This window comes from Taurulus bubalis (assembly GCF_910589615.1).
Source record: "Taurulus bubalis genome assembly, chromosome: 17".
Lineage (NCBI taxonomy): Eukaryota > Metazoa > Chordata > Actinopteri > Perciformes > Cottidae > Taurulus > Taurulus bubalis.
In genome coordinates, this window is record NC_136605.1 from 10,868,953 (window position 1) to 10,941,041 (window position 72,089).

Here is a 72,089-nt window from a genome sequence, read left to right on the forward strand (position 1 = left end):
GTTACAGCATCAGTTTTTGAAGATGTAATGTGTGAAGATGAATTCCAGAATGCTGCACAAAGCTTCTTGAGCTCAAGGACACTTAGAAACCCGGATAAACTAAAAGCATCACGCTAAACGATACAAAGTGCCAGGATGCAGCGCGGTCCTCTGGGAAGTGTCGCCTGTGGCTCAATGCACTGCCCCTTTAAGACTTAGGATTTGGGAGTGACGCGTATATGAAAGCTAGTTTATCCCTCTTTCGTTCGCTATGAAAAAGATTTGGGCAAACTAGAATAACGACTTCCAGCCCTATGTTTATCTAACTAATTATGATGCCGGTTTACATCATTTGTTGAGGCAATCAAACCCGCACTGCGTCGTGGTTACGACTTATTTATCACCTCGGGATTGTACTCGCCAGGGCCGTCCTCCGACCCGCTGGAGAACTTTGGAGAAGTTCTTTGTATTCGGGACGGGCAGACAGCTTGGCCGACAAGCTGAACATGGACTGGGGCACTGAGCTTTGGGTGAGTCCGTCCTCTGGCTTGCTTTTTGGTAGGTCGCAGTTGTAAAGCTGGAAACAGTGCAGCTAGAGTGCAGTGAGACCGTCGGGTAAGCGCCAAAACGTCCTGCTGTGGGGAGGAACATTTCCCGAAGAAGTGGCGAAACGCTGCAAAAACCGTGCACGAGCGCGGGTCCATTTGCGGTCAGTTTCTCTTCAGCGTTTAGGAGCTGAGACAAAGAGTGGGGCGAGCTGCAGCCCACCGCCAACGAACGTGTTGCTCTTGTGCACAAAGAGACAGTTAGTCTTGGATCCACGTATGCACATGGATTTGGATGTTTGGCTTTTGTTTGGATCTTTTTTTTTCTTCTTCTTTTTTTTGTTTTACAGTGCTACCCCACAGTGTTTTTATTATTAAGGGGCATCTGCAGTGCACGAAGCAAACGACTGTAACATTACATTTAAAACATAGTCTGTTTCTGCCTAGTTTCAGACATAAATCACCTTCTGCTGATCACACATGAAACTACTAAATCAAAAGTCCAATTTCTAGATATCATCACTTGGAATCTTCATGCACAGAGGCCACTCTTCTCATGTTAATATGCATCTTCATGCCAGGGTTGAAAATGTGTCACAATGCAATTTATTCTGCACATTAAAGTGTACTGAGGTGGGCTGTACCCAGTGGGACGTCTCACTGTTTACAGTATGGCACTCCTTGCTTCCATAGGGATGAAATCCGATGCTGTCACTTTGCCTTGGCAACAAGCTTCATCACTGATGAAGTGCCTCGTGTGTCCACCTGAGTAGCTCGTGATTGTTTATTCAACAAGCACTGCAGTGATTTCTGGAGATCTTGATTTTAGGTGTGATTTGTTGGATTAGATGGATTCCTTAGGACCTGTGTTTTTATTTGGCTGCCCGATATAGCCATATAAAAAAAGAGTGCTTCAGCTGGTAATTTAAAAAGATGAGGGCTGTGTTCTAGGTCAAAACAAATCGGTGTGCTACATTCTGTAAAAAGAAAGAGAGAAGAAAACTGTGAGCCATTTCCTGCTAATGGTGACACTATCCAGAATCCAAACAAACCCTGTTGAAAATCCCACCATATAACACATCACCTTGATGACTGTGCCATGGCAATGAAGCCACACATTTGCAAACACTCCCACGCACATTCTGAGGGAACCTGAATATGTAAAATGGAGCATTGCAACGATGGGAGGTTGTGACCTCATTCCAGAGTCTCCCCCTGGGCCTCTTCCCCGGTCCCTTTTCCATCCTACATACTGCTGGTGCAACAGTCTAATTAGTTTTGCCCTACTTTGATTGAGTCAGAGAAAGATCCGCACCCCAGTAATAATCGGAGCCTCTGTGTCTGTATAGGAGGCGTTCCTGTTCATTGCACCAAGTTGTTTCACTGCAAAGTCTCCACACAAAGGCCAGTCCCCTTTCTTCAGGCAATATCAAATGCATGTGATTTGATCCAAAGGTTTTTGTGCAGTAGGTTTATTGGGTGGTAGCCTTGCCTGTCTGGTTAGACAAAGCCCTGCCGGCTTAATTGTGTTAATGTTTGGTGGGAGTCATCACTTGGATCAAGTCAGCTCGATGGCATCTGTCCCCTGATTGTCGTTAATCCAAAGGCTATTTTAAGGCACACGTTTACACAGTGCGAGATCAGTGTCGAAGCATTAGCCGTGATAGGGAGTGCTACCAGGCCGGTCCTGAGAACCACATGGGGCAGGTCTGGTTGAGCCAGGCCCCGAATACTTAGAAGACAGGCTGACTCAGGTCTGAAACATCCACCCAAGCCTTGTAGGTCGGTGACTTGCACCGTGACTCCTTTTGAAGTTATGTGGCGTTCACTACATGCCAGCTTTCTGTCTGGTATTAGTGGAAAGGTTGGATGATGGAGTGTAAAGGACATGTTGGATGCTATTAAATGTGTCAAAGATGTAAAAAGCAATTAAAAATGTCTAAGTAATATGTACACGTATGGAAAGGAGTAATAATGAAATGGGATGTTGGCCAGAAACACAACATTTGCTGTTCAATCAAAAGCATGAGTATTAGAAAGTCGTCGGTAGTTTCCGCCACAAACCGTTTATGATTTATTAAAACATGTGTTCAGTACAAACCCAGTCTATTGGGACCGCTAAAGATAATTAAAGATAATTAACTCTGGCTTTGCATGGTTCTAAAACGCAGTAGATCTGACAGCCACTGGTGTTTGACGAGACAATGATTATGTCCTTGAAAGATGTGTGTTTCTTTAAGACGGTTTAATGAGGTTAGCTTTTCTCTAATTGGAGCACTCTTGTTTTGAGTTCGGCAGTCACAGTTAATTTATAGATTATCTTTTGCCACTTCTAAAAGAGCACATAGTTATGAGTTTATCCATAAATGCTGAACTCAACCTGGGAAACATGATTTACGTGGAAAGAACAGTCGACATACCAAAGACTCTAGAAATAATCAGTCGTCTAACACTCATAAAAGTTTGTCGATTGATTGAATCAAAAGATCTGTAAAACTGAATTCTTCCACAAATAACCACATAAAGCACCGCTTTAAAATCTTGTTTTTCCCAGAGTTGCGCTCATACATTTAAAGTCATTCAGCGTGAGAATTAAATAGTTTGTTTCAGTAGATCTCTTTTTTAAACTAATATTTATTGTGTTTCAGTCATTTTTCATAGTGATAAACTGTTTGTTTTCGTGTCTCTTCGGCTGTGTTGCTGCTCTTGTCAATTTCCCAATTCATGTTTCACAAACTGACGCCGATTCGTTTGATAAAGTTATTGAATTGCCTTTCGGGTGACGTGTTTGATAAGCGACAGACACACTGATGTGTAGTTTGACATGATGGTTTGATCGCACACAAACAGAACAAACTCTTTTATTTTGGTACGAGTAGCTACAGCTCCATTCACTCAGCTACTTGCATCATCAAAATCCTGTGAGATTAAAAGACAAATGCTATTTTACTATTGAAACTAGAAGAACAGGAAAATAATGAAATACAATGAGTTGTTTCTTCTCTGCTGTGAAAACCGTATGCTACTCACTGTAAATCACAGTTGTTTGGCATCACACTGGGACACAACTTCACAATATTCCTGCTAGTTCTAGAAAAGCATCAGGACTCTCACTATTTATTATAGCTATGAGGATGATTACGTCCTAATGAGGTAAGGGTACATCATAATGACCATTAAAGGATGGCAAACCATTAAAGTACTGTAGGACATGCTATTTTAATGCAGAAGTTGTTTACCAACACATTCTCATTCTAACTTGTCACATACTGACGCTTTATCTGACCCCTTGGTGTCATGCAGACGTTAAACGGTGCCTTGTGCGTTGGTATTTGACACCCAATGAGAACGGTCTGTATCTGCTGTCTGGCCTATCTTACCTGAATCTACTAAATGTGACTTTTTATCAGGTGTGCATTGTGCGACCTAGTATTGTACTTGACAGACAAAACACTGGTTTGGGGACCTCCCAACCTACACAGATGCTCCACCCACAACAGCTTGCCTCACAATGTCAGACCTCCCCATCAATCTCCACAGTAGTTGTTGACCCTTTTTGCACACTTAGCAGTCTTGAAACGGAATAAGCCAATAATAGGTCATATGCATGAAAAAGATGTATCACGAGATGAGTGCAGTTCATAGCTTTTAATCCTGCTATCGTAGCCGTTCCATAGAAGGATGCATAAACGGCTCTTAGTCATCCAGTTAAGTAGCTATAATCGTCAATTTATAAAGAATTCAGCTGTTTCAGATGCTTCTCAGCCATGGCCACTATTTTACTGCTATTTTAAAATGTCTTTCATACTCATCATGTAACGCACATTACCATTTGCTTATGTTGTCCAGGATAACTGTGACATGACATTTCCATACCGTCCCGTGCCTAACGGTCAGTGTAGATAATTGCTGCCTCAGTGTTCTGCTCTGTTGATGTAGTGTGGTTGGACTGGAGGCAGACAACTACTGCTCATTTAAATAGATAAGTATTCTACATTTGAACAAAGCAGTGCCCTAAAGAATCAAACCCCAACGCTGCCTATTGGTTAGATGTTATTTTAGCGATGGATTGCTTCCGTCTTAACCTTTGACTGTTTTCTGTGATTAATCTCGACGTAGTCTCATTCATTTGGGTTTGGCTTTTGTTTTACCCGAAGGGTAGGAAGGGTTTTGAAAAAACAGGGCCCAACTCGTCAGGAATCCTCTTTCAACATGCCCCCTCCTCAGCACTGAAGACGCCAGCAAAGGAAGCCTGTGGGTGTTATGAAGAGTGAGAGAATATTGGTGAAGATATCATCTCTCACACTTATCAGACTTGTCAGAACTTGAAGGTGTCATGAAGTGCTTTGCCCAATAAGGAACCAAAGAGGAAGAGAAACATGATATACCTCCCTCGTACTCTACAATCTGAAAAGGAAATGTCAGTGAATCCAGTTGCACTGTGCCAGAGGGATTTTTGATTTATACATACATAAATATCATGTACTTCAACTTTGTAAAGCTCATTTAATGCATTTAATAGTATGTTCCATTGCTCTCAGGGTACATCAGAACAGCACCTAATTGTTCCTGCCTGTGACTCTTTTAAAGCTAGGAAGACGTTTAAAGATCATTGCCAAGATGTGTGTGCATGCGTGGAGAGAGTTTGTGAAATCCAACATGTGGGAACAAACGTCATAGTGTTTATTACTTCCGTTCAAGTTACATTTAGATGACCTTAAACTCAACCGGAGGAACGTCCCAGTTATTACCCAGAATATCCACATCCTGACCGGCAGCGTGTTGGCTTAATGTCTTTTCCTTATTTGTCTCTTGTGCTTGGTTCTCCAGGACCAATATGACATCATTGAGAAGCACACACAGTCTGGCCTGGAGCTGGTGGAGAAGTATGTGAAATTCGTGAAGGAGAGGACGGAGATTGAGCAGAACTACGCCAAACAACTGAGGTAGGCCTCGCTCCTGTCGCTGTTCCTCTGTGCTTTCGGCCTCCAATGATTTGTGTGTGCATGGGTGCATGTTGAAAGGCTGTTTATGAAATGTTTGTGGGGTCTTGTGACTACTTTGGGACAGAATCTAACTTGTTTCTGAAACACAGGCCTCATTCTCCGGCTGCAGTGTGCTCCCTCTCTCGGTTGTGTCCCAGTCTTAGGCCCACATCTGCTGTAGTGCTGAGCTTTGCTGGAGAGGAGAGGAAGTGGGAGCAGACTGGCACATGATAGACAGGATGTGGTCAGAGGGTGGGAGAGAGAAAAGGAGAGAGAGAATGTGTTTAGAGGACCGCTGTTTTTGATTCAACGGTATGAAACAGCCAGTGGTTGCATAAGTATAGTTTAATTCAGTGAGCTTTCTTCAATTGCCACTCACCTTTTCCCCAGTGAGAATGCATCAAGTATTTGTTGCCCCATTTCTTTGATGCACTTTCACTGTCCACAGGAACCTTTCAAAGAAATATAATCTGAAACGAAGCGGCAAAGATGAACCAGATTGCAGGTGAGCCGTTGCAAAGCATGTCTTCACATAACACTTCTAGATGATTGAAGATTTTTGAGGTTTTTCTTAGTAATTACATTTAGCAATTTTATAAAGTAATTACATTTAGCTGTGAAACAAATGTCAGCTAGACATGTGCTTACTAGGTCAATTAGAAATATGTACACCCTGGCCATTATAACCTGCAAATAATATCACGTTTCAAAGGGTTGGGTTGGAATCGCCTTGTCATCGTCTCATTCATGCTTTAGTGTGGGAAGCTGTTTAAATGCCCCGAGAATGAAGCAGGAATAAGGAAGTCATGAGCTTCTCATTATGACTTGGCCCACTGCATACTTCTCCTTGAGCCTGCGTTTGTCTCATTCTATCAGTGGTGCCATCACTGTTTTCATTTCTCCCCCCTTTCCTCTCTCCTCCTCTTAAATGGTAGGTTTTCCAGCTACCAGTCTTTTCTGGAAGTGCTGAATGAGATGAACGACTTCGCGGGGCAGAGAGAGCTAATTGCTGAGAACATGATGATGAACATTTGCATCGATCTCACAAAGTACCTGCAGGAGCTCAAGCAGGAACGAAAGATGGTGAGCAGACTGGGAATGCATCGGTCTGGTTGAAGTCCATCTTTGCAGCTGCGAGTATACCAAATACATTGTATTATGTTGTCACAATGGTGTGTTAGGGACAAAATAGTTTGTTTACTTTTTTTTTAACCACAGCCCTGTAGTTAACCCTTGAATACACCTTCATTTTCAGCTGCTCTATTCTGTTGTGATCGGGTTTTGGGACATTGTTGCTTTCCTTTGATACAATGACAGTCATTTAGTGTAATTGGGGTGCTATTTACAGTTATTCAATAATTGATTAATCTGTCGATTATGATATAAAACACATGTCGTCTAAAAAATAAATGCCCATCACAATATCCTAAACGTCTTATTTTGTCTAAAAACGGCTCAAAGTTTTTTTATGTTAAAATATGGAGGAGTGGAATGGCAGGAGCCGCTTGCACCATTTTGCTTCGTCGCCAAAATATGTTATATGTCAAAGTTTTCCACAGGTGGCGGACTTGTTCGACTGTGCAAACACAGCCTCCCTCTTTCCTTCCTTCAACCACCTTCTAAAAAATGGTCGTATTTGCATATGCAGAATCCTGTTGATATTCAAATCCTTCCCAATGCTTAAACGTAGGTGTGTTTTCTCCTACCAACCAGAAATGTGGGCTTTTCTTATGGGCATGCATCATTACTTCATCTTAGCAAACTATTGCCAAGATGGTGTGTGTACAACACACAGCGCTGTAAACAGGGAAGATGCCATGTGTCACAAAGTGGCGTAAAAATAACATCGAGACATGTATTCCAAATGCGCTGTACACATGTCCAAAGAATGCTCCGAAAACCTGGTTAAAGCGGCATATCCCACATGTCTTAATCGAAAAATGTTCCATTCAGAATAATAATTCAGAATATCCAAATGGAAAATGATGTTTACATGAGCCATATAAAATTCTGAATATTGCCATATTTAGAATAATGGTGGAATAGGAGTGTGCATGTAAATGTAGTAAATGTTTTTGCATTTTTGCTCAAAAAAGGCTCAAATGAAGCGGTAGAGAAGGGAGACCAGTTAAATAATATGTCAATTATCAAAATAGTTGCATATTTAGTATCTGTCGATATTATGATTAATTGACCAATCATTGCAGCTCTTGAGTGTATTTACTAGACTGTGCCTGCAGCACCATGTTCAAAAGGCCAGCTGAGAGAATGCTAAAGGAGATTTTCAGTAAGAGTCTGCAGCACACGCAGCTGATAAGGAGTGTACTGTAAAGGGTGGGAGGAGAATAGGGGAACATTTAAAGGTGTGGAGAGGTGGAGGAAGGAAGCTTTTCTTAGTGTCTCCAGGCAGAGGTATGGTCGGAGCGGAGCTTAGACTGCAGAGCGCTGCAGCCGTGTCCAGGCCTTCACTGCGGACGTTACGTCTCAAGCAGACACACTGCTATTTGTTTTCTTGTCTGCTATGTTGTGCTGCCTCAGGAGGTCATTGTTGTGGTTGTTTATTCAGTGTCTGCCCCTGCACATGTCTGTCTCTCTCTCTGTCATCTGACCCGCCTCCCCTCTTCTCACCCGGCCTATTTTTTTTATGAATGTCTGCAGTATCTGATGGAGGCCAAGAGGGCCCAGCAGAGTTTGGAGAGCACCTACAAGCAGCTTGACAGTGTAAGTCTTGACCCAGCATTTTAAAAGACTTTCTAAAATACATTTTAGACATCATTGCTTATGTTTCGTGACTACGTTTTTTTTATTGCAATAAGCGAAGCTGTGAGATATATTTTTAGAGCCCCTTTTGGCCCCGTTGGGTCAAATATGAAAGACAGGACAAATTGTAGGCAAATGGCTGCACCCTCAATGTGGCTGGTCAGGTGGCTATATTTGTCTATAGTAAAAACAGATGGACAGAATGGAAAGCAGTTGCCTATTTTAGACACCTATCATCAATCCAAGATCATACCCACGAAGTTATGATTGGAGATGTTCTCTCCCATAACCGTTTCTTTAGAAATAAAAATGCTTCGCTCCAAATAGTAAAACCTCCTCATGATTCATTCAGCCACTTAGCTGATTGAAGTGAACATGGTCTTTCTCTGTTTCTCTCTCTATCTCTTTTCTTCCTTCACACCAGAGTAAAAAGCGCTTTGAAAGGGAATGGAGAGAAGCAGAGCGCACAGCGCAGTACGCCGAGAAGACGGATCAAGACATCAATGCCACGAAGGCGGACGTTGAAAAAGTAACAAGGGGGAAATTAAACTGTTCATTTTAAGGACTGTTTAGCGTCCACAAAAGTAGTATCGGATCCACTTGGTTGACCTGTTTTCTGTCTGTATGGTTCCAGGCAAAACAGCAAGCTCATATGAGATCACACGTCGCCGAGGAGTGTAAGAACGACTACGCTGCTCAGCTTCAGAAGTACAACAAGGAGCAGAACCAATTCTATTTTAATGACATGCCACTCATTTTCAATGTAAGGGAATATTACATTTGACAACATGTTCCCGGGACATTTATTTGAATAGTTAACATATGGGACCGTAAAAACTGCTATTGGTATGCTAAAATTCAGATGAACAGATTTCTTCGGGACATAAAAACTTGAAATGACACGTGCCTAATGGGAAATATCTTTTTTGACTCATAAATAACTCCTATTTAAAGGCATGTATTGAGTGTTGCCTCAGCCCTACTAGTGTTAGTGTCTAAACATCTGTTTCTGTGTGTGCACTAGAAATTGCAGGATCTGGATGAGAGGCGAGTACGGAAGTTGGCGCAAGGCTACATCTTGTTCTCAGACACAGAGAAGCATGTGATGCCTATCATTGGCAAGTGCCTGGAGGGCATTACTAAAGCCGGCACTAATGTTAATGAGAGAAATGTGAGTTGGTCTCAAAACAAAATGCTAAATTGTTTTGTTTTTTTTGTGCCACATGGCTTTATGCAGCCACTTTGTTTTGACTGTGCATCTGTTTGAAAATAACTCTTTATTGCTCTTTTCCATAATTGCGTCCAATGCAGGACTCCATGGTTGTAATAGAGCAGAACAAGTCAGGCTTTGAACGTCCTGGAGATCTGGAGTTTGAGGATTACAGTCAGGGCATCAACCGAGCCTCCTCCGACAGTAGCCTGGGCACGCCGAAAGGCCCCATGGAACTTCTGGGAAGGAACAGGAACAAAAACTTTTGGCTTTTCAGCAAAAAGAGTAAGGTAGGACATTCCACATTGGATAAACAGTATCCTAATAACTAGTCCTCTCACTAGAAGAGAAGTTTCTTTTTGCATTGTGGTAATTGTGCAATGAATGCACCAGCAAGCCTCTCCAGCAATGATCAACGACAGCAGATTTGAAATTCTGCAGGTGGGCAGTCAGTCAGATTAGTGGGTGACTCCTTTGCACGTCAATGTTTAGTGTTTAAGCCACAGAGCCAGCAGGAAGGAGCCAGGAAATCCCCTCTGCAGAGATCACTCATGATGGACCTGTGGTTGTGCCACACAAACGCACTAAGACACACCCTCCTCAACTCCAAGGCTAAGAATAATAATGCATGAACCTCTTTCATTATATTACACGCGAACTCGCACTCACACCGACACCTCTAGAACTGGACCTTTGCATGAGTCTGTCCCTGACTGTGAGTGCATAAACCTTGCACCCCCTCACCCCCCTACACTCCCTCCCTCCTTCTGCAGCGTGGTTTCCAATAGTTCAACTGGCAGTCAGCATTCTGCTGTGCTTGTGCTTTCATCAGCACGGGGCCCAAACAACATTGCATTTTCCTCTACAGGCATCCACAAACACACTGCTTCTATTATACTGCCCAGAAGCTAGCATTATGTCGCTCTTCACAATACGATTTTTGTAACAACAATTGGGGACAGCAGGTCTGCCGGGTCAAAAAGAATTGGATCAGGTCCAAACACACACACACACACACACACACACACACACACACACACACACACACACACACAGGTCATTGGCGTTTCTGTATTTGGTCTTGAGAAACTATTTAGGTCAGGAGAGCCTCACTACATTGCAAATCATGGATCTTATCTCAAAGGAGCACTCTTGCTGGGGTCCAAACTTGAGCTGGTGATAGCTGACCACCCCCCTCCTCCTGCATCGGCAATAAATTATCCCCTCTTTCTTCCCTGCAGTGTTTGCTTGTTCAGTGCCTCGCTTCTTTCTGCATGTCTTATCTGGGCTGTGCTCTGCTTGCTCTGTGTGTGTCCGTGTGTGTGTGTGTGGCACACTGCTCTGTGTCACCAGTCATGCTCTCCCAATCAGGCCTCTAAAGCAGTATGAATAGGAGGCTGACTTTATTGGCTTGAGTGAGCTTTTGGTTTATGTTTGGCCCCTAAACATTCCCACTCGTAGCTGCTCTCCTGTACTTAGACCGCCATAACTCTCAAGAAAAGTAGCACATACCCAGTAGATGTTCACATAATGATAGTGCTGTCATTCCAGCTTTACACAAGGGACCTTGTTATAGGGCTGTTTTTGTCATTCACTATTGAAGACTAGAAAACATCAGCCTCCTGTGTAATTTAGCTAATAGATCCCTCCCCCACCTTTCCACATAGGCATGCCGTACAGCTGACACTGGGAGGTATTACTGCAGTTTACTCTCGGCATGTTTTCAACTTAACCCCTTTCTAAGAGGTCATACATGGCAGTCTTCACGCCCAAAACAATCTATATGCACAAATGACACTGATAATTAAGCAGACTATTTTTAACAACTGCACTGATGTATTGTATCTATGTAGGTCAGCCTCAAATAGTAGCACAGTTTGAGCTGTGCATATGCATTGTTGCAATGAATCCTAATGATTGAGTTGGATAAATTGGCGTAAAGAATGTTTTTTCTTTATAAAATGGGTCTTATTTTCAAAGTTTTCGTCAAGTATTGAGTGGATTTTCATTGTAGACACAAGAATGCTGCGACCAAAAAGACCCAACACAAATAAATATTCTTATTATGAACGTGCAGATTAAAGCATAGCAAACAGATGTATTCAGATACGCTCAGTTTAATCCATTTTGGGAGTGCAATTCCCACTTAGGGACATTTGACAGTATTACCAATTTGGGTAATATGTTAAATTTCCATCTTCGTTGTCACCTCCAAGTATGTACATTTATTAATGCGATGGCTTTTGTTTCTTTGCAGTGTCACCATATCCCTAAATAGTGAGGCCAGGGAGTAAAATATCTTGAAGCTCATATTATTTTACCATCATGGGTTGGACAAAACTACGAAAATAATTTAACATTCTCTTTTAGCACTTTGAAATTTGGCTCGCCCCAGCTCCTCTCTGTGGCTTAGCATCCGTCATCCTGCCTCCAGTCGGACTGCAGGTGTTGGGCTGCTGTGGGAGCTGTCTTGCTTTTGTATTATTATTATTTAGTTTTTGTTTTTTTAATGAGTGTGTTGATAACAGATGTTTGCTTCCATGCTCTCTGGGCTAGTGTGTTGGGTTTACTCCTGTGTCGTCTTCCTGGCTTTGTGGTGTGCTTTAAATTGTTGATGGTGTCTTTTTCTTTTCCTTGTCAACTTGTTGTTTTTGTCTTCCCCGTCTCCCCTCTATTTCTATCCCTCCACCCCCCCTCTCCCCCATCCTGTACACCGCCTGCATACTTCTTGCTTGGGCGCCGGTACTTTCGGGTCTCGCCCCCACCCCAGCTCTCTCCCTCCACGCTCCCACCTTTCTCGTCACCCCCCGCCCCTTCGCCCGCTAACGGACCCCCCTCCCCCAAGTTTGGCCGGGACCCCCTGTCGTACTGTTTGAAGGAGATCAATAAGACAGTCAAACCCAGAATCTCTTCCTTCCGGACACTCAGGAGATCGGTGAGTCATTAGAGGAGACCGTTGGGGTTTCAGGAAACCTCCATTCATCAGGGCGCCCACATCATCTTGTGTCTCCCCTCCCCCTTAGCAAGAATGGCTGAATACCTTGGATGACAATTAACATGTAGCATAGATCTTGTGATCCTTTTGCTATTCTAAATATGTTTCACACGTTGTAAACATGTAAGAACATATTTTTAGTGTGGAAAAGTAAGAGCCACATTTAAAGATATGTTCTATACACGTACCGTTTCTCTTTCCCTCAGAAGTTTACTCCCGAGAAGATCACGGTAATATGGACAACAAAACTGGTGTGGGGGTCTCAGTTGTGTGACACATAGGAATGGCCACTTTTCCATTACAACAGCTCATGTCATTGAAATAATTTCCCCCTCACAAAATTCAGAAAACTGCAGTAGTTTCTGTGTTGAAAGGACCGAATATGCACCTTCCAAGATCATGCTATGTTGCAAAAGGCCTGTCCTCTTGAGGTTGTATTGAAGAGGTGGCCACCTGGTGGTGGAGTAATGGAGGAACGCTTGGTAGCACAAGGGGACACCAGTTTTGAAGTGGCCTTAAATTGTCTCCACACTTTCTTGGGTCACCTTTTCCATCCAAGATGTCATGTCTTAAACGTGTAGCTTATCTGCCAATATAATATTATGAGTGTGCTACATCATATTGTTTGCCCATGGGTGGTGGTTCTGGGTTCAGCTCACTGTTGTACATGAGCTGGCTTTACATTAAGGAGCTTTACAAACATGTTACTAGGAGATTTGAAAAATATTTGTTTTGCCACTTACTCATTGACTTTGATCTGAACTCAAACCGCAGGTTTTGTGTTCCTCTTGAGGTGTTATTTAGTTTTTTCCATGGTTAATGTTGTGTATGAAACTGTTCAGTGTAAGATAGAATTCAGTGTTAACACGCCCCACCGTGTGAACTCTTGCAGCCTACGGTGACCGAGGACTTCGCCCATCTTCCTCCAGAGCAGCGCAGGAAGAGGTTACAACAAAAACTAGAGGAGATCTGCAAAGAGCTGCAAAAGGAAGTAGATCAGAGGTGCGTGCGTTTATCTGAGGGTAGCCTTCTGCGTATTAAAACCCATCTCTCTTAGAACTCCTCTGGTGAAGAGTGTGGATATAATATTCATGCCGTGCACATCAGTGTGTATAACTCCAGGGTGTCTGTGTGAGCGTTTGAATTGTTTACCCTGAGCTCTGCAGGGAACCAATTGCTACTGAAAGTCACCCCCCCTTTCTCCCTTGTTGCTCTCTCTCTCCTCTCCTCAGTGAGGCCCTGGGGAAAATGAAAGATGTTTATGAGAAAAATCCTCAAATGGGAGACCCTGCTAGTCTGGCATCCCAAATCAGCCAGACGTCGCAGAATATTGAGCGGCTCAGCGGAGAGCTCAACAAGTATGAGGTAATCCGGACCTCTGTTGTTTATTCACGTTACGAGGTCATCATTTACCATTATGATGGGGGCCCATTGTGGCATTTTGGGCTATACAAATGAACATCACTTGACATACTGACAATGAAGTGCATCCCAATAAACAGTATTTCCTATATTTTCTCACCTTTTCACTTTGTCTCTCTCGCGTAGACGTGGTTGGCTGAGGCAGGAGGTCGAGGGGAGACTTTGCGCTATAAAGCTCACACATTCAACAACAACGGAGCTCACGATGTACTCAGGTAACACTAAATCCTGCTCTTAGACGGGTGGGTTTGGCACAATGATGTATTGTCTGCCCTGCACAGGAAACTTATGTTTTTTTTCCTCTCCAGCCCTGATGGAGCTCACTCCGATGAAAGCACTCCTGATCTCTCGCAGGCCATCTACGCGGAGTTCGATGATGACTTTGAGGATGAGGAACTAACTGTTCCTATTGGGAAATGCACAGCCATGTACAGCTTCCCTGGTATGTATACAGGCTGCTTTAGCGGACTAGAATGTGTGAGTGTCCTTGATTTAAAAATGTCTAGATGGAAAGAGATCAGCTTCCTCTGAACTGCAGCTATTGCTTTCGAAATCAGAGGCCTTTGTGAATGCACGTATCTTTCTAAATTATCAGTAAATATCAGAATCAGAAAATGAATCAGAAAAGATTTCTCAAACTCTCATAAGGAGCGAGGTCACAACTACATCAAGAGTCAAAGTGTTTGTGTAGTCTCGTATGCATAAACTAGTACAGGAATATTTGCTAGCATGTAGTTTGTCTGTCTTCCAGGTGCCAGCGAAGGGACCATCTCTATGCAGGAGGGGGAGGTGCTGGCCGTGGTAGAGGAGGACAAAGGGGACGGCTGGACCCGTGTCCGCAGGAACAATGGCGATGAAGGCTACATACCTTCATCTTATGTCACCATCAACCTGAACAAATGACAGACTTATGAGGAACAAGACAAGAAGAAATGGTCCCTTCACCAGACAGTATGCAGTTCTTCCCATGGGACCAAACATAAAGGAGCCACAGCACTATGGGCAGGACCATTGGTGTGTGCAGAAAGAAATCCAAATAAGGTGATTTGATTTCATGAGCGAGGTGCCCCTAATGGGCAGAGGAATGGCACTGACAGTGCTTTCCTCATGGCTTACGTTACATTTTTGTAATCCCAGTTATCTAAGCCACCTAAACCACAAGGTTATTTTACTTTTGGATATCATGTCATGATAGTTTTTTGGATTTCGGTTTAACAATGTTGCATAGATCTTGGGTACCATCGCGGTACGAGTGTCCACCTCGTCCCACAGCCTGACAAGACTTTAGCTTCTAAATGTGAGCGGGACAAGAAGAAGAAGAAGAAGAGGAGGAGGAGGAGGAAGATGATGAGTGCTACTGCCATCTTTACACTGAGTGTTCATACCAGTAAACCCCATGAGGAAGTTACCTTACATGTTTACCTTTTTTATATAGTTAAAAGTGGAACGGCAGTTCTCATTCGCTCCCACATACCACTCTCTAGCTTCACTGGTGCTTGCGAAGATGTATGGCGCCGTCACCTGGTTCATGGTCGGACTTGAGAGTCCCGAGGGGATAAGTGAGGTTTTAGGGGGAGAATGCTTCACTTTTGGGTTTTAGCAATTTGTGAGACGAGACGTGTCAACGGTTCTCCCATCATGGTCAAATCACATGCACACAACTGTAAAAACACTCTAATGTTCTGACAATCACAGCCATATCAAAGTCCATTTTCAATCTATTACAATAACCGGCATATAGCTGTTTTTTCCCCCTAATAGTTTCAACTTGAAAATTGTACTTAAAATAATTTATTACAAATGTATGTTCTATGAATACAAATTTCAGAAGTTGTATTTTATATTAAGTATGTTCTCACGTTGTTTTTCCCCCCTTGCACACTTAGTGGACAGTCTGTAGCCACAAAAGGGAGTAAATAATGCACACATAAAATGTGCTTTATTAAGACTATTGTATTTATGTAATAAATAATATATATTTTAGCTATCACAACACCACTTTTGTCTTATTCGCTTTTTTTAACCATTCAATTAAAGATTGTTACATTATGAGAGAAAACTAAAAGTCTCTAATTGTGTTGCTAATGTTTTGTTTGAATTCACTTCAAATCTTCGTGATCGAGCCACGTCCTGTTTTTTTATGTTGTTAGCCAGCGAGAAGCAATAACTGCTCGTGTCTTTGGTGCCTTTCTGGATAAAAGCATAGTGTATATACCATTTTCATAAGACATTTTGTTTTCTTAATACATGTAAAGCACATTTCAAAGTTAGGAGTGGTTTTGTCATTTCTGGACTTGGAAAATAAATATTTGAATCAAACATCGTGTCTGCTGGTGCTGTAAAACGTGTACAGTTTCTAAAAAGAGTCTGTAAGGTCTATAAAGTAGTGGCACCCATTCTAGAGTTTTAATACATGTTCTGCTCAACAGCACAGTTCAGTCTACTTGGGAACATGCACCATTTTTTAACTGAAGCTTGAAACTGGAACTTGAATTTGTGGTTTTCACAGTGACGACAATGTGGCCTGATGTAATAGGAAATGAGTGAGTAAGTGGGTGGATGGAAGATTTGAGATTTTGCAGGTCAAATATGGTTTATGGTAAAATCTCCTTTTACACGAATGAATGACTGAATTTCATATTGAAGATCTGGAGATTTCCAAATCGTCTCTGACATCAGATATTTGATGCATTTCAGTTTTCTTTCTAGTTTTGTTACACAACCGTGCATGTTCACAAAGGCTCACTGATTCATTTTTGTATTCTAAAAGGCTTTCCCTCCATGACTTGGATACAGTTTGAGATGTTCTATTCACCCAGGAAACCACAATGTGTTACTTCCTATCACAAGACCATTCGACCACACCCACCCATTTGTCTTAAATTTAATATTGCATTCACTCTTTCAGTTTCGTGGCAAAAGCTGTAACATTTTGAGGGTTTATAGCCCCCACCCACATCCCAACCTTTGCTCACAGCTCAATAATATTTCATAACTGAATTTCTAAACATTTCCAGTGAGCTAGGTGCTCTCGGGCACCGTAAGAAAATCAATAATTGTATTTTTAAAGTCTTTAAAATCATCTCAGAAATATGTGGCTCAGTATGTGTCAGAAGAAGAAGATCCACACCTAATACCTCTTTGTTTTTACTTAATTAGTCTTTTTTCAATGAGGTGGGATGAATTTAAATTGCATTGCAGTAATGAATGTGTCACTTCCTTTTCTTAAGGCTGCCATTGTTTCAGGAGAGAACGACTGTGATGACTTTACCCAACAGCTTTATCCAATAAAATGAGGAACGGAGCACAACTAAATATATCAGGGGGCCCAGAATTAATTGCAACGTCTCTTACCATTAACTTGATCACAGTAGATGCAGGCCATTGTCACTAGGTGGCACTGTTGCACAATTTCTGTGGGATGTGGCTCTCTGCATAATCGTGTTCAATATAGGCCAACCATTTGCATACCTGATTAAATTGCACTGGCTTCAAAACCATACTGTTTACAGTGACTAATTAAATAACCCCAAATTGGCATGCGGCCCTCTTTCATACTCACTTTATTCACAACAGAAGACGAGCGAAGAGAAAGACAATGGATGTGGTCAACGGCACGGTTTAAACTGAATTATTCCATCATATTTCCAAGGGAAATGAAAATGCTGGAGCTCTGCTCAGCTAAAGGAGCATCCAGCGGTGACATGCTGTGGTGTTGACTGACTGGTCACATGACTGAGGAATCAGATCATCATTTGTATGCAAAGCCTTTAGTCTCAAGATGCGTTAAAGGTCAGCGTTTCAGTGAGGCTACCGGACCCAGCCGGCATCCTGCATCGGCCATCCAGCAGGAGACAGTACTGCAGCCTGGTGGGGACATTACAGGGGAAACCCACACTTTATATATTAGATAATATAACAGCTGATGCAGTAGCTCCTGTGTGTTCATACTTTAAGCATGTTGCACATGCACATTAAGCCGGGCCACCTGCTGTAACATCATGACTGGGGCGTGGACAGAAAAGCAACATGCTTTGGAGGTTTGAACCCAGACAGAGGGGTTCAACAGCAGTGTTTGTGATTTTTTTTTTTTTTAAAGAATATCCCGTTTAAAAGAGACAATGGAGAAGGGGTTATTTCACCTCGGCTGTCACAGAGCACCACACTTCTGTTATCTCTCATCTGACGACAGGGATTAGACTGGAGCCGCTTCAATGGTTTGGAAATTACATCCTGCAGAAAATGCTGGAAAGATGTTTTGGCAACAGGATGTTGGTTCCATAGTTGTACAAGAAGGCTTTAACAAGATAGCATCTCTATTACTGTATCTCATGTCTCTTCCCCTTCTCCCTGATAAGATGTTTAATATGGCCATTCTTTTTAATCTTTGTTTCACTAATCTATTTATAGTCCATTGAGGCAAAGTAGCACAAAGAAAATCTGTTTGCTTTCTCCCATGGAAGAAAAAGATGAAGAATATAAATAAACGTGTGCACTTTGTGTGAGATTAGTGGGAGGAAACGAGCCACTTTCCTTTTTAGTCAGAAAGAATCAAAATGAGAAAACGTTTAAAACATTAATGATATGTTTGCTTTTGTGACTAAAAGAGAAAACATTTTCTTTAATTAAAAAAAAATATGATAAAAAGAAATGTGAAGACGTGAGACTCTTCGATGGGAGCTTGTGATGTTATGAGGTGGCTGCTGGATTCACTGAGCCTTTGGAAATGCCTCCAGCACCAAAGATTAAACCTCCACGTTGGACCCGAGAGGTTGTTGATGTGGTGGTTAGGTATGTGTGGAATCGTGCTCACCTTCCACTAGGCTGACCTCATTTCAAGGCTCTTCAAGTTATTATGGCTGATATAGTAATGAGCAACAGCCTGATGATCATTAGTGATCCTTTTAGGTCAGATGGGTATTACGGTATTATTGGCACGCAAACTGTACTATAAACAACAATCTTCTGGCAATACTTGAGTATCTGTGTTCTGTGTCAGTTTCCATAAGAGTAGTGATGTATTATACCTTATTTTATTATGGTGGGTGCTGATCTTACAAAATAAGTGATTATTTCTCTGCCTACTGCACCACAGGTGATTAAAGATTTAAGAGCTCGATCTTCCAGCAGTTGCTGCAGGGAAAAAAAGAGAGCTGGAGGAAAACCTTTAAGCTTTTCAGCAGCTCTGTGTGGTCTAATAGTATATAATCTCACTATACCATTAAGCCATTCGAAAAGACAATTTACAAGATTATATATATATACATATATATATATATATATATATATATATATATATATCGTTAATGAATATGTAATGTTCAGAGTTTGGGAGAATGAATGAAACTCATGAATAAACAACTGACTTTTGCAACATGCTTTGTGAAGTGTTTTAATGTAAGTTTATGGTGGATTTATAAATAAAAATCCCTCAGATAAATCACTGCCTGTTCATGTTCATTCCTGCGGCACAGCTTGAGGCCAATTTTGAGTCTGTTTACTACTTCTGTCTTCTCGCAGCCATTCTGCTGAAGCTTGTTATTGCCACATTGGTGGCATTCTGCATTTGTGGATCCAAAGAGCCTGTGATAAGCTCCCCCAATCAAACGTATTATATTACCACCATCAAACAAGTGTTGAGCTCCAGCGGAGCCACGAGTAATGCAACACTGCCACAGACTCCGCCGTCAGCTTCATCACTCAGAGTAGATCCTGGATAATGAGTAAATAACGATCAATGTAATATTGAGTCATCCAATTCTCTAACTGAGACGACAACAACCCCCAAATCAAATCAAATCAAATCAAATTGTCACGTTATAGTCAAATTTAACAAATCCCAACAGAGGCAATTAAGCATTTCATTTACAGCAGCGGGCTGTGGGCCTTTGCAGCCACAATCCCCTGCTAGGTTGATATCTGGCTTCACAGGCAAGACCGACAGATGTGAAATTGGGGAGAAAAAGAAGGCCTTCACGTTTCTCCTTTGTGAATCAGAAAATTGCAAGAAAATAAATGGAAATGCATCCGTTTTCGTTTTCAAGCCGGACGTTTCCTTACTGTATTTCTGGAACCTGGACGTTGTCGAAATGCCCCAAAATCTGTTTAAGATTAGGTAAGAGTGGCGAGAAAAAAAAAAAAAAAAACGAAGCACTGGTTTTAGGCACACATATAAAAGTAAATATTAAAAATAGTCATTTTATGTGGTTAAGGTTTGAGAGACTTCTTTCTCTTCCACGACAAAGCAATCTAACATGTTTGCAGGTTTTTCATACAGAAAATGAAGTAAAAATACTTTCATTCACAACAGTTTGTTTTATAACTTGCTTTATATGTGTTTTGGTCGATTCTGGTTGAAGTAATGTCTTTTTTAGTAGAATATGATAAAGAGGTGTACCACAGCAGGGTCTCATGCTGACAGCATAGGTTACAGTAGTCTATTTAAACAATAATTTGTGTGTTCTGCTTTAGCTTGAGTTCATATGTTGTGTAAGGGTTAGGGTTAGGGTTAGCTTGTTAGAAATGACAGTCTTTGTGTAAAAATATGTTTTTTTATTAAATGCCTCTTTAGGTTTTTGCACAGCGATTAGAACCTCTACACGATAGTGTTCATCCGGACATCTATTTTCAAACCCACTCCAGCCCTCTCCCACTCCCACTAATTCTTGGTCCCTTGGGGTATTCTGCTGAGTTATGTATTCATATATTTCCTCGGTGATCACCGGGCAGTCAATATGTACTAAAAAAAGAGTTGCCAGGTTGTATGGAAGGTCTTTAGGGAATCTCTCAGGGCGAAACCTAATCCTCTCAAGCGTAGCACACTGCAGTATCTCCCAAGTCCATCTATTATGAGTAGGAGGGAGAGATGTGTCCATGTCAGGAGAATATGCCTCCTAGCAAGCAGAGTGGTGAATGTATCAGTTGTGTCAGGGTATATATACCTTGGCTGGTTTTGCATTAGTGAAATGCACTGTAGTAGACCAAGCCCTGCCCATATACGGCGTGTAGAAGGTGTAGTATATGTCCCCACTGCTCTTGGTGACATGGTGATACTGATCTTTTGGTCCCAGATGGTCCCCAAGGAACCAGTGGAGGTTACCGTGGATGTAATCACGGTTGATTGAAGTGAGCCTCTTTAGCCGGTTCTATTAAGCGATTGAAAAGAGGGGAGGTTGGGAAATTGGGGGAATTTATTTTGCACTAAGAGCCTAATCTGGAAGAGGCGGAGTTTACTTATTCAGTCTCTCCAAATCCCTCTTGATCATATTAATAATTGACTTCAATATGCGTCACATTGCATCCTGTCAGAAAAGGGGTGAAAATTAGCGAGTCACCCAGGTGTCATGTTTCCATCACTGCCGATTGGAGCTGGAGCCGATTGAGACGGCCGCAGAGTAATTGGTCTTGGGAATAAGCGCTGATTCTAACCGTTCCCACTAAAGACAGATGTCAGTGGGTGTTAGTGTGTTTTTTGTTCAGTGGCAAAGGGGCTTAATAATCAGCAGACCTTTGTTTAACCAAGTCTTGAAAACTGATTTCAAATATTTTAAGTGTTGGTTATAATTGGGTTCTGAGGGATTTATTTGATTGAGAGATAACTGGGAACCACCGATGGAGGACTTTTCCATCCGCGCCCACTGGAGTTGTTTGTGTAGTGTGCAAAAGCGTACAATCTTTATGAATGGCACGTCACAATAAAGAGAGTGGGATGGAGGACCGGTAAGAGATAGTTGTTGACTTTTCACATTGGAGCACTGAAGACTGCAAAATTATATTAACAGTTGATAAGTCCAGACGCCTTGTTGAGCAAAATGAGCAGATTCAAAACAGACATAATTGTTGGGAACTTTTTATTTTCTCCCAGCGCACAACTGATCAGAAAATGAGGGACCTTTACTAATTCCTTAAAAATGGAGTTGAGTATCTTTCCATATTCAAGAAACCTTTGAGTTGTACAAACCGAGTCGTATGCGTTTCTATTATTCTTAATTGGGTTGCAGGACATTTCACATATTAGTGTAATGGAGGTGAATAGCTCCTCAGTGAAATTGCCACATACTTGTTGGATAAGTGTGTTCAGAGATCTGATTTTTCATGCAAAACTCCAGGAGGCCATTCGGCTGCCAAGACATTTGAATGGAGACTGAAACATTTGTTCTCATTTCTAAACTAAATTGGCCAACAGTAGAAAAGAAAAGGGGGAGACAAGTCTAAACGCACAATTAAACTCATTTTCAATTCGGTCTGTTTTTCCTCATTTTTGTCATCATTAAAAAGATTCTTGTTCTGCAAAATATCACAAGACGGAGGCATTTTAATACTCACAACCAACATCGTACCATTCCTCATATAGTGGGACATACTTTGAAAACTTTACTGTTTCTCCGTCTGAGCTTGCTCCCTGTAGTTTGTAAAACAAAGTCTGAAGCAGGAGTTTCTGACCTTTGGGATATTGTACAAACGTTGTACATGCACCTATTGGAATATGTTATCTTGAGCTAAAGGAAAGAAGCATTTTCCCTTAGAAACAACGTTTCTGTCCTGAATTGATCCCTTTGGGGAAAATGCCTCCAGGCGCTGCAGTGCACCCCAAAAGTTCAACTAATTAAGTGGCTATATTTGATTTAGGTTTGAGACGGTCAGGGTTATGGCTATGGTTTAGTGTTCGGGCGTCCAAATCCTGGTGGAGGAGGTGGATTTGTATGCAGCATGAGAGGAAGTTTTGTCTGGGAAACTCAATTGAGGGCAAGAGGAGCTAATGAGCTCTTTTCACAGCGAGAAAACACAGGCTGCCAAAATATGTTCCCTCCTTCTGCATTCAACAAAGTTTGGACAATGATGAAATGCTTTTGTGTTCTCGGGGAAATGCTGACAGAGATACAAGACATTGCATACTGTGCGTGGTGGGACCATCACATCTATATTACAGTCGTATACCTGTCCTTCCCTTCATACAGGGAGCTGAACATTTACACTTAGCTGACAAAATAGGTCCTCTGACACATACCAGCGATTTCCGACTACAAATCACTGTTCAAAAAATGACCCTCAATCACGCTGATTAAGATTTGGTTAAATCAGCTCGAATCCTCTCTGCACGGATGTTGTCTTGAGCTCTGTAACGTAACAACGCCACCAAACCTCCTCTTTTACTTCCCTTGCAAGCAGACCTTGCCACTTGGAAATGAACACGTGCTGAATTGACATGCTGCCGTTTTTCTTGAGAGGACAAATGATACACGAGCCACACGTGAGTCAACCTAACAGGGGATGCATGTTACAGCAACACATGCACGTTGTCAATAATCTCTAAATTGTTGGGATTTGACGTTCGAAGAGAGACACATGGACACTTGTTCAGCTGCTATTACCTGTGGTCAATCCTTGTTTAATACAAATAGAACAATCTCTTCATGGAAACAATATTGGCACAAAAATATACTCCATCTGTTGGATAAATAATAACAACAATACAGTTCTCTGTAGTTAGTGTGCACAGAGCGTTTGATCTTAAATGGATACATTTAGTGTCAAAATGCTCACATTTAATCACAAATTGACTGACCAATATATTTAACCCTTGAACATTAACGTCGGGTGATTTTTACCCGAGTGATTGTGGTTACGTTATTTTCATTGTGTTGCTTTTGCCTAAGTTGCGTGGGTCCTTGTGTAGATTCATACTGTTATTGAAGGCTCTCTGCTCCGATCCCTGGTTTCTCAACAGGCACGTGTTTGGGTGATTTTCACCCGGCGTTAGTGATAGAGGGTAAAACAAAATTAGGATGGGTTTTAACATTGCAGGGAGACTGTTTCTTTACCGGACAAGGCTCACATGTCCCAGGAACGGGTGGACCAAAGAACAAGTTCAAAGTTCCTTTATTTATATTTTTTATCCTGTTTCATTGTTGATTCCCTAATTTTCCACCTGCTTTTGAGCCTTTTTTTTAGGGTCGCCCCATGATACCTGTTTTTCGTTTTATGATAAGTTCTAAAGGGTAAAATAAAAGAAGAGTACTTTTATCAGGTACATTATATCGGGTGAAATATAGCCGACGTTAGTGATGGTGTTACTATTTTTAATGTTAGTGTCCTAGGATTAAGGGGAAACACTTCATGTACTTAACTGGTATTCTATGAGCACAGAATATGTATTTATTTCATGAAACACCAGTCTACAATAAATGCATTAAGAAGGAAATAAATCAAAGAAAATATGATAAAGAGTTGTTATGTTATCAGAATCAGAACCGTTTATTGCCAAGTATGATTCACATGCAAGGAATTTGTCATGGTGGGTGGTGCATTATAAGGGCAAGTCTGATGCTCTTATTCTGTAAATTATAATTAAGACAGCTGCTTACCATTGCTGTGAACAGATAGCAGCAATGCCAAAGGGCAGTTTACAGAAAAGGTAAATCAGGGCAAAGATGTGCAGTTTGTCTTTTCTCTTGTCGGCATGCTTCCCGCCATCGGCGATGAATGGGCTTCTTTAAATAGCTCTGATTAATTGGTGGTTTTAATTGGAAGGGTGTTGGTGGCAGCCGCACGCCTCTAACCAGTCATTTATGGGAGTGGTGCCCATGTCAAAAGGACACCTGGCACTGGCTGACTCAATGGCATCAGCCACTGTGCTCAGCTTCCACGGTGTGGACGCGACAAAAGCTTTCACCCCCGCTGCATCCTCTTTGCGTCGGTGTCGGTGACACGCAACGCTGTTTGCTGTAGGCGTCTGCCTCCCGTCTTGCAATCGCTTGCTTTGCTTTTCTTCCCTTTCCTCCTCATGTTTTGCTCTTTCTACTCTGTTGCATCATCACTTCTTTCCTCTGTGTGTGAGTGATTAACGGCCCCTATTGTCACCTCTCCTGGGTCTCTTTCATTGTTCCTTGCATTGTTTTGCGTCACCGTGGGCCCCGCTTACAGTTCCTCCATTCATACAATTTTTCATCTTGCTTTTCCCCTTAAAAATATCATCACGTTTGTGATGTGTGCGATTCACAAACTACAGGAGTGATTGAATGACTTTCTGGTGAACTGTAAGAGATTTGCCTCTGTGAGAGAGTGCTGGTCTTGTTCCTGCCGAGGCTCACAGGCAAACACTCAGCTGGGCATCACGACCACGAGCCAACATGCACTTTCTATAACAACCCTCTTGTCTGTTAGCCATGATTGCTGTCTTGCTGCCGCCGCTGCTCATTACCGATACAAATGAACAAGATTAATTGTCAACATCATTGGCAATGATTTCCTTTACTTGGAAACACAGTATAAAATATCCTCCCTGCCTTGTGGATGTACATATAGATGCTTGATACTGTTGTCTTTTTTTCTCAAAAAGAAAACCCTCAAGGAGGATGTGATTCTAACTCCAGGATTCATGCATTTATTTCTCAACTGAAGTACAAATACAGAAGTTCGATTGTCACTTCGGTGACTTGTTTAAACTAGGCTGCAAGTGCCCACTTGGCCTGGTGAGTGACATTGCTTGGCCTTTCCCACCTTCTGCAGCCTGCTTGGCTATGCACAGTGGCCCCCGGTGATTGATGAGTATCCCCCAGGTTGCAGCCCGGCTCTGCTGATGGATGGGCTCTTAGAGGTCTTAGCAGAACTGATGGGTCATGGGCCTCGGAGAGCCCAGAGCTGGGAGTAAGAAGACAAATCAGGGGAGCAAGGATGAGGATGCAGAGATAGAGGTGGGAGTATGGGAAAAGCCAAACTGTATGGGGAAATCTGTGCATTCCTTCCTGTGAATACAGTGAAATGAACGCTTCTTCTTCTCAAGATGAGCTGAATGAGAATCACTGTGAATGCATTAGGTCTATGGTTTGCTCCACATACAGTTGCAACACATTCCAGAAATAGATGTTTCTTGTGCTCAAGCATTTTCTCAGAGTTGAGTCTTGCAGGCAAAACTTTAGCTATAAATATTCCACTTTTCAGCAAAGACTTATCTGAACATATCTTATCTGACTTTATCATATCTAACCTTGATTGGTGGACATTAGCGGGCACAGTACACAAATTGAGACAAAGGGATGCATGTGCAAATATTACTTGAAATACAGAATGTCACATACAAATATTACAATAACTTGAATGATGCTCTCTTTCTCGCAACACTGGAGATTAATATTGCTAAAATGCTTCCACTCTGTACCTCCTGATTGTTTTGCATTCTCTCCAGGTTTTTTCACATCATTGAAAATAAAGTCAATGTGCCTTTTCAGTAGGGTGACAGCTTGAATGTCAACATCACCCTAAACAAGCTTCTGTATGGCAGACAGGCTGCATCTCTTGTAATCTGTTGGTGTACCACCTTTCCGGGACACATATTTGATCATCCTCCCTACAGTGAATTAACTGAAAATCAATCACAATGATGCACAGGGAGCGTGGAGAAACTGACAGAAAATAATATAATCTTTTTATTATCACAGGAGACACTCCTGTGAGGGCTGGCGATGATTTGGGGAAAATATCATGTCTGACAGGTTTAGCCGTGTGAACATAAACGGCTCCTATTAGGCTCGGCTTCTTGATGCAAACTTTTATAAACAAGTATTGAATACTTCCACAGTGGCATCATGCACTTCAAGCAAAAGTGATCATCAACTATTCTCTCAATGCAGCAAATATGGTAATGAATCTCTCAAGAAACTTTGTAATGCTTTTTTTTCCTTCCCCAGGCTATTGAAGAGATTCATGACTATATCTCTGCACAACAGCAACATTGGCCAGCTTCCATACAGCCATAAAAGGTGCAAACAATTGCTTCCTTTATGGCCATTTTCTCTTTTGTATTCAAATATGAACAAGCCCACCTCACACCCGTATGCAACCCTGCACACACACACACAAAAAAAGGAAATGCAAGAAGAAAAAAAAAACTGTCATTTGCTCTGTGTCTGTGCCGGAGGTCCTCTCGGAGGCAATATGCCACCCAGTAGTATCCACTGGGGTGAGCTGCAGTGGTGATAAATTGGGATGGATTAAATGTCAACCCTGGAGCAGACTCACACTCTACAACGAGTCTCTTCATATGAGAATAGGTCAGACAAATTAGTGCAGGGTCCACCCTCAGCACATAATCTTTATGTGTGGGCAGACAGTTAAACAATGATTGACTGAGGCACAAGTCCGATATGAAGGGACATAGATGGACACGAGGTGGGACCGGCTTGAGGCATTAGGTCTATCGGTTGAGACCAGCTCTGCTGTGCAGGTTTTACACCTTCTCATTCAGTTTCAATGGGTACCGACGGCCTGATGGGATCCTTAAAATAAATGCATCTTTATTAAAATGGTACTGAACTCCCAACGATCCCAGTTGGGAATTTGCTTGTTGCAGCGCAAAGACACATGAAGCTCCAGAGAGCACAACAACCGTCTGCATTCAAGCACAACAGCACAACAGTGTGTGGTAAACACAATTTAGGCCACTGCTGTCAACCCCCTGTTTCCACTTCACCTCGTATTTCTCTTGGACTTCAATCTGCAGATTCACTGGCTTAAATCATCACCTTTGGCTCAATGATTTTTCAGAATCAGTATAAGTAGCACACACAAGGAAGTTGACTCTATTTTTCATCTCTCACAATGTAGTCACACAGAAGTAGACATAACAGCTAGTGTCAAGGACAACAAAGCTTGACAGGTAAAGGTAAAGAACAGACAAAACTGTTAGGTGTAAATATATGCTATCATTGTATATAAAAAGAACAAATGACCAACAATAAAAAAAGAAGAAATAAAACGTCTATTTACAAGTCAAGTGTTTTGTAAATTGTAAACAAAACAAATCAATACTCCCATCATGTCCAACGTATAGCCGTTTTCCTCCAGTCTCACAATACCTCAATCATGCCCTCACACTATCAGGAACTGCAGTGCGGTAGTGGCATTCAGAAAATACAGGACAATTAGAATAAACACCATTTGGATTACAGGCTTTAACTTCTCCTCGGGCTGTGTTTGAACCAAATCAGAAAGCTGAGTGAGAGCTGGATCGCTCACCAGTATGAGCAGCGTGGTCTCCTCAAAATGATGTTCCCAGACAACAAGACTGCATTGTCAATTACGTTATGAAGGAATGATGTTTCTACTGGATTAGGTTTGTATTTGACAAATCACAAATGCGTTTAATCAAACTCTGTGTAAGTCTGATAGGCAGCAGGTCAGGATAGACGGGTCAACCACAGGACCCAGGAGGCTGGTGTTTGTGTCCCATGTGAAACCAAAAAAAACACACTTATTTGAACTGAACACATAAGTTTTGTTACCTGACTCTTTAGAAACAGCAGATCAATTAAAGCACTATAAAGTCGATACACACGTAGGTAGAAATGTTGAAATGAAATGTATTTTTTAATTGAGAAACATTGAGAATCAATGTATCTGTGGTTTGGAGTTTTGTACAATTCCAACATCTTCTTGTGGTGAGTTGGTTGGTGTGAGAGCAAAAGGGGTGTAAATCTGTGTATGTGTGTGTGTGTGTGTGTGTGTGTGTGTGTGTGTGTGTGTGTGTGTGTGTGTGTGTGTGTGTGTGTGTGTGTGTGTGTGTCTGTGTGTGTGTGTGTGTGTGCGTGCGCAGAATTTTGAGAGCACTGTTCCTGCTCATTTGCCCAAGGGCTGAGTGATTCCCCATGCGAACAGCAATTAAAAAAAGTCTCCAGTGAACGAATCGGATCAAACTCCACAAAGTGAGAACCTAAATCAAGCTCTTTTTTTATTATCCTTAGGCTGGCATTGCAGGTGTCTCTTCAGGAAGACTCGGTCTCTCCTTCTTTTTTTTATACAACTATTCTCATGTTTCTTTGCGCCTTGTCTTCTGTCTGATTGCTTAAAGTGGCTATGAAGTGATTTACAAGCACTCTGGCCCCTTTTGGCAAGTTTGCATTTGTATTTTAATTTAACAGAGACCTCTGCACTGTGCCGGTTCAACAAGCGACTGCTGGAATCGCTAATTGGCTTCTCTGTTAGTATACCATGCACTCCCAACTCTAGTTAGACCCCCAGACATGCTGCTATTCCATAATCATGCACATGCATGGGAACAAAGGGACGCATGATTCATATGGAAAGCACAAGATGTGCGGTTGCCCAGAGGCCCGAAGAACCATTACTGCTCTGTTTGAAGAAAAAAGAAAAAACACTGAAACCAACTTAGCATAAATGTGTGAACAGTGAGCCATCGATCATTTACTTCCCTACACAGTTCCAACTGCCTCATGCAATACATATCTTTTATATCTTCTACCTGTCTCTCAGCTTCATCAAAAGTTGTGGCAGTGACGAAATTGCCTGATGCAGATTTAGCTTGCAGTTGTGATGAAATGTAAAACAGGGTGCACTCGCCAGACCTTTTTGAAATCGCTGACGGGAGAATGTGTCTCGGGATCACTGGTTTGCCTGGCAGGCAACCAGACAAGAGACGAGGGCTTGGGAAGCTGGAGAAAATGGCTGTATTTGTGAATCCCCCACCCACCCCCCAACTCTCTTTTCCCTCTCTGTCACACACTTGGACTCTGATGGACGACCGCCCAGAACAAAGTTGTTATACTGGAAAGGAGGGTTTTGGGTAAAAGCACTGCGCTTGTTTAAAGCATCAGGGGGTGGTGAGGCTTTTCTCTCTCTCTCTCTCTCTCTCTCTCTCTCTCTCTCTCTCTCTCTAATGAACACAGAGAGCAATCATATGACACAAACTGCTTGGCAAGTTCAGTGCTGAAAATACCTCAAAACCTAATCATGACTGTTAGAAACCGGTGAGCAGACCTTTGTCCCTTTCCCCTCCCTCCACCTGAGATGCCACCAACACCTGTCAACAGCTACTTAGTTCCCTTGGAGGGGCAGCAGATTCATACTCCACCTGCCTTCTTGGTATTGCCTGCTTGACTTCGATGATGTGAAGTACACGCGGCACTCATTTTGGCAGTAAACCAGAAAGGGTACTGCAGTGGCAGAGATATTCCATTCAGGTGGCTGGTAATTGATGCATGGCTTCAGCCATGTTAGGGCTGTGTAGTGGAGAAGAGGGAAGCAATTTGTGCCTCGGCTAGGGGCCCTCTCAGCGGCTCCAGTAAGCACTCCAATTTCCCTTTCATTCTGCCCGGCGCTTTTGTCTGAGGATAAACGGCAAGCAGAGAATTTCCAGTCATCACATGGACTCTCTGTTACTAAAACACACTCTTGGGTGGATTGGGCTTTTTGGCCCCTTCAAAAAGAGTGTTTTCGAGGCTGAGTGAATGTGAGCGGATTCCTCGCGAGCCGGACGGTGCGTGGAGGGCGTGTTTGTGTTTTTAGCAGAGAATCGATTGAAGGGCTGTTTGGGCTGACAGAAGAAGGGAGGAGAATGAGTTGGTTGCATTTTTTGGCTTTCAGCTGCATTGTGAAGTGCTCCCATGTGTGCCTCCGTATATAAATATTCATCTTCCTCTGTGTTCTGCATCAACAACTGAAACGCTTTCATCTATCTGCATTTGTGGTTTCAGAAAATAGATCACTCCTGGGTGGTGAGCAGCATAACAGTGTTAGCAGAAGCATTTACCTTTGTTAAGATCCACTCTGGAGTGGTGATTATTTCTAGAGCAGTTTAACACATTCCAGTATTAATTGAAAGGAAATCCAGGGACGTATGCAAAATGGATAACAAGTTTAACTGCCTGGCTATTTATAATTTTTCAGGCATGTCTTTGCTTTATGACATTACACGCTGTAAACACGTGTCAGCACCATTCATCACCAGGATATGCCTTAAAGAGGTTTTAAGCTGACATTTTTAAACTGTGAATGCAATTAAGTTTCCCAGATGTGAACATCATGCTACACAGTATTACAATTAGAATTCAGTGGCCTCATTTTCATCAGAAAAGAAAATTATTATATCATTATTTTGGCTTCAAAATAATGATATAATCATACCAACTTAATATAAAACATAGATGTAAAAAACTGACACTACAAATAAAATGTGAAAGAAAAAATGCTATGAGTGGAATTTGTTTTGTTTATTTTGGCTGCAATTTCAAATAATTATGTCATTAGTTTGGCTTGAAATTGCAGCCAAAATGAACAACAAAAATACTATATTTTGTATTAAGTTGGTATGATTATATCTTTAAATTCCATGATAAACAGTAGTTGCAAGTATTTTCTCTTCCACGTGAGCTATAGCTAATGCTTTTTTGCTTCATCCGATGGTTCATCATAAGCACTTACTGTTGATGAAAAGCCTTGTCAGTGTTTATCCACGACGTTCAATTTTCAGTTATTGCAAGGAAATTAAACACGCCTGTCAGTTTGTATTTCCAATGAAGTCCATCACGTTATGACAAACCGGGTGGGCCATTTCTCTCTCCCATGCTCTGTGTTTATCTCACATCCACAAACACACATTCACGTTTCTGCCTTGCTGCAGTGGTTATTTGTCTGCCTCACTGCATACATAATTTCCCTCGGACTATTACTCGTGCCTTATGAATGTCAAGACGTAATAATAATAGTAATAATAAAAGAAGAAAAAAACTCAAAAACATGCCTTGAACTCGGGTCTCATCAAAGCTTTGCTTTCTGCAATTTCTTGTGTATTAAGGAGAGTATAGTTTTGCATAATGATGTAGCGTTGTGCTCCCATGGTAATACTGACAGCGGTTTCTGTGGTGATGCGGCTCTTGTCTATGCTCACTTATAAATATACAAGCTAATGTTGAGTTAGTAAGAGGGGGGGCTGCAGCCCTCAGGCTGTGGCTGCTGTCTAAATGGTCCAACTGAAATTACTTGAATTATTGTACTGCATCTGAAAAACCTCTTGACATTAATTAAACAACCCTCCGCTGAAAGTAACTTCTGATTATCCTATAAATTAATCCATAAACCCACATGCAAATTTCTCTCTTCATGCCTTTATTTTCTTCACTACTTTTGCAGATGGTTTAGAGAGCCAGTCGCCCTCGACATCATTCATAATGCATGAGCCAGATCCTATCGGTTGGTGATCAAAATTTCTATTTTTCTGCTCTCCTCCTCAAGTTCCATATTTCTTTCTATTATTCCCATGGAGTCTCCAAATGGACATTCACACACATACCTTTTCTAAGGACAGATTAAATACAGCAATTTTCTTTTTGACTTCAGGAAATTATTAGCAATTGTGTGAATGTGCTTTCCCTTTCATTGTTATTGTGTCAGTCGTCTATCAAATAGGATATGCACTGACGGGATATGCATTCAAGAAAAAGCACATTTTAATAGTTCAAATATCGAAACCTAGAAGCCTTTTTCTTTAAAGGTGCCTTGAAGTTGTAATTATTACAATATTCTGAACCGGAAATTGGTAGTGTCTATACATGTCTACATCCTATTCAAGTGAATAGTTATAATAGGCAGTTGGTGAATACTAATGGAAATATAATTGGTGCCACGGCATTGTAGAAATGAAGTGCACTCGTTTTAAACATTATTACAAATATTCTGTATTGTTCTGTCATATATGAATCCTTCTGAAGTTCATGGGAAGTGATCATGCAGATCTTTTTTTGTACTAATTCAAATCAGTCTGTGCCTTAAGGATCCATTGTCATTCAACCATAATATTAACTTTCACGAAATAGATGAAACAAACCGGTGGTTTATATTGCATTGGTTCATATTCAAGCAAGTTTTGTGTGTTTGCAGTTCATTTTGACATCACAAAACAGCTGCCTGGAAGATAAGACGTGCAGAAAAATGTGTCTTGAGGAATGGACTGCAGTAATTGTACAGTATATTTGTATCAAATGGGCAACAACATGTATAAACGCTGGTGGTCCTTTTATCTTTCCTACTGTGACTCACTTACTGTAACAGACTCTGATCACAGGCTTTCGACCCTAAGACCTGATTTGAATATTCTTTTCGTGTCGGTTTCCCCCACAGCTCTCTCTATGTCTGGAGTTCAGGAGTCACCGAGTCTCCTGGAGGTGTTTGTGTCAGCTTTGCCCTCCCACTGTCTCGCTGCTCTTGCCCCCGCTTTATTACAGGTCTTCTGAATATGCAGGGCCTGTTAAGCAGACTTGTTCCTCTTGTAACCACAAAGCCCAAGAGCCGCTCAGGGAGTCGTAAAGAACCAAGCAGGAGGAGCCGCTGAATAGCAATAGATGAGAGTGCAGAAAAGGGATGTCTTAGCCAGTGTGTGTGTGTGTGTGTGTGTGTGTGTGTGTGCGTGTGTGCGCGTGTGTTTGTCTGTTCGCTACTGTGATGTGAATAATAACTCTTTTTGTTCACCAATGGCCCTGAGTGTCTGAGAAGTCACCGCAAATCCTCACTTTTTGCCGACGCAGCACAATGCCAAGAGGGAAGAAATGCGGTTTTATTTTAAAGATTTGTCTCATTCAACAGATTACGTTCCTCTCCATCTTAGGTGACTGCACGCAGCACGGTTATCTAGCTACACGGACAATATGTGAAGACTGTCGCGCAATTTCATTGTTGCGATGGCAATTTACTCCAAGTCAGAGTCTGTGCTTGGGATTATTGTGCATACACTGTATCGCCTGGGCCAAAATGGTTCCATATAATATCCATATTTTTTATCCAGTCAACCCAAAACTTTGAAATAGCATTTCTATGCCTCAATACAATCTATTATTTTGATAACACTTAATCCTACTATTTTTACTTCACGCTCTCTTCCAAAAGCCATTTATGGTGTTGCTTGGAGCTGATCCTCATTGAGATTTTTTTTAAGGGCTATTTTAATCATCGGAGCAATTTATTTACATTCATGCACAATCTCTTTCCCCCTGAAGGCAGACTACCATTATGGAAGGAAGACTGAAATGCACTCATTCCCTCTAGGTCCGAACAATCATTTCTCTGCAGAGAATATCTCAACCCTTCTATTCCTGCAAAACAAAACAAAAAAGAAAAATTAATTCTGTCACATTTCAGCACTGGTCTCTAAAGTAATGCCATTTTGTAGTAGTATAGTAGTAGGTTGTTGTGTGACTTACTATATTGTCAACAGATGGAAACCTTTCGGAAATAAGGCAACGGCACAAGAAAAAAACATTCATAATGAGTCAGGATGAAAAAGCCTTTTCTTTGAAATTGGAAAGATTTTACTTTACATTTTGGTTTCCTTCATATCTGCAATAGTTGTTTTAGTTTGAATGAAAACATAAAAAAATCCTCAATGTAACAGATTGCTGTGAAAAGTCCAAACAGCAGCTCAATCACAGTAGGGTTGCCAGGCAGTCCTGGGGTGTAATTGGGTGGCGTACATGAGTCAGCAATTTAGCTGGCTCTCACCGTTAACAATTTACAGCAATTCTTTTCTGCTGGCTCTCACTTTCTCCTCCTCCTCTCATCCCTCTCTCTCTCTCTCTCTCTCCTCTCTCATGCACATACATGTAAACTTCACATGCTAACATTCAAACACACACACACACACCCACACACACACACACACACACACACACACACACACACAAAATGTATACAACTCACACCCTTGCAGCCCCCATTAGAAACTGCATATTTTCCTTGTTCTTTCTGTCGCTAGCATCCACATTGGCACGAGTCACATCCATCGAGAAATAAATCATTCCCTTTCCTCCTCATCTTCTCGGACAAACCTTGTAGAAGCAGAGCTTTGTCAGCTTCAGGGAGCCCAAATCCTTGTTGTTGCCTTTTCATCCAGTGTTTACCAGGTATTTGTTCGTACTGCGCTCACTACAGACTGACAGGACACAAGCTGATTATTCAGGCTTTCAACAATTTTGGCGGCTCCTGCGTAAAATCCCCAAAAGGCTTGGTCGGTGCCTTTTTTTTTACCCGGACCACTTGTCACACGCTTTCATTTCAGTGTGACCGGGCCGGTGGTGCAATCTTGGCTCCCGTGAGACAAGTTGAACTGTATTTGGGCAGTGTGTTGTTCTTGGTTGCTTAATTAAAGCAGTTGGATGTTACCATATAACTGAAACAAGGAGAATAAATGACAGCGTTCAGCGTAGACCTGAGCAGCTGTGATAGACTGCATATGAGATGCTACGCCATTTATCTTGTAAGGATTGGTACAGTGTATATATATTTGTTTCGTGCAGAGGCTCTTTGGGGGACCTGCTCTCTTGATGTGGTGTAAAGAGAAATGAATCGATACTTGCTCTGCTTTAAAGAAAACAGAAGAATAATTGAATGAGTGCCCCTCAGAGACTGAGACAAATGACTCCCGTCTATGAGTGATTGGATGGCTGCTGCCTCGCCCTTCGCTACCTTACATTTCTCCCTCTCCCCTTTCTTCTCGTTACCTTCCTCCACGCCAAATTGAAATTCAAATGAGCCTCAGTGGCTTGACAGCAGACCATGAGCATCTGCCAAATCAGCTTGTCGGCACTTTTGAAACAAACATTATAAAAGCTCAGATGAGATAAAATGAAGGTTTAACGTTGCATATTAGTCGCCGTGAGTTTTTTGTTGTAGGTGAGTTTCTGCTTCATTATCTTCCTGTTCCCTGTTGACATCAGTTGATGCCGACACAAATTGCTTTAGTGAGAGCCTGGCAGTCTGCTGCTTTAGGCCTGAGAGAGAAAGGGAAACAGAGCCCCAATTATAGATGTAGGTGTCTGGTTTTGTTTTTACCTTGAAAACAGGATAAGTGGTCTGCTTCATCGCAGCGGGGTCCCCAGTTTGCACTTGCAGAGAGAGGCCAACTGTATTTCTGTTTGCTCTGGTTTCATTGCCAAAGTGAGGCACAACAATCCAAGAGGAGGTATGGTGTCATGTGTAAAGAGCCTTTGTATTCATTTCAATAACACAACGGCAGAATTTAAAAGTACCATTTCATCTATTATTCATGTCCACGTTTAATTAAAACTTTTTTTCTATTACCTTGCATTTGTTTAGTTTCTTTTTTTCTTTTTATCAATCTGTTTATCTTTCTTCTTCTGTTAATTATGTTGCACACCTTTCCAGAGATAAGAAAAAAAACAGTAGAAAACATTGCATGGGAATTATAAGTGAGCTTATCCTACCTATGTCACGTAATGTCTCTAAAAAGGAAGTGTTTTAATGGCGTGCATCCATGCACAGTGTTTAGACTGACCTGATGTGCATGAGGGAAACAGCTGCAAGGTTAATTAAACCTCAGCATCTCCAGTAGCACCTGCTATCTATTCCTCTGTTACTCTGCTTAATCTGGGTGTGTGCGTTCCTGCATATTTACATAAGGCACACTAAACTTTATGTACAGAAAAGTGTGACAAAACCTAGTTAAAGAGGCCATGTTAATCAAAAGCACCGTCACTAATTGGAGATATGAGTTTGCAGTGGTGCCCTTGTGTAGTGACTGTTGGAAGATGTGGGGCGTTTCTGTTATACGAGTGGTGGAGTGCAGCTTTCAGCACTGAGCCGGGAACATAAATTAAAGGATTCGTGCAAAAAAATCTAATGGAAAAGGCTCCTGTTTTATTGTCCTTCTGGCACTAAACGTGCTCTCAGCTGTGACTCCTAAAGTTAAGAAGAAATAATTCACAGCCACACCCATGTTGCTGGCCTAGTCCATAATAATGCCCAGTAGCCTGAGTTATGGAAATAGGATTTAAATTGCAACAGCGTGCAATCTGTTCGCAACTCTCCTCTATTAATGATGAATGATGATTTCCAGAGATCAAAAACAAGATCGTTTTTTTTCACCTCATTGTACTTTATATGATTATTCAAGAAGCTCTTTGTTTCCAATGATGTGTGCCCCAATAATGTCACCCGTCTTTAAATATGTGTCATAGGAAGAGTGGTGATTCACATTATGAAGTGGCAACCTTTGGAAAGACCTCCTCTATCTATAACAAAGGATCAGGATGCAGCATGACCTCAATCTCTCACTCATCATGGAAGCTCCCCATTCACGTTTCACTTACCACATCACTCAGATGTATGCTCGTATATCTCCCCCTATGTGGACGTGGTACATCCGCTCATATACATAAAGGGCACATTTAAAAGTTTGAAAGCTCTCATGCCTCTTGTGGGTTTCCTGAACATGCACCCACACAAACATGCAGCCAGAAGATGAACTGGCGTGTCAGTTTGAAATGACATCAAACTAAACGTAATGCAAAGTGTGTCTTAATGACGGCAGCATTTTAATTATGCAGCCCGTTTTGCAGACTCCTCGAGTCACGTCAGCAGCTGTAAACCCTATTTCATGCATGGATGTGCACATGCAAGAAAACATATGCTGTGTGCTCCTCTGCACTGCCTCCTGCTGAGGGCCCTGGTGGCTGCTGTCAAGTACTGCACTTTAGTGCAGCGCAAGGCTGTACAAGAGTGGGATACCCGCTGTGGTTGTGTGTGAGTATTCCTCAACTGTCTCGCTTTCTTTTCTCTTCAGAGTGGCATGACTTCTCTTCTCCTCCTCTGCCTCCACGTTCCCTCTCTTCCTCTCTCTCTTACCTTCCCTGCTGTTGGGCATGAAAGAGCCACATTGCTTTCCCCGCTTCCCATTCTGGCTTATTTTCTCCGTCTGTCAGGCAGTGAGATTCAAGTTCAGCCTCAAAGCAGTGACCCACAGAAGGGTTGCTGCATTCCCGACAACATTACAGAGCAAATAAGGCAGTCAGTCAGAGGGCTGGCCAAGCAGGGGTGAAGTAAAGGTGTTGAGAGTCACATATATGGGAGAGAGGAAGATGACAGGGAAGAGCAGCAGGGGGATGTGGATACGGGGTGAAAGGGAGGCAGATGAGAAAAAACATACAGCATGTTTGCTTCCACATGGTTGAGTTGTTGCTGGAAGTCTGGTAATAAAGCTCCAGAGATTCTCTTTAGAGTGATGCTGTTTGTGGGCTGTCTCGCATCTCTCCCCTCCCCCTTTCTCTCTCTCTCGCTGTTATTATTCTCTAGCAAAAACTAGGAACGCACTGCACTACATAATCATAATCATTTAGTGTCCTCCAGACTTCAGAATAGTATTTTAGGGAGTGTTATGAACACCCGACTTTGACCCTTGTGTTTCTGCCAATATTCGCCACATTATCTATGAAGCATCTTTATAGAAGCTGCTCTCGGCATTTAATGAAAAATGTGTGTTTGAGATGGAGACAAGGACACAAAATGTAAAACCAGATTGTTCAGATAAATGTCTTTGAAAAATGTTTTTGAATCAACGTAAATCAGCAGACATACGATGTGATTGCACTTGGTTCCATGGCCTTTGATTATAAGCCCATATCTTGCCGTCCTCTACTTTCAAAAAAAATCTCCAATCATCAGCCGCTCTTTTTGTGCTCAGCTGCTCATCACGACCTCTTCATCCCCTCTCATCTATGGCTCTGCGTTTTCTAGTGCTGATGTATTTGCTGCTGCAACAAAGGAGTTGTTTGCAGTCTCTCGGCATCTGGTTTCTCTATTGCAGCTTTCATTTCAGCCGCCCACCAGTGTGAACTCCTTGTCTGATAAAGTCCCACAAACTATTGATTAAGCTGATAGAATAAGCCTGTAGCTGCATGATTTATGAAATGATAAATTACCTGGGGAGCATTCGTTCTGAGTCTCCAGTTCATTGTCATGGAATTTCTTCCATTGAGAGCGATAAAGTTGACGACTGTCATTGTAATATTTACCAGGTGGATTGTTAATTAAAAATAAATGTGTTTAAATATTTCGTCTGCCAGCGCTTTGATACAACGGTGCCTCACGCTTCTTTTCCCACCCGTTACACAAACAAACACAGAGACTATTTATTCATGCACCATGAATACAGCCAAAGAAAACAAACACAGTCACACACAGTGGGCCTTTTATGAACATGAAGACACATCACAATGCTCATATATGCACACAAACTCATTTCCTTTGTCTGTTCAACAAATTGTAATGTCATCCAGGGGGGACATTTAAAAAGCTGGACCACTTTCCGTGCCCCTTCAGTGAAATGTGATGGATCAGGTAGAGAACGGCCGTTGGTGGAAAGCAAATCTACGTTTCCCACATTTTATTTTTCACAATAGATCCATTTGGCAAGATCTGGACCTGCATTGTTTGTTCAGAGGAAGCCCTCAGTCATCAAGTTGTCATCAGTTTAATCATGTTACTCTCACTTTGCTTTACTGCCTCACTAAAGCTTTGGCTTAATTGAGTCATAATGGGAGCACTGATAGAAATCCCATCTGAAGCCACATTAGAGGGATCGAATCAGCCCAAAAGGTTTGAATTTTGTGTGACCACCTGGCTGCATTAAGAAATCAAGTGAAGGTGGTTTAAAATGAGAAGCATCTTGGCTATGTTTGGTCTAAGTAGGCAGAGGATGCAAACTTTAAATCTTTTATTTTGTTCCAGCTCTGTGGGTGTCCACAGGCGTCCTAAAGTCTCCAGTCAATTTTAGATTTCTGCTTTGTTTACCTCATCCATCCCTGAGCTCTTCCTCCACTCTTTTCTTTCTCGGCAGGGTGGTTCGGCGTCTTTGTCGCTGGTTCCGCTGTCCCAGTCGGCGTAGAGTTTGATCCGCCGGGTGGTATGTATGTACACTGCTCATCCTCTCCTCTGAAAGTCAAGGACACGCTGATATGAATAATTAAAGCGCTGGGCCGAGGCTGATTTTTCTCTTTTACAGAACCCGACATCCCAACAGTGTTCGCCTGTTTGTCTGAGTGCTAAAGCTTTACTGAGTCTGTTGGTGAATGTGCTCTCTGATGTTCCTCCCCTCAGTCCCTCTCGAGATCAGCTGGAGCTTAATCACTGGTTACAAACACAACACTGTCAGGAAATTAAGATTTTCTGGGCCATTGCGGCAACCTCCAAAGTTCCCACCCCCACCAACAACTATTGCCCGACACTCTCCCTCTCTTTCTTCTTTCCATGCTTTCTCTCTCCTTCCCCCACCTTTCTCCCTTTCTCATCCGGGGAGATTGGGAAAAGGGCAAGGGGAGCCTCGGCTGTGATATGAAATGTTCTGATTGCGTATTGGACTCCTGTGTCCTTAAGGAAATTGAATTGACTTGCGGTTATGTCTCAATACTGTGAGCTCAGTGACCTCCTCCACCTCACTCTTATCAGCCGAGCCCCAGACTCAGCCTGGCCGCGTCCTGGCCAGCTCGTCGGCGCTCACATCTGCCAGTGTGGGCAGTCACAGTGGGAACACGTAGCCATTGGACATGTATGCCTCAGAGGACCGAGATTCTGTATTAGAAATCCAAGTTATCACCGTGGCAGGAAACGCACGCTCCGGAGACTCAAGAAGAGCTATCGGCTATTTTGTTCCTCCTTTTTTCCACACTGGTGTTTACTCAATAACACATACGAGTCCACTTCTCTGCCATTGAAATTCCTCCTCTTGCCTTCTCTCCTCTTATCCCCTCACAAACATGACTGCTGACCTCCCTCCTCTGCTGCCTCTGCTGATATTACACCCTGCTCTGTCTTTGTCTCCTCATCCTGCTCTCTCGCTTCACTTTCTCCAACTTGCCTATAGCAAAACATCTTTCCAATGTGTGTGCTTCTTCATCTCTTCCCCCATCGCTCTCCTATGCTGGATTGTAAACACAAAGCTCATAATTGCTCCCCGTGGCCTCGTGATTTGCTAGTAATTGTTATAACGATGCCTGCTGGTTTGCTAATGTCCCCCTCCTCTAGTTTTGGCCGAAGGTCACTTAAGATACAAATACAAGACGGCAAGTAAAACAAACAATTGAATCGTTATACCACACAGCACACAGGAGGAAACCTTCATTGCACCTGCTCTCCTTTCCCTTTTGTTAATATGACCTTTGGACATGTACGCCAGTGCTGTACTTTAGTACAATTTTGAGGTACTTGCCTCGTACTCGCCACTTTATTTATTTGATTTAGTTACTAGGTACTTTTCATATAAATAAATACATGTATTATCATAAGATAAACAAGTATGTATTGATCCCAGAGAGGAATTCACAAGTTTCCCAGCAGTACATAATAAGTTGTATATATATATACATGCATATACTTTTACTTTTGGTACCTTGTGATGCTGCTACTATGTACTTTTACTGAATGCAGGACTTTTACTTGTAACTAGTATTTCTACATGCAGTGTGGTATTGCTACTTTTAATTCAATAAGATTGCTGTCCTTGGAAGTCAATTGTTTCTATTTTGTGGATAGTTGGTTTGATGGTAGACCATTTTGTGTGTGTGTGTGTGTGTGTGTGTGTGTGTGTGTGTGTGTGTGTGTGTGTGTGTGTGTGTGTGTGTGTGTGTGTGTGTGTGTGTGTGTGTGTGTGTGTGTGTGTGTGTGTGTGTAGTTGTCAGTAGAGACAACAACTTGTAACAGTAGCCGGTCACTTTTATTTTGTTTTGCAAAGTGCCACTGCCCTAACAGTGGGACCTCCTCGCTGTGTGTCAGTGTCCATTCACATATTATGTTGATGACAAACCTATACTGTGTGTGTGTGTGTGTTTTAACGCACACAATTCACACTGAATTGCAGTCTGCTCCTCTCGCCAGCACGTTGGTTTGACAGTGCTGCTCCCCAGAGACTGCAGCATTTTCGCTGCTGTGTGACATCGCCTGTTGCTGTCACTGCAACAACTTCATCATGTCTTCTCTTGGCGTGTCGCTGCATGGAGCGGCAGATAGATGAGAATGGGCTTGTGAGGGAGGGGGGAGGGGGGGGATCCTGATCCTGGATGAGATCCTGGTCCCCCTGCATCCCTCTGCTCTGGTGATGGACGACCTTGCAGTGGCGGTGACTGCAGAGCGGGGTGGCCTGCCACAGGGGTGGAGGTGCCAGTGTGCACAGTCCCTTCCTGCTGTGATGAATGTCAAATTGATAATGGGTCATTAATATGCGCAGATAGAGGGGAAAAACACATTGACTACCTCAGCAGTTCCCACTACTTGTTTTGGGGAAATTAATTTCATAACTGGATCAGTAAAGTGCCGTGATCGCAGCCTGAGCTCCAATTTGCATATAAATGCAGCGTGGTGTATGCAGCCAGAGATGTTTATGGCCGGGTTGGGCTGAGGCAACTGTTTTTAATTACCTTTACTTTGTGTGGCTCTGTAGGTTCAGAGGGTGGGGCCCTGTTGCGTCGCAGTGAGGGATAGAAAAGGCTGCATTTCCCCGGCGGAAACTTTCTAATGCTTCTTCATATTTATTAAAAGGGTACAGTCTCTGTCTTTGGTGTATCACCCAGAAGACTCGTGGTTGGATTCTTCCTCTTAATGCAAGTTGAAGAAAAATAATCACACCAATACGAACTCAGCCTCATGGGTTTCTTCCTCCAGGGATTTCACTTTGAGGCGCATGTGCTTTCCCACATAGATGAATACCTACATTCTTATGAAATGCCCAACCTTAATATGTTTTAATTAATGCTAATTAATCTGTGAGGTATGGTGGGATTTTATTATGAGTTTGTGGGCATGATGAAGATGTATGCGACGTTCAAAACTGAATCTATATCCTCTACGCTTGAATTATACTACAGCTTTATGAGGAATGTGAACTCACACGTGTCTCAACCTGGAGCAGAACTCAGCAAACTCTGTAGGCGGAGAGAGAGATAAAACAATAAGTGAGAGTGAGATATGCAGTATTCAAAGCTTGCTTCAGAAGATACCTGAGCCGCCATAAAAGATTATATCAATTGAAGTTAGGGGGGTTGCAAAAAGTTCAAATAAATGTATCATGAATTTTATTAACAGGTTTTACTTCTGCTGTGAGGGATAGGAAAAAAAGATGTCATCAAACTCCTGCCCACATTTCTATTGAGAGCGAGGCATCAATAATGTTGCAGATGAATACGATATAAATCAACTACCGAAGCAGATGTAACGCAGAAGTCCGTCAGCAATGCTAAATGAATTTAAAAGGAACAATTGATATTGTGGCTGAGGGAGATATGCACAATACACCATTTATATTGACCCTGGACATCCCGTACACACACATTCAACAACAGCATTATTTATAGACTGCAACTTATTCTTCAACAAAAGAAAGCTAGTTTTTGATGCGATGAAAATTAAACAATTGTATTACCAGCTGCGACAGTGATGACAGTGTGTGTGTGTGTGTGTGTGTGTGTGTGTGTGTGTGTGTGTGTGTGTGTGTGTGTGTGTGTGTGGGAGGGGGGGTTATGCAGTGGGGAAGTGGCAATTGGGTACGCCTGATAAAGGAAAACAAAATAGTGATATATCAGTAAAACAGTATCAGTCACCCTCCTGTTCCCATGGCCACTGCTCCCTGGTGTTTTTATGAAAGAGCACCTTTTTCTTTTTTGAAAACTTCCCCATTTCGTCGCAGAATAGAGAGAGGACAGGAAAAGGAAATCTCTATCTCTATCTCTTCTCTCTCTCTCTCTCTCTTTTGAGAGCTCCCCTCATCTCTTTTGATCTTCTGCAGAACCGCATCTTGTCTAACTGACATACAGTATAGAAGGCCTGTGATCTGACAGTCTTCTCACCTAGCCTGGATTTCACTTTGTCTGTCACTCTCCGTCTCCCAATCCCTCACTTCTCTATACCCGCCTGAACTTTCTTATCAGAGCGCCGCATTTGAAGTTGCTTGTATTCTTTTGCTGCTCATGATCCGCCCTGCATCTCCAATGCTGCCAGCGTTCAGTTACCGACACCCTGCCTGGAAACTATCTTAATAAACACGTCCCTCATGTTCTACTAAGTTTAAATATTAGCCTGAAATCTTTGATATATATACAAACAAACTGGAGCCGTCATTGAGAATTTGAGATAAATCTGTTGTGGATGAAAATGTATTCTGCATTGTTCAGGATTAGAAATACAAAGCCAACCTACTAACAGTTCATTATCTGTGTGTGAGTTACTTTGTAGTCCCAGTCTGGGAGCATTCTCCACTTAAGCAGGTAAAGCAGTGCTTAACACGTGCTAAAAAAGGAAGAAAATATTGTTTGTAATAGGTAGTCATTCATAACAGATGTTAGATCTGTGTTTCTTTATTTGATCTGTGCTATTTGTGGAAATTACTCATTCTATTGTTAAAAAGAAAGACAATTACATCATATACACACCCTGACTGTGCTTAAATAGTCCAACGAATTATAATACTTCCATTGCACTTTATGATGTTGTGTTTGCTTATTAATATGCATGTGCGGTACGAAAAACTGTCTGAAAAGAGCTGCTGTGGATCTTGGAGTGGGAGACTAGATTCACATCATTGAAGATGTGTAATGTATCGGACATAGATAGCCCTGCATTTGGTTGTGGTCGCACCACTTTTTCAAATAAATGAGCTTTACAAAATTAAAACTGGGCTGTTGGTTGACGTGACAGTAGGAATTTCCAATTAAAAATTGAACAGATTTTGAATCAGATTTGACGAACCCTTCAAAAGGTCGCAGTAGAAATGATTTTTTCCTATATTTGTTTGCATTCCCTCGCGTTATGTTTTATATTATCACGTGCTACTTTGCGCTATCACTAAATACATGTTGCATTCCCTCTGATCCACAGAGAAAGTCTGAGCAGTATTATAATATTGTGTTATGTATGAGGCCGGCTCAGGTACAAGTCATTGCAGCCACAGTAGATATATGACTGGCAGGGCGAGTTAACCTCGCTCTCTCACTGACTGCTGTCGACGCTGATGGAGACAGGCGGCACAGGAGCTTGGATTATTGTCATGGGATGACATCACTTTGGCCTTTACTGTCGCTGCCATTGTGTCTGTATTCAATCTTTGGCTGTAATGATAATGGCTCTGACACATTTGTTTGTAATGGGTGTGACCCAGGGTTGTAGTGAATTGGCTGAGTGTTGAATGGAAGTACTCCTGAACATCAACAACACTGTCGTATCTGATATAAGCACCATGGGTTCAACTCCCATGTGGCTGAAAGATGCTTTCTTGACTCGTGTTAATAGGAGCAGTGAGGAGTAGTCACATTACAGCTATGTGAACCATAAATTGAACCTGAAATGCAGCCGTAGTCCGAGCTGTAACCATAGCCACCGCTGCTGCAGCAGGCTGAGCAGCTGTGCTTACAGCCAGCGGCTGTATTGTCAAAAGGAGTAATGAGCAATAAATGTGAAGTGTGACATCATCTCTCCTTTCGGTTGTATTTGCAGAGCATTTCCCTGTGTATTGGCCGACACCTGAACGAACACATTAACTTTCCCTATAGATCAGGGAACACAAAGTCTAATCTATGGAGCCAAATCTATGACAATAGTTTTGATCATTTGAAAAAAGGATTTGAACCTGGAAATTCAAGTTTTGGTCTTGAACTTTGAAAAATTCAACAATATATTCAAAATAAAAATAAGTGTATGGAAAGTTTTTGGGGTTAAATATCATTTTGATTCAGTTCATCATTTTTTTTTCAGTTTTCAGAATCAGATTTTAGATTTTCAACTTTCAATCTTTTTTTTCAGTTTGGAATCTTTTTTTTCCGAGTTCAAATCTTTTTTCAATCTTTTTACTATCTTAGATTTGGCTCCATCTAAGACGTAACACCATTTTTTTTTCAAACTAATAAAATAACACTCACCCTAAGGGGGCTCCGTAAGATTTATTTTGCTGCTTCGAGCTCATCGTTGATGATTCCATTCAAATAGTTTGAACTTAGAAAGTACTGCTGTCATAAATACAACGACCTCAAATGCAGAGCCAATTCTCTAGATTCTCGTCTTCTGCCTCAAGGTGGATGAGCTTGATGGTCCTCATCATAGCAGCTGTACCATCAGTTGATGGGGAATATCTCACATTGCATATATTCCTGGAAATATATGCTTCAAGGGGAATGTTAAGGCTGATGTTGTCTCACATTCACAATGAATCATATTAGGTGCCAATTGTCCATCACAGAAGATAAAGCTAATTTTTGCCGAGCCAAGCACTTTCCTCAGGTCAGTTAGCCTATACTGTTAGCTGATCTGAATTTGAGGTTAGAGCGGATGTCCCACATGTTTTCAGCTCTCATTGCTGCTTGTATGGATGAGCAGGAAGCATCCAGAAAAAAAAAAATTCCTTTATCTGCTTACTATATGCAAATGGTGTAATTAACTCTCAAGAAAATGGTCCAGGCTGAAATGCACAAAGAAGAAGGACAAAGAACGAATCACTAAGTGGTAGGAATAGGAAGTGTGACTGAGGCCAATTTAAAGCAGAATTGCTCTTTTTGCAATTGAATGCATTTACAAAAAGGTGAGTCAGTAGAGCAGAAAGGGCTGAAAGGAGTTGGAAAGATCGCAACTGCTGCCTCATCAAAAGAGAGACTTTCTTAGATTATATGTTTTTGCATTTTCATTTTCATCATCATCAACTGACCATGTTGATTGACAAGTGTTTTATTAATTGTTGTCATTACCACTGGGTCCGTAGTATCATTGGTCTGACCGTGCACTATAATAATTCACTTCACATTTAAGCCAATGCAACACATCTATCATACTCATTTCCATTAGTCTAGTTTTTCCGCCTATTTTTTTTTTTTAAACCTGTTACATTTTTGCCGAGTCCTCATGAAATTTGGCACAGACTCAGAGCAAAGCTCGACAGGCCCAAAATCGTTTTATGATTGGTTGTCAGCATTTTGTGGAAGGGACCATTTACTGCATCCCATTCATTTTCCTGCTGAAACTTTTTTCAAACTTCCCCATCACAAATGTATTTCCTTTCGAAAATGTGTCAAACTTATTTTCACTACTTCCTATCCCTGAAAACATCTGAATTTGTTTTACACAAATGGTCCTTGTCTATTTATTCTCTGCTTATTGGCTGAACAAATACAATACACTAAACTGCTCTTTCCCTACACATTACGTGTTTGTAACCCGATATGTTGGACATGACAAGTGGTCCGGCTTTCGCTTTTGGCTGCATTTAGCCGCACAGGAGCAACCATAAACAACCCCATTTCAGGTCCAAGTCTTTATTGTATCCACTTCCACTGCAAAGATTTCTACACATTCTGCAGCATTGTGGGGGCTGAAAAATATATATTTTCAGTAATATCGACTCCTGTTGCTCATAACTGCTTGCAGCTGTATTGGGATGTTTGCATTTTAGTATCTTGACCCCCCTTCTCTCCCAACACACCAGATCTAAACGCCATCTCTTTTCTGCAGCAATGCCCAAACATAATTACAGAAAGAGGAGAGGCATCCAGGAGAACTATGGGCACGGTAAATCTTCGCTGCCTCAGCGAGGTGTGCCACGTCAGGACATCAGGGTTATAAAACTGAATCACCCATGGTCGCATCCCCGAATGATTCTACTTTACTGTCCTTCACAAAACAGAACCTAATGAGATTGGAGATGCGAGTGCTGAATCAATAAAAGCTCAAAACCAAGCCAATTAATGAGCATGCTTCTCTGAGGAGTTAAGTGGAGTAAAATTACCTCCTCTCTCGCTAACTCGCTATTCCATCTCCACAGCCCCGGCACCTCCGCATCCTTTTTGAGTTCAAACATGAATAAATGTGTGTGTGGGGGTGTATGTGCAAGTGATGTTTAATCATGAGGAAACAAACGTTCAAAGCACTGTTCAGAGGGCTTCTGTGTCACCTCAAGGGGCAGGGAGGAGAGAAAAAGTTTGTTTATTGTGCATCTGGAAGTGAAGAGGTGTTGTTCCAAGTGTGGCTGAGGGTTATTAATGAGGAAGCGGATGGAGAAAAGTACGACAAAGGAAACCGTGAATTAGCAAACATATGAAATGAGAGCGGGACCAATTGCTGTCTAAGATATGGATTGAAGGAAAATGTACTCTGCATGTACTGAATCAAAGAGAAGCGTCTCAGGACCAGCTCTACACACATATCGTTGTATTTCCATCAAAACAGACCCTTCATCTCGAGGATGGCAGCCTGATAAAAGTGGGAACTGCGTTTGCTTCTTAATTCCTGAGTCGCTGCCTCTATCTGTGTTCCTGCATATGAAGCTCAACCCTGTGCACTCTATCAAAGCATTTATATTGCTGCCATGCCTGCCCTCAATCAGTTCATGTGCATGTGAGAACGCATGCTCATAGTCACTTCAAGCAAATCAACCCGCCGGTGCCGCTCTGTGGTCCGCTGTTCCTTTTCTGCTCTGCATTAATGCCGGCTGCTCACGCTGAGAGATTTCTGTAGGTTAATACATCCTCCTAATACAAAATCTGTATTGGTTGCTTACTATTCAGGCCAGCTTTAATTCCAAAGTTGGTTCTTTTTGTTTTCCCAAGGGACCCAGTATGACTCTGCATTAAGGAAATGTTCCAGGGAAAGTCACAGCTGTTGCTGACCCCCACACCAATGAAACATTTAAGTGAAGAAATGGCTGAGGTCTTTCAAGGTAAAATAGTTGCAGTTTCTCACATGTTTGACCAAGCATGACAAACAGCTGGGCTTTAAACTTTACTTTACTAATTTACATCCTGCAAGAGCTGTCTGGTGTGCTTCATCATGCTGTTCGCCAAGAATACATATTTATTATCAACTATTCTCTGCAAATGTAGGGAACTAATTCAAAAAAGCAACAAGAACCTGGATACATGCGCATGCTCTGAATTTCTGATTTCAAATCATTGTAATCTGCTTTACAAAGTGTGGTTGACTGTATGTCTGTCACTAGATTCATTCTCATACCCCCCTTTGCATCAAAGACATTTAACATAATCTTTTTGACACATCCATATCAAGTTTCATGCTTCTCATCAGTTCAACCCTCTGGCTGCCAACTTTGCAAATCTTGATTCACTTAGCTCATTTAGTTCAGTATCGAGATTGAAATCACTGCAGTTTGTGTTTGTTTTCCAGCTCAGTGATCGCATCATCATGCAGAACTTTAAGCTGCACATTTAATATTTCCTCTTTCACTTTCTCCAGTTCAGTATTGTCTCTCGCGGTTTGACCATAAATCAGGTGCTCAGTGGCACAAAACCAATAACTAATCATCGCGACCTCATATTGGCAACAATTTTGTTGTTGCATCATATTGAGTTTTACGCCACACTTTTCATTAGTCCACTCTGACATACTGACTCATACTAAATAGTGCCTTTGTATATTTATATAAACCAATTTGACATTTAACATATATCTTCATATATCCCAATGATGTGTAATCTCTTTTACAGAATGTGCATGCATTACAACCTCATATGCCTAAGAGGCATTCTATTAAAAACACCAAGCAAGAGCTCTGATGTCCAGTACAGAGAAGCCTGCAGTCTGTTGAACTGCACAATTTAGCAGACACATTTCCAGTATGTGAGTTTAGGGATTTTAGCCCCCTCAATCACAACCTTTGCCATTTTCAATCCACTTTTTCTCTCACCCTCAGGATGATCTTGAGCAAAAAAGAAGGATTGTGCACTGACAAGTAGGCCTTAGCTGGAGATGATCTATCCTGACACAGATACAATGTCACGATAGTCAAACGGAGCGACCCATAATGATTTAATGCTGTTCGTCATGCCCCCGATCTTTATCGTTATTATCACCCCGCTTGCTAGCCCTTGGCTCTGAGCATTATTTGGCACAACAGCACGCTGGTGCTCACGGAGCTGATGTTTGCCTCACAAGCGCTGGAGGCCACGGTTATGCTGCTGGCAGCAAACACTCGCAGTAATTGATTTCTTGATGAAAAAAGTTGTCAACAAAACTTGTGACTTTTTTCTGCACTGCTTGGTAATAACAGAGCATGTTTTTCTTTATTTCTCTCCCACAACATATGGATTTGTATTTGAGTGAAAGAGTGGCAATAAGTAAAACAACTATACAAAAATGTATATAGTTCTCTTCATGTCTATTTTAGAGCCCATTTTGTTGCAGGTCCTACGTAAGTAGAATATGAACATGAATGTATTGAAGTTAATTTCATATTTCTCACATGAATGCGTCTTTCTAGTCTGCTCACTTGATTTGTCAGGGTTTGATCATAGAGATTACATTATCTGTGTGCGGTCATTATTCCCTTCTCTGGTCTCAGTTAAGGGGAAAGGTGTGTTGCCTTGAACATGTAAGTCATGCCTTACAATAAATACCTTTGTGTATTGGTGAAACTGTCAACTCCAGACTTCTTTTTACAATAAGTAAGCTGCTGCCCTGTTTTATAATTGGCTGCAGGATCAGGATAGGCTTGGCTGTTTTCTTAGCAGCTGACTGACCAGTCCGACCATCCTATTTTTTCTAGACAGTTGGAGAGCTGTAATCTTGGAGCAGCGAGATCAACAGTCTCCCACTCTCCCCTCAATGGTATGTTTATGTGTAACTGCAGTTCACTAATTACTCCCCGTTTATCGGTTTCTTTGGTAACCATTCTATAAATGAATATATTTTAGAATCATCCAACATTTATATTTCCCCTTCCTCCTTTCATACGGCACTCTTTCCAGCTGACATTGTTGATGTGCTGTACTGTTGATCCTTGCATTGTGCTTTAAATGTCATCCACTCCCATGTACTGCATGACCTCATCAACACAGCACTTTATTGATATAAAGGTCATCCTTTATGAAAAGGATCACTATGGTTACGCAGAAAAGTGGACACTCCTATTTCATTCGTATGTCTTCTGTGTCCACCACAGACTCTGCAAAGAATGGATGCACCCTCACACGTCTTATTCATGAAAGGAATACAATGACAGCACAGTGGGCCTCCATACAGCAGAGAATGTCAATCTGGCTTCAGAATTATTTTCTGGAGCAAATCATAACAAATATGCAATCTGTCAGTCTGTAGTTTGAGACTTTAATGTGAGCCGTGTCCCACTGTACGCCTTGTCTTTGAACATTTCTCTGCAGAAAGCACGTCAGAGCGGTGCGACTAACAAGATTAAAACAGACTGGAGCCTGACATGCAACAGTAATTGTAAAGCCTCATTTCTATACTCAAAAGTAAATGCTCTTAGAATTCCTCTTATATTTTTTCTCTCCTTTGTTTGTGCTTGTCGACCCTTCGCAGGAACACCTGCTCCTTTTACCAGGTGTTTTGCATACATTTTCACCTTGAAACACAAAATGTAAGCCGTGGTTATTAGAGTTGAATTTAACACTGTTTGAGTATCAGGAAGCGTGCGGTTTTATTACACAGAGCTTGGTGCCCTGGCTTTTTTATATGTAATATATTGGATGAAATGTTTTCAAAGTTATGGTTTAATGCAGCCCTGGAGATTGACTCGTCAGTATTCACATGCTGTCACCTCATTATTTTGTGATTCGGCTGTGGTGGTAACAGCCACTCTGTATCAGTGAGATAGACACAGTTATTCCATTTCATTATTTTTAAATTATGCCATTTAACATATTTTAGAAAAGTATTTTAGATTTCATGCTGAGAAAAAAGTTTCCATTTACTTGAACCACATTTTCTATATAAATATCTCAGGTTTCAGTGAACGAGGAATAAATAATTGCATGTCCCCCCCAATCGAAAATAAATAAAGTCATAGAGCCATACAGCCTACTTGAAATGACTGTGACAATGAAATACAAACTCATAAATGGTAAAGATTGATATTTATTTCTCATCACAAATAAAAAGAACCATGCTTACTCATCACAGAAAGAAAAATAAGAGAAGCGCTCAGTCTTTGTATCTTTACCGACCTGGCTGCCGGAGTGTTTTTTTTTGTTGAGAATGTGAATAATAGCACTCGATGAAGATTGAAATTCTTTAAAAAAAAATCAAAGCCTAGGCCCTTACACTGAAGTCCCCAACCCGCACCACCCACAACCCTAACCCCCTCCACCCGGCTCACTTGCCCCGGCCCGAACAAAGATCACAGCATTAGTTGAGTGGGTCAGTCTGAGGGCTCTCAGTCTCCAGAAGTCTTAATAACCTGGAACAGTGTGACATTGTAGAGCACCTGGTGTCCATTGTTCCAGGTGTACAGGACCCTCTCCCTGGGGTTGTAGTCCATCATGGAGATGTGGGAGTATTGATTGTGGAAAGGGATGTCTGTGTACTCATAGCTTGATGTGTTGGTGTAGTAGGCAAAGTAGATCTTGGCACCAGCCAGGTGGGAGTTGGTGACATAAAGTGTACCGCAGATCATGAACGACTCTCCAGCGCTGCGCTTGGGAAAGCCCGTGTCCCAAGTCTGCAGCACTTCCAGACTCTGGGGCTCCAGGCGGCTGATGACAATGTTCCCAGCATTGGGGATGGTGGTGTACACGGCCCACAGGCCGTTCTCATCCGCCATCAGGTCGATGTCAGAGGAGCCTCCCCAGGAGTAAGGGAAGGTGTTGTTATAGCCGGCCCCACTCAGGCTGCGCTGCACCAGCACACTTCGAGAACGGAAGTGGTACTTGATGATGATGTTGCTCTGGTACTTGTTGTAGTACAGTGAGCCGTTGTAGACCACATGACCAGTGCCGGCCCAGGGGTGAGGCAGCAAGTGTTGCACAAAGTTCTGCCCCTTCATAAAGTCATTCATTGTCCGGTATTCCAGGACACGCCGCCCCTTGAAGTAACCATCCATGGACCACACCTGGAGAGAGAAGGAGAAAAATTAATCCCACTTGGAAGAGGGAAAAAAACTAAAGGAGATAATGAAAAGATCTAAAGGTTACAGGAGAATATTATACCTGACACACCTCTCTGCAACAACACTGTGAGCAGTGTTTCATTATAGCCGATGGCAATGCCCCAAGCAAAGTAAGCGAGTTGTGCATGTGTGTGAATCTCTACTTGTTTTACTGTGAGTGTATGCCTTCATGTGCATGTGTGCAGAACTATTGATGTGTGGGAGTGAAGATGTTGCCTGCACTTTGCAGTCAACCAATGCTTGTGCTCCCTGGCCTTTCCAGTCCACATATACAGAAAAATCAATCCATTTAGCAGCTCTATCTTTTTCCTCAAGCACTCTCAGCGGATCTCTCCACTGACATGGCCCCTCTCTGGCTGCATCTCCCATCTCATTCCCTCAATGCTTCCGCCAAGGCACAGTTCAGCTTTTAATTGATTCAATTAAACTGCAGTTGGCTTGGATATTTATTTTGTCCTTAACAAATCAAGGAGAGCTTTGCTAAGATGTAGGTCTACTTCTTCTGATGCACCACCCATCGTTTTTGTTTCCTCTTTCTCTGCTCTCGCCTGCTTTCCAGGTGTAGAATAGGCACTTTCTTTCCAAAACAATGCCATTGGGGTGAGAGGTAGTTTATGGGAGGAGAAGGGGGAGGTGAGGTACAGCATCTGAATTATTGAGAAGGGAGGAGGGTTATGGAGCATTAGGCATTGTTTCTCCCCTGCCTGCAAAATGAGTCCCTAGCTGAGCCAGGCTGAAACAATACCAAGTGTTTTTTATGTTCTATTTTTCTCCCCAATGACGTTTCCCCAAATATGATTATCATGATTAGTGCGGGTGTTGATGGGATATTGCTGATGTATCTGGCTATTAATACAATCTGTGATTTATCTAAAGAGTCTAATGTTATCTTAGCAAGTAAGGTGATTAAAGACAAAGATCAGAGCATTCAATCGAAGAAATTGACCTTCTCTGCTGGTCATATCTATTTAGCCTGTTATGATTCAGGATGGGGATGAAAAAGGCCATCGCTATCTGTTCTCTTAAACTTCGTCAGTTTCCATTCTCCCCTGCAGATAGTTAATAATCCCCTCTTTCACTTCTCCATCACCACCACCATTTCCTCCATTCACCAGGCCCCACAAGTTCTCTTCATTTTCTCCCTCACTTGTGTCTTTTCCCACCTGCTTCTTAACATGTATCTGCCCAAATGAAACCACATGTCATCTCTTATCAGCTGAAGTCATTACTATATCTTCTGGGTCCAGAGCATTTTAGCACACTCCTGGTAATTACCTCGGTGATTTAGAAAACTTTACCCCAAACAACTCATTCATTTCTCCACTGATGATGAAGTGTTTAATCAGCTGGTGTTGCAGTGACAGAGGTAGAAGAGGGAGAAGGAAACAGGATGCTATCCATCAGTGACTCAGCTTTGCATTCCTGTTTCTCTCTCTGCCTCTCCTCCTCCAGAGCTCACGAGAAGTCCTACTCAGGCAAAACAATCAATCCGTCACTGAAGTATCATGACAGTGTTGCTGTGAGGGATGTTTTTTTCTTCCATTGAGCAGCTGACAGAGTTGTTTGGTTCTACTTTTGTTGTGGCAATTGAAGAGGAAGACAGCATTTGAACTCCAAAGAATCAGAATCCCTAAGGAATGATATACCTCCCTTCACACCACTTTCCAGCAATCAGACTCTAGCATGTCAACCTGAAAACATCTGGACCGATGCTTACTTGCATATCTCTTACTTTCCCACATAATTCAATTCAATTCTATTTAGTTGGTATAGCCCAAAATGACAAATTACAAAGTTGCCTCAGCGGGCTTTACAATCTAAACACATGCTTTCCCTGGGAAATGTTTTAATGTCAGTTCCCATTTTCTAATGACTTATTGTTTTACAGGCCATGTGCAAATCTCAACAGGTCACATACGCTAATTCTTCACTGCATCCCTCCCACCCCGCCTTCATGGGTTCAGGAGTGGTTTGGAGTTGTTTGAAGTTGTTGTAAGATTGTAATCTTGAACAAAGAAATAAACGTTTTCCCGCTGGTTGCCAGAATCCGAAAGCTGTCTTCCTCTTCATTTGCCGCATATACTCTGTTATGCTCTGTTTGTTGAACTATGATGTAGGTAGCAGGGATTAAGGGGTTTCATTTCAGGGGTGAGCATGGAAACACAGGGACTTACTCTGTTGTCTGAGCTGGGGATCATGGTATCGGTCATCCAGGAGCCGAACCTTGACCCTGATGCACGCACGGTGATGGGATTACTGACGCCAGTCAATTTTCCACAGCCTGGAGGTCAAAGAAGAGAAAGACTTAAGACACCATTTGAATGTGCGTAAGTATTTACTGTATGAGTACATACATGTGTACACACTGTGGCAATGCCACACACAGTTACACACAGACAGGAAACTCCAGTTATACGGCTCATTTGAAACATGGTGTTCCACTAGGCTGCTTTTAAGGCCCAGTATGGTTCTGTCAATTTAGGGATTGCAATTTGTGCACATTTGTAAAAACAGTCTATCACCTTTTCACTGTTTGCGTCGAACACACATGTATTAAAGACGCAGCATTCTACACTGCCCTTATATAACAATTATCATAACTTGCATAATTTTTCTAGGGGCAACTTCAACTACATGTCAGTGGCAAATAAAATACTGTTTCGATTAATAATTCATAAGTGATGTGCAAAAATATATTGACTGATTTATTGATTGACCGTTAAGTTATCTTTAAACATTCCTGCATGATTTCTTCCACCACTTTTCTAAGAGGTTCTGTTTGCATTACTGTCTTAGTTTGCTTTTCTCTGCATATGTTTACACAGCAACTCAGAAAAGTTATCAGCCTATAAATAGATAAATATTGATATTTGTGTGTAATTCATGTTTGTAATTATTATCTCTCTGCATAAGGTCATTTGTTTTATTCAAATTCTTCATGAAAGACTATACCAAAACACTGATGACCTAAAGGCTAAACTCTAACTACAGTCTTTTCTTGTAAAGTCATCAGTTTATATACGTGGGATTTTGTAAAATCATCAGTTTAAGCTATAACACATTACGGAAAAACACGATCAATTATTCATTCAGGCTTTCGAGGCCAATTTTTCTTAATTTATGTTGATAATTCGAGTGGAATTGTTGACAATGCACAACAGCCTGTTTTGACCATTGATGAACTTAATTTAATCATTTATTCTTTTCTATATCGATGTTGTTCAACCTCTGATTGTTTAAGTGCAACAACTATATTTGAGAATTCATTCAACATGAAACATTCAATGACAGCCCACCCACAGACATTTGCATATATCTTATACCTAGTTTCTGCATGCAGGAGTGGAGCCTGGTCTCCAGCAGCAGGACTCTCTGGCGCAGCTCCTCATAATCATAGGCCCCCATCTCTTCTTGGATGGCCATCAGCACCAAGGACAGATTCCTCACCTCCTCCCGAAGACGCAGGATCATCTTGGCATCCGTCTTGTACTGTTCCAGCACCGGCAGCAAGGGGAGCAGCTGGGTCACTTTGTCTTTCAACTCCTAAAACAGGAATCATAGAAAAGGACACATGGGATAGCACAAAGGGGTGGAGAAGATTATACCCTGGGAGAATGTCGGACGGGGGATGAGGTCGACCACACTAGTCGGCACAGGGGATTGCCCTTCAATCTCGTTGTTGCTTCTGGTTCGTAGATCATGTCTCCATCAGAGCGCATACTGTAGCTGGGTGGTGGTTCATCTGTTCCATGTCTTAGATTCATCATGAGACTCATAGTTCAGCTTCACCAAGGTATAGTTTACTGGGATGTATTACTGACTTTGGAACACACATTTAAATTGACTTGTTTTTCTTTGGCTACATCTTGAACTACTGCATGCATAAACACTTGTGGCCTTTATAATAAAACAACTTTTGCACTGTTACTAGCTTTTTTCTCTCTTCTTTCTGTATTGATCAAGCTTCCACCCACTTGTTTGTATTGTTCAGGCTTCTTTGTATGAAGTGTAAGTAGATTTATTTTCACTTACAGCATATGAATTAGAAAGACACTGAATTTAAACATGATTTCCAATCAAAAGCGCGTCTGTTTACTGTCCCAGCTGGTTCGGATGATTTTCACCTACAGCAAGGAGCCTGGTGCTGCTGAGGGTGCAATCTTGCTCGGTGACTCATGTGTTTAGAAGTGAAAAGAACAATGTGTCTTTAGTTAGGAGTGCAGGAAGCAGCAGGAGAGCCAGGCTGCCTGCTTGGAAGGTAGAAGGCTCACTAGAGAAATAGGTGTATCAACAAAGTGTGGCCGCCACAGGAGGGGCTGTTTCCTCCTTGTTAAGGTTTATCGTAAATCTGGTGATGGAGCAGCTCTCAGCCCTGTGGCGCCACATCATAAATCTCATTTTCCCCTTTTCAAGCCGCGAAAATTCAGTCTCGTTAATCTCCCACGCTCTGCCATTGGCAACTTTTAGCTGCACGCATTCATCAGCCAACCAGCTCTGGTCCAATCCTGCTATTTTTTTATTTAAAAATATCTATATATTTATATATATTTATATAAATTTCTTTTAATTAGATTGCGGATGTGCATTCAGAGAAAGGCCTTTGGATGTATTGCTTACTATTCTGCATATTTTAGTCATCTGCAGGCTTTACTTTGGAATTGGCTTATTCATAAACATCTTCATTACCTCCATCGGACTAGATTTCATAAAACACGCTGAAAGCAAAACGCAGCCATTCATGCTTGTCGCTGTACTGAGACGGGGTACCAGCAGTAAAGCACACTTAGCCTTTATCGAGGCATCTTTTAATCAAACTATTTTATGGTCCATCTAATATCTGTAAGGTTGTGAGAAATGTGGAGAAAGCCAGGTCAAGACAGCAGGTTGACAGGAAGACAAAAATGCTTGCTGATAATGGCAGCTGAGCCTCAGCTTGTAGAGAGATAAGGTGGAGATAAATGTGAATATATGTGCCTGTTATCTTGGAGCATACACCAGAATGTTAAGTATATAGAGTAGAGAGAAAGGGGAAAGGATGTAAAGAGGGGAATACAGAAGAAGAAAAAAACACTTCTCTTCTAGGTCCAGGAGTTTAAAAATTCAGGACCATGTGAATTTGCTCTGAGCATAACTCAATGACTCAAAGACTCAACGATAGTAAGGGAATTTCATTTGTATACTTATGTGGCAGTCTATCGAGAGTCTTGCAACATGTTATTGCGTGTCAGGAGAGGTGGAAGAGATTGCAATGCATCTGCCAAAGTGTGTGTGCACATGGAAAGCAGTGCCACATCTGAGAGTATCTTTGTCCACTTAAGAATAACACACACACACACACACACACACACACACACACACACACACACACACACACACACACACACACACACAATGCCGTACACGAGGTGACAGACAGCCAATTACCTGAAAGCCCTTTGGATTGAGGCTGCGGGGATTTTCAGAGGCCACCTTCAGCTTTCCATCCACCACTTTCATTAGGCTCTCCGTGTTCCTTACATACTGGAGGTCCCTGTACGTCCGCAGGTCCAGCACCTCCATTGACTGGCTAATGTTCTGAACCTGTCACACACACACACACACACACACACACACACACACAAAAGTTCAACTTTTAGTTCAGATTTTATATACACATTCCTCCACTTCTCATCAGACATGCATGTCCAGTTTTTCTATCACACTATCAAAGGTTTGAGTCTGTCTTGAGCCTCCCAGACTCCCAGTATTGGGTTTTCTCAACGTACCTTGACATCGTTAAAAAAGAAGGATTCACCTGACTTTAGAGGCCTACATCACTGATTCAATGCCCCATCTGACATGATGTTGATCCTTTTAGGTAATTTCTGCTTTCACTGAGGACCTTTTAGCTTCAGAATAGGTTTGAAGCTGACTGGTTATATTTTGCATGGGGAATGAACGTAACGAGCTAACACGATGAACTGGAGTGGGTGTTGGCGGATGTGTCCAAAAACCTCAGGTGCACCACTTTGTTGGCTCAGGCCAGTGGATCACGGGACAGTGATGGCCCACGGCATGCAAGAGTTTGTGTATGTCAAGTTTGTTCATCTGCAGCGAGAGACAATAAAGTGTCAAGTCGTCAGGACAACGCAATGTGAATAATGACAACGATTGTTTAAAGCCACCTTTGTGATATGTCATATCAGCAAAACTAGCTAGCATCATCTTATAGATCAATTCATGGTGTTTTTCAATTCAGATACCAGTGGAGGAAAGTAACCCAGATTCAGAACTAATTATGCTATTATTATATCATAAGGCTTTATTGGCTCCAGGGAGAAATTTAAGCTACCCAGCAGAACGTAAAGGAAAAGATAAAATAATGTAAATGATCTTTCATTACTATACAATAACACGTATTTGTCTATCAAAACAAGAAGTTGTTTTCTTGCTGTATTATTATAATCTCAAAACGCATATTTAATGTCTCACATTCTTCTGTACCCCCCTACCTGACTTTTGTTTCATCTTGTCACCTGTTTCCCAAGAAGACTTTGTGATCCACAAGGTGCACAGAATGATACTTAGACATGTGAGAACAACAAGAAACTCACCTATTGTTTTAAGTCAACACTCCGCTGTGTTGCTTAGAAATGTGTGTAGCGTGTGTGCAGAAACTCTCTTTTTGTTTGTGTTTGTGGAGTTTGTATGGTTGACATCTCCGTGTTGTTTGCTTTGGTGATGCTTTATTCTGCTGAAGATTCTATAAGAATGGCAGACTGTTTCCTTCACGCGACATATTAATGCTTGTTGCACCCGCCGTGGTGTCAATGGACGTTTTTTGTTTAATTGGCTGTGTTCTTCCCTCATTTCTGGTGAATTCCAGTAAGGCTAGAAGACGACTGTTGTATATTTATAATTGCTTCTTAGTTGTATTCACAGACTGTCTTGTAAAATTTAATTTGTTGTTGGTTTGGAGATTTGGGCTCGGTGGTGTGATGTTGTGTCACTAGTGTATACACAGTGACATGCAATTTATTTTCTAACCCACATCCCCCTCCCACCCACCTGCAAAACTTCACGTGTTAACATTTACTCAGAGTACGTTTTTACTCATCTATTTAATCACTTTTTACTTTTACCTGAGTATGTGTTATAGTACTCTTTCCATCCCTTCATGCAGGTCAGCTAAGTTGAAAACTGTGATAGGCTCACAGGTGTGGATGTCTCAGTCAGCAAACTGCCCACTAAGGTGTTTTCATAACGTTCACCCAGTGCATGCTGGGATAGCTTGCATCTCCCCAGGGACTGATTTAGCATCATGTTAGCAATAGGCTCATGTTGCAGTGCACATGGATGACAATCGAAGGATTGTCACAGCTTTAAACTTTATATTAGAAGCTTGAGCTTTGCTTCCAGTATGAAATAAACAATGTTGTTAAAGTACAGTATACATGTAAGCGAAAAGACAAGTTTTAGTCATGTAAAACACACTCGTAAACCTTCTAAAACTAAATATATGCAGAAACACGTGACAAATTTAAACAGCACATTCATAAATAATGCAATAAAGGTCAAGAGGTAGCTAGTTAGGATCTCCCACAGCGATCACAATAGTGTACACAACATACAAAATAAAAAGCAATGAAAATATCTAAATGTCATGGAGGTGCAAACATGCTTTCAAGTAGGTGTTTATTGAATTTCAGTTCTCAGTTTTGCACTATGTTACATGTTTTCCAGTACTTTGCTTGCTCACGCTTTGCCAACCCACTCTGCTGCTGCAAAACCAGCCTACTGTTTCACACGCCCCCTCATCTCCTGCACGTTGCACTGAACTGGCCAGAAATCATCTGAACATTGACAAATGTTGTGGTGCATATAGGCCTCTCACACGCACATATGTCCAACTACCCACATGACCAGACACCCACCCGCACAGACATGCACCACTGAAACTTCACTCGCACAGAAGATATATATTTCAGTAACTTAAAAAACAAAACAAATACAGTCCCAACTCTCAAAGGCCACACAATCTGTTTAGCACCAAATGTCTTGCTTGCTTACACTTTGAAAGCCCACTCAAGTCCAGCCTACACCCAACTCATCTCCCACATGCTTATTAATGAACTGGCCAGAAAATATTTGGTCAGAAAATATTTTCCTCAGAAATTAAACAGCTACTTAACTATTTGACAGCTAAATTGGGGGAATGTGTAACGGTAACCGCCAGCCTGGAGTTTAAACCAATGCAGTGCCACCGTGCTGTGCTGTGGAGGCATTTGGGACTTCTCCATGAGCCGCGATAACTGACACACACACACACACACACACACACACACACACACACACACACACACACGTAAAACAAAGCAGGCATTTCACGCTTTCTTCTGGCCCCATACTCATACTTTCCAGAATCCAATCAGTTGAAGGTGTCTAGTGTAATGATGACTCACTCTGAGCCAAATCCTAAAGTGTGTTTGTGTGTATTTAAGCCCGACTGTGCCCTCCTATCTCATTTAATCTCAGCTCAGTCAGTCGGATGGAGAGGTGAAAGGGCCACGAGGTGTTCTAAAGTCGGCGCCGTGAGGGTTCTCACACCGCCGTCCTTCAGGGCCGTCTCTGCCCCCGATGGTATTTTGTCTGCCTTTGCAGAAAGCTGAATAGAGGCTTTTCCACAAGGCTGCTTTACATTCTTTGATGGTTTTGACATTGTTAGTGCAACCTTGTCTTTTCTGTGTCAGGGAGAGCCTTTGTGGATCTGGTCCGCTCAAATAATTCGCACACATGCTCTGGGTTCAAATGAGGACGTCTGAGCGGGCATGGTGCTTGTGCACATACACTCAGACACACAGTCTTTTAACTTGTGGCTTTACTTCTGTGCAGCTGAAACAGCGCTGACCCCAGGTGTCCTCATTAGGCTCTTTTATGATATTGTACTGATAAACAATGCAGGAACACAAACAGTTTGAAATCTGACACTTGTCTGACACACACATAACATATGTTTCAAATGTAGTATTCATGTGTTTTCAAATAGATTACTCTATATTTAAGGTGTTACTGATTTTAACATAGACATAAGCTCATTTTTCAATAAGAGCAAATGGGTTTAACCTGATTTTCACCGTTTTATCTTTTTTTGTCGTCACCCTCCCACAAGTTATGTCTCTAGAATATTTACAGTGAACAACGTCCCCTTGCAATGTTGACAGCTCAAAGATTTGTGGAACCAGAACCCAAAAATGAGCAGAACATACCAATGAGCAGCTAATTACGTCCCATTAAATAAGTTACTGTTTGCTATGAGCGACAGTATACGCAGTTCTGGTGATACTAAAAACCCATACACAAACATACCCACCGTTAAACACATTACATACTGCATGCCCTAAATTTAAATCTTAAAACATGCAGGAACAGTGGTCTCTATAGGCATTATATAATTCCTAGACATACAGTGCATTTATACATTCACATAACTAGGTGAACACAACCACTTTCTCTGAATGGCTTTATCAAGTTTGTCTTTTTCTCAGCCTGGATATGCCTCCTCTGTTGGAATATGCTTCTTTTGAAAGTATGAGTGTGGATTTTGTCTGTATGAGCATGTGCTTGAAACCGCAGCAGACAGAGACTGTCAGGGAGAAAGGCAAACTTAAATGAGAATGAATGAAATATGTGAATTCAGGTGTCTCATTGATCCATCAGGACCTAAGAGCCAATTCAGCATCTCAATTTACCACCGCCTATACTCACAAGACCACATCAATGCCAGCCCCTCCTGTCTCATTTCCACCTCTCTGCTCCGAGGCTTTCCCTCGCTCTGTGGATCCACCCTCTCATTCATCCATTTGCTGGTCCTAAGTTATCCACAAAAAAAACAACTCCGCTGTGAATGAACGGCCCATCAAGCAAGTGAAAGCCGTTAAGCATTAGTTCTCCGTTTTTTATTATTTAGTTGGGGAAAGAAAGTGGAGAAGAATGAAAATTCAATTGAAAACCACCAATCAATGCAGTGATCTGGATAGTCAACAGGCAGCTGTGGATCCCCAGTAAGCAGAAGTCCTCTTCTGCCTGATCTTGTCTGTATGCACGAGCCACTAGCAGGAAATTACATTTGCATGCACTGCACTGTCGGTCGATAATGCTCCATGTAAATGAAACAGAGGTATTGCACGGTTGCTGAAACAGTGTATGCAGGTGGACACGTTTTTGTATGACATGACATTATTGTATGACATGACAAAATGTCATACATGACATGGGTATTCACAAAAAGAGTGTTGACTTGTATTTTCACAAGATCGAATGAGCTCAAGTCATTTTGTGTAACTATGCAACACGGCTTTTACTATATTCACTGATTTGTAAAACCGTTACTTCTCTTAATTGTTGGATTAAGATTGGATTGGAAAATTGATTTATGGTTATAAAAGAAACATGCTGCTAAGGCTTAGTTAATTAAATTTCATGGACGAGTTTAGAACATTTCTCTTTCTTAAAGCTAAAGCAACCCTGTGGCTCAAAAAAATAATTATTCAAACAACAATGTCTTCTGATTGGCGTCACATTCCTCCACATAACTGTGGGGTAAAGGAAGTGAGACTGTTCACTTCAGCAGCCTGTATGTGACAGACGGCGCCAGACACGAGCGCAGTGCAGTGTGGCGGTGTGTGTGTGTGTGTGTGTGTGTGTGTGTGTGTGTGTGTGTGTGTCTGCGTGGGTAACAGTCGTGTCTCAAAGCGAGTGTGTTATTGACAGCTGTCACCTTCTCCATGAGCTGGCGAAGTTGCCTGCTGCGTGGGTCGCGGTTACACATGTTCTGGGCCGGTGCGACCACGGTACAGATACACTTCCCATCTGCGTCCTGGGCCGAGCTGTAGATCTGCCAGCCCTCCTCTGGGCTCGGGTACAGAGCCTGCAGGAACACAGAGACGTATACATTTTAGACAAAGAGAAATACATGGTTGTTTATCTACATTGCTACCAAGCTGGCTTTTCAAAATTAATCAAATTGATTCTGCCAACATGTATCAACATTAATTTGAAAAGTTTTCCACCATTATAAAACATTTCGGTAGCACTTTATAATGACTACACAATATTTAGCATTAGTAAAGCATGAGTAAACACTAAATTCATCATTTATAAAGCATTGTTCCAATATGAATACTCATTAGTAACTCATTAGTATGCAATTCATAAACACAGTTATAAATGTTTTATTCTTGATTAAAACGCTCGACTATTATGCGTTTCATGATTGGGTTTTCATACTTTATAAATGATGGATTCCCCATTTGTAAATTAAGTAATATCTATTGCAAACCAATTAAGTAATATAATAGTCCATAGTAGACCATAATAGTCCTCCATAATAAAACATTTATAACTGCGTTCATGAATTGCATACTAATGAGTTACTAATGAGTGTTCATGTTGGAACAATGCTTTATTAATGCTAAATAGTGTGTAGTTATTATAAAGTGCTACCCACATTTCTAATCTATAAACTGTATCTAATACTTGAAAGTGTTGTAGAAAAAAACAAAGACTTTAATACATTCCATATTGTGATTACTTGTGCCCATTCTGTCACCATACGTTAGAGGCAACGTCACAATTTCTCCATGGCTTTTCTCTTCTTCTCTTGCAACCCTGTCAAAAGTTGCTCTTCCCCAAATGCAATTAATGGCTATTGCTCCCTCCAACTACTCAAAATCACTTGGAGCCTAATTCTAGTATGAACTGGAGAGCAACAGTGAGAGAGAGAGAGAGAGTAAAGCCAGAGATCAACCGAGGTGGCGCTCGCAGCAGCAGAAGACAGGAGAATAGAGAGATGGAGGATAGAAGAGTCAGAGGGAGAAAAGAAGCAGAAACAGTTGCAGATTAAGATAAGACAAGAACGTAGGTGGAAAATACACAAAGGGACGAAAAACCCAAACGGCGTGACAGAGATATGAGGAGGATGAAGAAAGACAAAGACAAATGGGAGGAAAATGGAGGTTTCAAAGACGCGAGGACGGGGGAGTGATCAGGCCAGGCTGTGGGAGAGCTGAGCTTCTAATAAGTTTGAGCACAGAGAGGAAATGGAGCTATTCGGGATCGATAAAGCAGCCTGTAACCAGCGGAAGGAGAGGCGAGGCCGAGAGGATGGATGTCTCTCTCTGACATAATCCAATCAAAAGTAGTGCTGCGCGCTTGCGAGCACACGCACATGTACACGCAGTTTACGCGAAGGCCGGGCCAGGACGATCCGTTCATTCACGCCTCATCTACACACACTCAGCATATAAAGCAAAATGTAATGAGAGGAGGAGCAGCCATCTTAGTGATACAATTAAAGACCCATCCGCATAAGTGGAAGAAAAAAGGCTGGGTAGAAACCTTGCGGCTCAGCGCCTCTCTCCTGCTTTCTTTCCTCTGAGCATGTTGTGCTGCGCTCTCGTCTCCTTGGGTCGGGGGGGATCAGATTAAAATGTCTTGGGGGACAGAGGGACTGTGTGATTGGAGTGTAAAGTAGCAACCACCCTGCAAGCCAATGTGCTCACTGTCACTTCTTGTCACTCCTGCCAATCCCTTGGCACCCCAACCCCCTCCTCCTCCTCTCCTCTCCTGCTCTTACTGCTTTTCCCTCTTCCTCCTCACACTCTCAGGATGAAGTGAGTGAATTTTAAATGTGACTTACTCCAAATGAATTGTGGCCAACAGGCTACAGCTACGTGAGCAACTTAAATAGGCTTTAATGTCAACCATGACAATCATATTATACATTCTTTTCGTATTTGATCTGTTTCATTATGTTCTAGGTATATTAAATGGACTCATAAATGAATACATCTACATTTAATTAAACTAAGTAAGGAGTAATATACCATTCATATTTTCTATTTCATACATATATTAGTGATATTTCAGTGTGACAGACTCGCGGTGGAATTTGTTGGCGCACTCTCTAAATTATGATTCTATTATTCTTAATATTGATGCACTTGTGCAGACAGTTTCAGCAGTGACTTGCGCAATTTATTTTCTGTCAGTCAGCACCTTTCTTATCATCAGTCTTCCTTCCTTCTTTGAGGGGATCCAGCTTCATAAGGCTGCTAGGTGGGGAGACGACAGAGGTCTACAGAGGCCGGAGTCGGAGGTAAAGCAAGACAAAAGGAGCCGTCTCCACAGCAGAGGCCTTCTCCAATTTCGTTCAACCGCATCTGACTGTCTATTTCATTCTGCCATTGCCTGAGGGAGAGATTCTTTCCCTCTGTCTGCTTCTCTGCCCACATCTCACTCACTGTCAGGCCTTGTGATTTATTGCAGCACACGCATGAGTGTGTGCATTTAAGTATTTCTGTGAGCATAGCTGTCAATATTTGCTGATGTACATTCAAGAACAGCCCATATGTGCATTTTTGTTTATACCGCATTTCCATGATTGAAATCCTCCAGATTTTAATAATGCATGTATTTGGACATGCATTTAAACTGCAGATCCACTACTGCTCTGCCCCCGAGAGGGATTGTTGTGCTGCATGCATGATTCCCTGCAGGACTTTAGGAGAACATATGCAATGGCTGCGTCTGATACTGTGTTGGTGTGCGATGCATCTCCTCACAGACTTCTCATTACAGTTCATATCCTGCGGTGTAAACAGGTGGAGGTTCACTTGCTGCAAACAGAAAAATCCACTTATGTTACTCTGAGGGTATGTGCAGCCTCCTGCATTCGATAAAATTACCTCATAGTCATACAAGGGGGGCAGTCTGCCTACACACCAGATATTCCTTTTTGGTTAAGAAGGATTCTTGCGAATGGAGGCAGAAGTGGGCATCAATATTTCATATCGCTATCAGCCTGAAAGGGAGCCACAGTTGGTGTCACACAGATTTTGTATGATATGTTACATAGTGGGCAGTAATAAGCAAGACGCTCAAAAATCATTAAAGTAATATTTGATGCACGTCTGCTCCATTATCATAATACTTTCTTCATTTTACAACATGTTTAAACTCACACTGTGCTCCTCATGTGCTTTTGCCCAAGCCAGGGAGTTTTCACAGCGTCACGTCTTCTCCTCTCTTCATTAATGTTTCATAAATGCTGGGCTGAAATTAAGAGCTTATTTGAAGCAGTTCCAATTTCATTACCACCCACCTATCCATTCTGCACCAACTTCCCCATTCTCAACACAGTAGCAGTTTTGAGAGCAGGAGGCCAGAGGTGATTCCTAAATGTAATTGTAGTCTGTCCCTATATGCGTTGTGCATCAGCCGTTTCAGGGAGATCTATATATCAGCGCTCAAATGCTATTGATCTCCCGGGGTGCAAGTAGTGAACTTGAATATGTTTTGGAACACTGTTAATTTATATGAATATGATTAAGTCTCCTCTCTCCAGCGAAGAGTGGCTTGTCGACATTGGTTCATATAGTGCTCACACCATGCAGCAAATCAGATCTCATTAGTGCGGGAAAAACAACTTTCTCAATATCTAATGTTGTACAGAACAATATTTAGGGTAAAGAGAGTGGGATATGCAGAATAATATTCAGGGTATGCAGAGTGAAATGAATGAATATTGTTTGCATCCTGCAGGCAGGTCGGGCTTCGGTGTGTTAATGTTTGAGTAGTATAGGTGATAACATAACCCGTGGCTAGCTTGGGCATAATCCTCTCCTCCCAGACACAGACGGTGGTTTCAGGAGAGAGAAGGTGTTCTCTTCACTCTCCCAGAAATTCACCCATTAGATGTGAGGGATGAAATAGAATATGTAAGTGCCAGATTTGAAGCTGTCACAGTCATGGCTGCCACGCAAAAGCCAATTAAGGAAGAAGATGGCAGCAATGAAAACAATAGGAGACCGCAGAGGGCAAGAGAGATGAAAAATCAATTGGGCTCGCTGCTCACTAAAGTGAAAATTACTCTTTCAGAGGTCTGGCCTGCCTCTTTTGCCCCACCCCAGTGTTTTCCTCATTCCCACGGCATCACAACTTTACCCCCCGCAGACATGTCCTCGAACCACAACCTCCCATGCCCTCAAAAGAGAAAGGCTGACTGGGAGGAGGGAGATGGTTTTAATGGCCTCTAACTTAGTTCAGAGACTGCCCAGTTTACAATGCTGAATGACAACTTCAGTGAAATCCCTGCTGAGAGTGGGGAAGAAGAGATGAGACGAGGGGGTGTGGCCATTACTAAGCCCAAAAAATGCAACTAAATGCGACTCCAACGCTCCTCCTCTGCCTCCTGGAGACAGAAGAGACCAGCTTGTGTAGTTTGGTAACTAACCGTCTTGTGCTGTTACCTGAGCGCTTCCTCACAGTGCAAAGACAGTTGTTCGTGAAGAACAAAGTTCATAGGGATTTTCCAATTAGATATTCGAGCTGGTGGTATCACTGTCGAGAGTTGCGGGATGGACTTCCTCTGGCGTTTCATTAGACCGACCCTGTAGCTGGCTGTTGTAAGGCTAGAGCTAAATGAGATCATAAATCTGCAGCTCCCTACTTTATGAGCATGACGGGAAGTCTATTATAACTTTCATAAGCAGCAAAGCAGCAGGGCCAAAAAGGCAGAAGCAGGCGCCGACCCTGAGATATGGGAGAAAGCTGACCACGACACTGTGGGCTGAGTTGTCCGTCACATCTGAGAAACGGACAGTGTAAGAACAGAAAGACAGAGATACAGTTCTATAGTGAGGAAGAAAGAAACGTTTTGAGACAGTAAGAAGCACCAAAGAGATTAAGCATAAAAAATTAAGAGATGTGCTCCCGATGGAACCATGTTTCCATCCCACAACTTTGTTTTTCCAAGTTCTACTTCAGCTTCCCTTTATTTTCCACTATGTCCCTCTGCAGAAGTGTGTTTAGTGCCAGACATTAACTTCTCTAAATGCCTGTCCCCAGCAAAAGCAAAGTAGCAACATCTGTCCCTGCTATGCAGAGATCAATTATATCTATACTGTGGCCAAACAATCAGGTCTCATTTTTCATTCGCCGCACACAAACAAACATGCAAATACTCACTCTCATTCTTCAAATGGACAATCAGTCAATCCTCAATGCACAGGCCAGCTGCTGGCCTTTACAACACAACTCAATGAAGACTTCTAGTGAAGACCCTGGTCTCTCCTGCGCCCAAGCAAAACTGATTACCACAATCAGCGCAGCATGCTCGCCAGTCAATAATATGACTCATAAAGTCATCATGCCTCTCTCCCTGCTGCCTCCTTTTCCCTCCCTGCTGCCTCGCACGCTCTCCCACTCCATCACTCACGGTCCCGCCGTCCCTCCTGCGTGGTGTCCTGCTCGCTTCCCAGCTGCATCTCACTCGTTCCAATCCGGATAGCACTTGAATTGACAGTGGAGGTGGGCAGATGCGTTTTTTTTGTAGTGGGGTGGCTGAGTTGGAGGACTTTTGGAGAAGTGAGAGAAAATTACACTCACCAATGCTCAGCACTTACGAGTTACACCTTTTTGGAGCAGGCTGCTAGTGCCATGCCAGGTGCCCTGGTGTAAAAGATTTGGCATCCACTCTGTTGTTAGACGGTTACAAGATAGCTCTACTACTGTAGCTGGTGTTAAATAGAGGAGGGAGTCGCAAGTGGCAGGGTAGCTGGTGTGAGAAAACATTGCATAAACTGTTAGAAAATAGTCATTGGTTCAGTGGAGGAAAATATGGATCGCAGAAGTGTGTGAATTGTGAAATCGTCAAATTGCTTTTGAAGGGCAAAGCAATAATGCAGGCACACGTTCAGTTGGATTGAAATTACACTCGTAATAGCAAATGAACCGTTTCTAAAGCCTGATTATAAGACCAATTATAGAGTCTGTGATCAATATTGCTTTGTACACAGGTTGCCACACAATTAGCTCATGCATCAAAGCAATTTAAAATGATATTATAAAAATTGGATTTCACGCTGACTACAGGTAGTCGAGGACACCTGCCAGGGTCTGAACGCACATCAAATTTGATTCATAAACATAAAAGCAAAGTTCCCAAATAAAATTCCGCAGCAGTGTTTAATCTTGAATCCATAGCCTGGAATCAATCTTTACAATCTGCTTTATTGGAACGCACAGTGGACGTGATAAAGTTTACAGTCCCACATGCTGACAGACAGAGGCGGGGTGACCCCAATCAGATCCGCAGGCCTGGCTCTTTGTACTCTGCCATTTGTTGTTCCACGCTCCCCTTTGATGGTGAGAATATTCTCTTCACTTTTCTGGCTCGCAGCTTTCTTATTTTAGATATCAAAGGGAGAGTCGCCACACAAATACTGTCCTGTCTTTCAGTGCAGTTTCATGAGTATACAACCACAGAATGTAAAGTTTTATGATTTATGGATCCATACCGTGCACGCACACATGTGAACATATTAAAACACAATGTGTTTATTGAACAATAAACTATAATGTGCGAGTAACAATGTGTTTAAGCACTGTGTCCATCGAGTTAGACAGTGAGCAGGACTTCTGAAGTGGTTTATGTCTTATTATTGCTGTCAAGCAGACATCTTAATAGACGCTCTACTTTGGGTAGAACGGTGTAGAGCACGCCAGGGCTCAATTCTGATCTAATATTGTTTTATTATATATATTATTGTATTATACCTTACTGCTGGGAAACGTGTGTGCAAGTTTGCTGTCTCTCTGACCATACTGCACTAAATTACGCTTTGCATTACAGGTGGGTGGCTCAGAATTCACTCCTGCTAAAATGCAGATAAAACAAGTCATTATGTTTGTTCATTAAAGCTAGGGTGGGTAATGCATTTTAGAAACTTGTTTTATCTTTGTTGAAATTCTCTTTACATCCGGACAGAAATCAATAAATCAAATGCTCTGACGAATAATCAATATCTGTTACCTCCCTGCACACACGCTGCCTGCTACTGGAGTCTTCCACAAGCCTGTAGCTGGACAGCCGCGAGTAATTACAAAAGCTGTTTACATTGTTTACGTTCATTATGATCATTTTGGGGTTGTGGCTCTGGATGGAGGCCTGAAGGGACGGGCTCTCCATGTTGTTGACTTTCTTCCTAGATTTAGCGACTTTTGGAGCTTGTGCTGCTTCTTTCATTGGAAAAGAAGGAGGAGCTGGAGAATGTTTCAAAGCTAGCTCACTCTTGACTTCTCCTATGTAACCTCCCCAAGCTTAAGCATGTTGCAATTTTTTTGCCAGTGTCATGGTTACTGTGTCCAATATTTTAGATGTTACCTTTCTAGATTTCTTGGTAACACTTTATAATAACTGCACGCTATGAAGCATTAGTGAAGTGTGAGTAAACACTTCATTCATCATTCATAAAGCATTGTTCCACACTTTATAAATGATAGATTCACCATTTGTAAATTAAGTATTATATAATGCTTCATAGTGTGCAATTATTATAAAGTGTTACCGATTTCTTCTTCCACTTAAGGTATATCAACTAGCTAACTGCATAATGAATGCAATTTTGTAAATAGATTAATATTGTGTTGTGATTATAATATATAAGAACATTGTGTGTGCACAGCCTGGCAGGTGTACTGCTTTTCTTCGCTTGATCATCCAGCGCTGCCACACTAGGTCCATGCAAGTGTTAGAGTGGTTTCCTCCACTCATTAAGGAACACGGTTTTCTACTATCCAGATGTGCACAAGCATCCATGCACGGCTGAGCTCTCAGACGTACACACGTAAACTCAGGCAGCTGTGTTTCTGGATCAGCTGGTTAGAAGACGGGAAGCAGCAAGCAAGTGAAGCAGACGTGGGAAATAGCTCTGAGCTGGGAGAATACGGGCCGCAGCATGCATGGGTGCCATGGGGGGGGAGCATCCATGCAATGCAATGGCCACTGGCACGCTAGCACCACATTGTCACAGTGATTATCTTTGATTAGAGCTCTAAACATTGTGTGAGTCATGACTGCTAAGATCATCACAGGAAAATGTCTCATTAATAGTGATGGGACTTTGAGGCTGGGTTTTACATTAAAGTTTTATTCGCTACTATTGTTTATGAGAGGAGATTATTCCTGTCTCAAAGCGGGGACATTTCCATCACAACAGGCTGTTGTACTGTAATAATCCCTGGCACAATCAAACTGGCTCATCAGTTTTGATGAAATTTTGATGCAATGAACTTCAATGGCAGCATTTTTCCTCGATTGGTTGTGAATAAAAGTGGCCTGAAAGAAATATAACATCTCCACTCATAACTATGTATAATATTTTATCGTAGCCAGTCTTTTGAAATGCAAATGATAAGACTTCCAGTCATGAGACTTGATGAGTTGAGTTTCCTGAAAATAAACCGTTTTGACCCTGAGCAGGAGAAGCAGCTATAGAAAATAAATGGATGACTTATCCAGGCCATACCCCCTTGGGGAAAGGTGGGTGTTCAATAGGATTATATAGTGTAGTGCTGTAAAGGATTCAAACATGCCTTGCACATGACATTGTTGCAGAGATCAAATTATGATTTTACTTTGTTGTTGTACTCCAAAAAATGCTTTTAGCGAGGTGCTTGACATTTTTACAAAGGCAACACTGTGCAAATGTTGTCTATCTCACAAAAGAAGACATTTGAACCCGAAACCTCACTGCAACATAAAGGACATATTAATAAGCGAGGGATTGATGGTTTTAACGAACTGCTAAAAACTATTCTTCAAACAGATGGACCTTCACCCCTGAGACAAGAATGCCTGAGCATAGTCAGGGCATGTATTAAAACACATAAACAGGCAAGAACGCACACACACACA

The 72,089-nt window shown here is 41.9% G+C and overlaps 2 protein-coding genes across 3 annotated transcripts in view; one reads left to right on the forward strand and one right to left on the reverse strand.

Moving 5' to 3' along the window:
• The first annotated feature begins 391 nt into the window (after positions 1-391).
• Positions 392-16,215, forward strand: trip10a (thyroid hormone receptor interactor 10a). Its single transcript, XM_079233752.1, has 16 exons — positions 392-509; positions 5,355-5,470; positions 5,958-6,014; positions 6,445-6,592; positions 8,168-8,230; positions 8,694-8,798; positions 8,904-9,032; positions 9,294-9,440; positions 9,581-9,769; positions 12,250-12,414; positions 12,681-12,704; positions 13,367-13,476; positions 13,707-13,839; positions 14,023-14,111; positions 14,205-14,338; positions 14,648-16,215. Exons 1-16 carry the CDS (start codon positions 486-488, stop codon positions 14,797-14,799), a joined length of 1,785 nt encoding a protein of 594 aa, XP_079089878.1. The 5' UTR covers positions 392-485; the 3' UTR covers positions 14,800-16,215.
• Positions 16,216-51,562: 35,347 nt separating this feature from the next.
• The window catches only part of olfm2a (olfactomedin 2a), a gene marked incomplete at its 5' end in the record, with an annotated part of 21,679 nt that continues 1,152 nt past the window's right edge, over positions 51,563-72,089 (reverse strand). For both annotated transcript variants that reach the window (XM_079232963.1, XM_079232962.1), the window contains 5 exons: positions 51,563-52,297; positions 54,529-54,635; positions 55,678-55,897; positions 57,779-57,934; positions 63,111-63,260. In XM_079232963.1, the coding sequence (XP_079089089.1) occupies positions 51,623-52,297; positions 54,529-54,635; positions 55,678-55,897; positions 57,779-57,934; positions 63,111-63,260 (1,308 nt within the window). In that variant the 3' untranslated portion in view covers positions 51,563-51,622. The remainder of the gene's footprint in view (positions 52,298-54,528; positions 54,636-55,677; positions 55,898-57,778; positions 57,935-63,110; positions 63,261-72,089) is intronic.

What these genes read in the sequence shown, in the direction of transcription:
- trip10a (XM_079233752.1), top strand. Translation starts at nt 486, where the DNA reads ATGGACTGGGGCACTGAGCTTTGG. An exon ending in AACTACGCCAAACAACTGAG is followed by an intron (nt 5,471 to 5,957) that starts GTAGGCCTCGCT and finishes CACTGTCCACAG; the next exon opens with GAACCTTTCAAAGAAATATA. An exon ending in GGAGCTCACGATGTACTCAG is followed by an intron (nt 14,112 to 14,204) that starts GTAACACTAAAT and finishes TTTCCTCTCCAG; the next exon opens with CCCTGATGGAGCTCACTCCG.